At 36.6% G+C, this 72,089-nt stretch overlaps 3 protein-coding genes, 1 long non-coding RNA gene and 1 pseudogene across 7 annotated transcripts; 2 read left to right on the top strand and 3 right to left on the bottom strand.

Annotated features, from left to right (window-relative positions):
* The window catches only part of LOC147488255 (uncharacterized), a 931-nt pseudogene extending 859 nt beyond the window's left edge, over positions 1-72 (bottom strand).
* A 305-nt stretch (positions 73-377) lies between these two features.
* Positions 378-974, bottom strand: LOC147488254 (uncharacterized). Its single transcript, XM_086574322.1, has one exon. The coding sequence runs from the start codon at positions 972-974 to the stop codon at positions 378-380; it is 597 nt and encodes a 198-aa protein (XP_086430448.1).
* A 13,752-nt stretch (positions 975-14,726) lies between these two features.
* On the top strand, positions 14,727-19,900 carry LOC147488253 (uncharacterized). Of its 4 annotated transcripts, none has more exons than XM_086571527.1 (7): positions 14,727-15,759; positions 16,162-16,218; positions 16,648-17,589; positions 17,743-17,919; positions 18,820-18,911; positions 19,027-19,095; positions 19,275-19,639. In XM_086571527.1, the coding sequence occupies exons 2-7, from the start codon at positions 16,188-16,190 to the stop codon at positions 19,434-19,436; spliced, it is 1,473 nt and encodes a 490-aa protein (XP_086427653.1). In that variant the 5' UTR covers positions 14,727-15,759; positions 16,162-16,187; the 3' UTR covers positions 19,437-19,639. The 4 variants fall into 4 exon arrangements, with proteins under 4 accessions (XP_086427653.1, XP_086427651.1, XP_086427650.1 ...); XM_086571525.1 differs by having other exon boundaries at positions 15,660-15,759; positions 19,238-19,900; XM_086571524.1 differs by lacking the exon at positions 14,727-15,759 and having other exon boundaries at positions 15,779-16,218; positions 19,238-19,900.
* Positions 19,901-20,161: 261 nt separating this feature from the next.
* LOC147488252 (uncharacterized) lies at positions 20,162-21,179 on the top strand. The gene is made up of 2 exons (XR_015201448.1): positions 20,162-20,584; positions 20,913-21,179. It is a non-coding gene; the product is annotated as an uncharacterized LOC147488252 (long non-coding RNA).
* Positions 21,180-22,207: 1,028 nt separating this feature from the next.
* On the bottom strand, positions 22,208-57,974 carry HGL1 (heteroglycan glucosidase 1). Its single transcript, XM_086571523.1, has 23 exons — positions 57,723-57,974; positions 57,412-57,655; positions 57,261-57,329; positions 56,370-56,507; positions 56,146-56,263; positions 54,796-54,878; positions 54,355-54,450; positions 52,692-52,860; positions 52,476-52,618; positions 52,222-52,308; positions 51,318-51,503; positions 34,971-35,138; positions 33,084-33,204; positions 32,926-32,995; positions 30,432-30,519; positions 30,220-30,340; positions 27,855-28,048; positions 27,653-27,761; positions 26,611-26,766; positions 25,463-25,565; positions 24,094-24,267; positions 23,829-23,974; positions 22,208-22,974 (listed from the first exon to the last, which is right to left on the bottom strand). Exons 1-23 carry the CDS (start codon positions 57,884-57,886, stop codon positions 22,784-22,786), a joined length of 3,138 nt encoding a protein of 1,045 aa, XP_086427649.1. The 5' UTR covers positions 57,887-57,974; the 3' UTR covers positions 22,208-22,783.
* Between the last annotated feature and the right edge of the window lie 14,115 nt (positions 57,975-72,089).

The following is a 72,089-nucleotide window of genomic DNA, read 5'->3' as shown; positions in this document are numbered from 1 at the left end:
GCATTAATAGCACACCTCCAATAAAAAATCGGCGAATTCGACATTCTCGGACTCCGCCATTTCAAGCCGCATGTTTTGTACCAAATGCAAAACTTCTAAATAACTCCAAAGGAAAGAGCGCCGTAGTGATGCACCAACAAATTGCTCTCTCTGGCTTAATGGTATAACAGGTAGTGTTTGTCGAAAATCACCACCAAGAACTGTAGTGATACCACCAAATATCTTCTTGTTTCCATAAATATCTTGAAGTGTTCTATCCACAGCCTCAACACAGTATCCATGTTACATGGGCACCTCATCCCAAACAATTAGTTTTGTTTCTTTAAATAGGTCAACAAGGTCAGAATGTTTAGCGAAGCCGCAAAAAGTGGTATCCATCACATCAATTGGAATCTTAAATGTAGAATGAGCAGTGCGTCCACCAAACAATAACAAAGATGCAATTCCCGATGATGCCACCATGATGACAATAAGACCCATGCTGCGACAGGCCTTTGCAATTGTATTATACAAAAAGTTTTCCCTGTACCAGCTGCTCCATTCAAAAAGAAAAGTTTTCCCTTGTCACCAAATACTAAATCAGTCACAACAGTGTAAGCATGAAGTTGTTCATCATTAAGACGACTCACATCAACTGCAGTCTCTTCTCCTATGCCTTCATGCTGAAGTTGGCGTTGCTCCCAAATGAGCCTATTGCCAACAATTTTGCTCCAATCCTTTTTTGGCTTTGGCATGGGCGGGAAATTTTCCAATGTCTTCCCAAATTCTAAAAGGATTTGTTCCCCCAGATATAAGCCGTAATCTGTTATTTGCTCATCAGTTAGATCTGGGATGTCATGCTTTGTTCGAAGCCAGGGTCCAAGATCATCACATATACTCGATGCAAATTTGTTCCAAAGTAGATATGGTCGTAATGGATGACACTCTAAAAGAATTGATATCCAGTTTTCATTATCGCTGCCTCTTCTAGGCATTGTATCCACTCATCATCAACTTCCAACAGCCCACGGGCAATACATGCTTATTTGTATGTGTTGTACACAGTATCACCGACTTTATAAAGATATGCAAACGAGGTATGCCCTTTTACAACAGTAAGTAGCAAGCATAGATAAAACCGCTCCTCGGTATTAAGGCTTGCAAAATACATCCTACCAATGGAAGGTCCCTGAGTCCTAGGAGTCCACTCTTGAGAGTCTTTGTGGAAAACATAGTGTCGTGGAAATTCTTGATAGGTATATGCTCGTGCATCTAGATCTTTACTACAACGCTTAAAGAAGGTTGTTAGTGTTGAAGTTTGGTCTCTGGCTCGGGCAAGAATTGCGTCCATGGGCTCTTTGCTATTGAAAACAACCCTATGCATACCTTCCAAATGAAGCACCAATCATTGGACACTTGGAAACTCTTTATGCATTGGATTTTGAAATAGATGTCATACAGTTTATGTTGGTCCAATATACCTTGTATCGATATATTGCTGAATCTCATCATTTGTTCCTGCCGCCACCACTATTGCTTTGTCATAGCCTTTGTAGATGTACTTGTTAATATATTTAACAGCTTGACACGATGCACAAACTTCAACATTGATATGGCAGTCAAACATTTCAGATAGATATGCATTGTAGGGAACAACATCTTCATTATCAACTTTAACCATTTTATTCTTCCTCTTCACAAAATATTTCTTGCCAGTGTCGCGCCTTTGGTAAATGGAGTACCTTTTTTTATCCATAATTGTTTCCTCCACAAACTCTTTTGGATAGCCTTTGGTGCATCGACCATTTTCCATACATGAAGCACTTGGATATGTCAGAATGCAAGGCTAAGGCCAATAAGAAACAAACCACTAACAACAGTCAAACAACCCTGATATGCAAGAATGAAACTCCTCTGACAGAAGAGGCGAGGAGTGGAAGGAGTACCTGAATGCCTCCTTGCTACGCGTTTGAGTAATGTCTTGTATATGCAATCTCAGTGTATTTAAGAAGGTGGAATCACTGAATAACTTGAACAAAATGGAGTTCGAAACTAACCTGTGAAAAATCGGGCTTTGTCCGTCGGAAAGGATTTGCTTCTTGCTTGACACAAATTCCAAGAACTTGAGGGCGGTAGAAGCTCGAAATAGAATACTTAGGGCGCGGGTATGCTCAAGGTAGTATTTAAAAAAAAATTATATTCTAAACCAAACAAACACAGTTAGAACCAAACAAGGGTGGGTGGGTTTAATGGGGTTTTGGTATAATCGAAAATACAAAAGAAAACGAATCTAAACAAACTAAGATGGCAACGGCGCCATTTGATAAAACGTAAAACAATAGTTTTACCAACTCTTAACTAATTATGCTATGAATAAGTAGAACTAAAAAGATTTTACACTAGATGATCAAAGTTCTACTCTCGTTTATCATGTAATATATGGAGTAGAGAATTTGTTCCACTCTTAGTTTCTTAGACGTAAGTTTCACTAGTTTAATTGATTCTAACAAAATTAATGAGAGTATGGATGGTAATTATACTAATATGGTGATTGAACTAATTAAGATGATTTAACTATAACAATTAAATACTAAGAAGTGAATGAGGAAGGAATTAGGAGGATTTGATTCCACTTTGATTAATTTCTAATATGCTAGTGTAGATTATTCCAATCCTAACCAATAAAGATTAAGTATTTGATCCCTAATTATTCATGGCAATCTCTGCCAACTAATAATTAACATGTGAGGAAGTTCAACCCATTCTTATGGTGAATCAACTAACCTACTAGAGTGAAACTCTTAAATAAACAATAATTCTAACTAACACATCAAGTCTTCATCAAAGCTTCATCAAACCCCTTTAATATAAGTTTACCTCAGATTCATCAGACAATCATTAATAGAGAAATAAGAAGAAGACATAAAGAAGAACAAAAACTTGGCTTTTATTAATATAAAGGAAGAGAGCCTAAGAATTGAAAACTATATTAAAAACTAAGTACTTGAATAATTAACTAAGTCTTTGAATTAATAACTAAGTCCTCTTTATATAGGAGAGGGCTAGGTCTACAATTTCGTATATGAGCTTTGGAGGTATGTTTTGGGCCATGAAAACAAGCCCAAAACCTAATTACATATGTCCAAAAAGGGATTCTCTGCGTTGGAAATTACTACAACAGCCTTTTTGTCCACTTTTGCTCCTCTGATTGGGTCAAAGCCTAAACCATTAGAAAGATCTTTCCGAGTCGGTCGTTTTGACATATAATAGGCCAAATTCCAAGGTCTAAGTTTAAAGATACGGCCTGTGGAAGTTCTGTTGACTTTTCTGCTATATTTCTGCCCGTGTTGACTTTGACTTTTCAGCTTTGACCGGGCTTTAAAAAGGCTTTTTCTCCTTGAATCTTGGCTTTTAGTCATAAAACTTCTTAGCAACCAATCTTTGCTCCTTTCTCTTACAAAAGTGACATGTTTCTTCACATATTTGACTCCAAGACCTGAAAAACACAAAAACACGTAAACAGTACTAACTCTTATTTATTCTACACATAATTGGTCTAGATGTAATATTATTAAAGGATTAAAACTACATTTTTGGGCTCTTATCAGTTTGCAATTGTTTCTAAAGAAGAGCAGCGGGTTATGATTAGGAAGCTTATGGATATTACTGTACCATAAAGTACATGGCTAGTACCGCCTCGTGGGGAAGCAAAACCCATAGGTCGGGCGAAAGATAGCTACAAGAGAAAGCTTCCAACTGGAGATGAGAACTCTTCAAAGTAAGATCCATCTCAGTTTGAACATTCTCAACGTGACCATGAGGAGTGGGTGACCGTCACAAGCAAACATTATGCCCACCCAAAACACCCACACCACACCAAGAAAGAAGCCTTCTTCAAAAATACCAGCCCAAAACACCCACACCACACCAAGAAATAAGGCTTCTCTAAAAACACCAAAAACAACCACACCAAGAAAGAAGTTTTCTCTTAAAACACCAAAAACGACCACACCAAGAAATAAGGTTTCTCCAAAAATAGCCACACCACGAAATGTGAAAGATGGGTTAAACTTTAAAAAGATGAGGGGTCCTAAGGATTATGGGTTGGATATTCCTGAAGAAATGCACAAATATATTGTTAGATTCGATGACCCCGTTGGTGATGGAAACTGCGATTATAGAGCTTTGTGCATTACATTAGGAAGAAGCCAAGAAGACTGGCCGCAGATGAGAAAGGACTTGTACCAAAAGCTTATTGACCACCTCCCCCTTTATTATACTTTGTACACTCAAAATGAGGTTGTTTATGTGATGAAAACAATCCTGCATGAAGAAGGTTACGCACCCTTAAATAAGTGGATGAGCATGCCCTTTGTTGGATACCTATTTGCTTCAAGATTTAATGTTGTCCTCTTGTATTTAGGAGCTCGTCAGTGCTTCCTTATCATGCTGTTGAGAACCCAAGCAAATCCTGAGAGAGTGAAAAAAGTGTTGGGTAGCGCACATGTTGATGGAAATCATTTTGTCAATGTGGAACTTGTTGAAGATTGTCTGGTTCCTCCAGTAATGTGCCAATGGCTTAGAGCTTGATATGATATTGCTAAAAGTTAAAATTTGGCATTCATAGCAAGGCAATTGGAATTTATGGCATTGAACATTCCCAATCTAATATGGGAAGACGAGCCCGTTGAAGACCTGACATTACATGTTATCGACTAAGTTGTTCGTATGTTGTCGATATGGTATTTTGATGTAATTTGTAAATTCATTTTGACATGTTATTTTGGTGTAATTTGGAACAAGTGTAATTTGCTGATTTGATTTTTATGTTATTTGGAAATAATGTTAAGGCTTTTATTTGATTTGATTTGGAAATCGAGTGATCGACTAAGTTGATTCGGACGGCAATCGAGTGATTTGGAAATAATGTTGTTAATATGATATTTTGATATAATTTGGAATAAGTGTAATTTGATTTGATTTGATTTTGCTTGATTTTACCCCAAACGACATGGTCAAGTTGTTTTACCTTTGAACCAAACGATGTGGGCTGGTCGTTTGACCTTTAAACCAAACGGTCTGAAATGGTCATTTGAGACAGAGCTCTCTGCTTTTTCATGAAACGGTCTGAGATGGTCATTTGAGATTTATACCAAATGATATGAACTCATCGTTTGACCTTTGAGCCAAATGGTTTGAGCTGGTCCTTTGAGAAAAGTTCTCTGTTTTTTCATGAAACGATCTGAAAGGGTCGTTTGGCCTTTATACCAAACGATGTGGCTGGGTCGTTTGGATAAAAAAAAATTAGAATTTCATTTTGTTTTTACAACACTTTCATATCCAAAAAACAAACAAATTCTACTTTTAAAACATCAAATTTATATACCAAACATAAAATTTATATACACTTTCAAATTCATTTCAAAATATCAAATTCCACTTCAAACCATCAAATTCATATACATCAAATTCAATTTGAACCCATCAAATTCCACTTCAAACCATCAAATTGGATTCCAACATATCAAATTCAAATCGAATACATTAATTTCCACTTCAAAATACATCAAATTCAAAAATACATAAATTACATCAAAATCGGAAGCCGCACTCAAAAATCAATTATGATAACTGTATCGCCCACCACTGTACTTGCACCTAGTCAAGTTGTACGCCTCCTCGAACGAAGACCTTGCTTCTTCGGGAATATTATTCCGACCCAATTGCAGACCTCTCTCTAGCAATTGACTCGTTTCATCGATGACGTTGTTCTGTCGAAATAAGAATGCAAAACAATTATTAAATATCGTTTTAAAAGACCGTAACCAAAACACAATTAGAAAATCACAATACTCACAATCGGTGCATAAGTGGGAAGTGTCTGGGGAGAAATGGATAGGAAGCCGCTCGGGATTTACCAATCGAATGTGAGAATGCCTCACATACCACTCCATGTAGTTTGGATGACACTCCCATAGATAAGTACAGATGGGTCCTCGACTGTTGGGTTGGATCACGTGATTCTGCCACGACTCCCAATATATAGGCCCAACAGTTGTCAATGCATGTCCATTTCACTTCATACCCGCGTCCGGCTATAGTCATGGTCGTGTAATTTAGTGTTGGAGGAGCTGCGGGTATAAACTGCACATGACCCTTGCAACGGCGTAAATCTCCACAATGTCAAAAAACCAGATCACTCCATCAAAAAAGGCAATGTCATCGACTGGGTGTATAGCTCTAACATTATCGTATGGATACCAATCAACCTTAAACAAAATAAAATGTGTCATTAATCACATACTCAAATAATCAATTACTAAAATAAAAATTGAAACAAACTGAAATACGTACATTGAACACTGTCATATCATCAATTATCGCTCGGTAATACTGCAATGCATGACATGGGTTCTCATAGTTCACATCACTAACTGCGTGTCTAAGAACACGCGACCCAGCCAACTTATACTCCAAGTTTGGGATTGGCTTGAATAACGGGAAGTACTCATAGATCCATGCCTAGATATATACACATATAGTTAATATATTAATAGAATAATATAATTAAAATTAAAAAGAATCTGTAAAATATTTAAGTTTTACCTGTAGAAGAGTCAGGAAGCTCGAAACACCTTTCACCTTTGCACACATGGCAGTCCCAAGTCCTCTATACATAAAGGCCAAAATTGCTGCACCCCACGCATACTCGCCGATCTCACTGAATTTCAGCAACAACCTCAAATAATAAACAGGCACTCCAGTCCCAGACTTGTTGGTGAAGATGGTACATCCAAAGAAAAACAGTAAATAAGCTCTTACAACCCGTTGTACCTCCACCAAAGTCGACACCTTCCCCTTTACATTCCCATCTTTATCCTTATCGCGGTCCTTCCCAACAAAATGGCTCTGCAGAAATTCCAGCTTTACCTTTGAAATGAACCAACTCGTGTCCATCTCCGCTTTAATCATAGGCAGTGAGACACCCAGAGCACGGTGTAGGAGACTCTCCGATTGTTCACGGGTCAACTCCGTATTCCCTCTCACTACTCTGCTTCTAATTACGACGCCTAGGATTTGGGAGACATCATCCAAAGTCACAGTCATCTCCCCAAATGGCATATGGAAGGTGTTGGTCTCTAGATGCCACCTCTCCACAAACGCAGAGACCAACGCCGAATCTTAATGTTTGTAACACCCAAATTCTAGATCATAAAACCCAATCCTCTTAAGCTCATTTTCAAATCTGGGAGATCTTTTGAACTCATTCTTGAGATCCCATTGGCTTAACTTGGATAGATGTGGAACACACTTCAACACTCCGAGCTCCGCCTAAAACAACAAAGACTCAATAAGGAGAAGCAAAAGGTTTTGTAAAGACAAAGAAAAATCAAGATATTACGTCTATGATAATACCTTATTTTCCTAAACATCACAAGCCACATGCACCAAATAGTCATACAGAAGCTCTGACTCAATAGGGCCACCATCATATACACCTCGTGTGTACTCCAAATCATCCTTGGATTTTCTCACATTGTCTACCACTGGAGGTGCTTCGACTTCGACCGGTGCTTCAACTTCCATCAATTCTTCTAAATCATCATCCTCCTTATCATTGTCATCCTCTTAATCACCCTTTTCATCACCAGACTCTTCCCCATCATCTCCATCCTCACCTGAGTCATCCCTATCATCATCAACTATACTCTTCCCATGATCCATTGCTACATTTATATCTACATCTAAATCTTTATCTACATCATCTAAATCTTTATCTACATTAATATCACCCTCACTCTCAGTTTCACTATCACTCTCAGTATCTACATTACTTGGAACAACCTCATTGTGGTCCCCTCTACACACTGAGGCCGAGGTGCCCGCACTCCTTTTTCTCTTCTTCTCTCCTTTTACATCACCTACATTAGTAGGATCATCATCTGCTTTTCTATCGCCTCTACGGATTGAAGCCGTTGTTTTCGACCTCCTATCTCTCTTTCAGCTCGGTAGCGTCGCGCGACACAAGAGGAACCGCCGCCACCAAACAACTTCTTTACACCCTTGAATGTAGTTTTTGCTACATTCTTGACATTCTTTGATCGAGGACCCATTGCCCTACAAACAAAAATAAAACAAGTATTAGCTACTATTACAGTTCCAAAACCTCCAAACTTCCAAAACTTCAAAAAATTCCAACAAGGATTACTTCGCAACGAAACAAATGTCATAATTGGTACACCACTAAGATTATTAAAATAAAAATCAAACATCAATAAATTCAAATAATTTCCAATAGATAATGGAATCGAACTAGATAAATTGCTATGTTTAATACAAATGAACCTAGTCTTAAAACAATGCTTGAACATTGCACTAGGTATACTTCCATAAAACTAATTTCTCGACAAATCAAGTAACCGAAGATTCTAAAATTAACCAACAAAATTACTACATTCTTGACATTCTAAAAATAACCAACATTGCATTACTACTCAAATTAATCTTCCATATATTCACCATTCCAGCGTATTCGACCAGGTACATTGCCTGTAAATTGGTTTCCATACAATGATAAGATTTTTAATGACTTTAAACACGATAAACACAACATTATTACAAGGTCGTTACAAATATTACTTGATTATGCACAAAATGTGTTTGTAAGGGTTAACTATAATAACAAGAGTTGAATGCTTTCAAACATCATGAGTAATAAGGAACATATGAGTGATTAGTTAGAAACAAACCTGTAGTGATGATGAGTGATTCACTTTCTTCACAATGAAAATGGTTTGCTTTGGTTTGATTTCTTCGCAATGAGAATGATTATCAGAGCTTAACAATGGCATGTTGGCGAGAGATGAGAGAATACTTCACTTTCTTAACAATGGAGACAGATGAGAGAAAACTCAAAAAAAATAAAAATTGGGGTTTAGACTCGCGATAGAAATGATACCGGCTATAATGATTATGGCTATTGGATAACCGGTATGTGTTTCAGCGTGGGGGGTGTATTGGGCTATGGCTATTAGGCTTCTCGTTGGGCTTGGGCTGGAGGCTGCCCAATCCAATTTGTGTGGCGCCCAATACAGGAATCTTTAAAAAAAAAAAAAAAAAAAAAACGAAATACTTTGTGACAATAATGTGTAATACAAGAAAACGGAAAATTTAAAACATATGTTTGTTTGAACTCTGAATCTGGTTTTTGTTTAAAACATAAGGTTTGGGCTTTGGGAATGGTCATATGGATTTTGGAATTTGGTTTTCGTTTAAAAAAAAAATTGGTTGAAGATTCCATGTTAAACAATCTATCATAGAGGAAAAATAAGAAATTCAAGCTTAAAATGTATCAGTTTTAGTCTTCATTATGTGGGATAGATCTTGGTGTTGCTTTTCATTTTGTCATTTTCTATTTGATTCAAAAAGAGTAGGCGCGTTGTCGATATAATCAGACGTGGAATGATGAATCAATTATTTCATTTACCAGCTTTGAGCACGTGGTAATCAATCAGTTTGTTATTTTTTTAAAAAAAACATAAAACGACAAAAAAAACATAAAGTTGACTTCACAGTTTGTACGTGGTCTATCGTTAAAATTACATCCAGCAGACTGCCTTAGGAAAAGAAAACTTAATCCTAGAGAAAATGTTACTTTTATGTAGAATTGTACCTGGCCAAATATTCAACCAACTACAGACATCTTCGATCTTCTTAAGCTGACTAGCTTCATGTTGTTTTTCTTTCAATACAAGTCGCCTCAAACATTTGGGATTGGAAAGTCCGATATGGTCAGCCCACATTAGAACATACCATAGAGAAAATATATGTGTTAGAATATGATTTCGGTGGTTACATATATGATGATGTATTCTTCTCCAAGATGGAGGCAATATATAGAGGGATTACAATCCTATACAGGAGGAAACAATCTTACAAAGAAAGAAACTAAATCTAATCTTATGAATAAGGAAACTAAATCATCCTATATACTAACATGATCAATCTACTATTTACAACTCATGCTGACACTCCCTCTCAAGTTGAGGCATAGATGTTTATCATGCCCAACTTGTCAATTATACCATGGAACACCTTTCCTGAAACTGCTTTCATAAGCACGTCAGCTAACTGGTTCTTGGACTTGACAAATGGAAATTGTATAACCTTTTGATCGAGGTTTTCCTTGATGAAATGACTATTAACTTCAACATGTTTGGTGCGGTCATGTTGTACAGGATTCTGGGCAATCTCAATGGCTGCCTTATTATCACAATGAAGATTCATAGGTTTTTCATATGTAATACCTAAATCTTTTAAGACACTCCTAATCCATAACAATTCGCATACACCCTGAGCCATACCTCTGAATTCAGCTTCTGCACTTGATCTCGCCATAACCTTGCTTCTTGCTTCTCCAAGTGACAATATTGCCTTCCACGAAAGTAAAATAACCAGATGTGGACCTTTTGGTTGTTGGATCACCTGCCCAATCAGAGTCCGTGTATCCTTCAATGTTCGAGGTACCATTTTTTTAGAACAACAACCCTTTGCCTGGAGCATTCTTCAAGTATCTCAAGATACGATATACTGCATTCATATGCAGTTCACTTGGTGCATACATAAACTGATTGACGGCACTCACTGCATAAGCTATATCTGGCCTCATGTGCGATAGATATATTAATCTCCCAACTAACCACTGATAACGACCCTTGTCTGTTGGAGCTTGATCTGGAAAAAGTCCCAGTTGATGATTCATTTCTATAGGCATTTCTGCTAGTTTGCAAGCAAGCATTCCAGTTTCGGTTGAAAGATCTATCACATATTTTCGTTGTGAAAGAGAAACCCCATGTTTAGATCTTGCAACCTTAATCCCTAAGAAATAGTTAAGCTGCCCCAGATCCTTCATTTCGAATTTAGTAGCCAAATACTCCTGTAATGCTTTCATTTCACATGGGTCATCTCCTGTCAAGACCATATCATCAACATACACGATTAGAGTTGTTACCTTCCCTTCTTTGCATTTTATAAACAAGGTATGATTTGAATTACTTTGCTTATAACCAAATGCCTTCATTGTGGAAGAGAACCTCGCAAACCAAGCTCTAGGTGACTGTTTCAACCCGTACAGTGACTTTTTAAGTTTACAAACTTCTCGTTTACACGAAGAACTACATCCAATGCCTGGGGGCAACTCCATGTAGACCTCTTCCTCCAAATCTCCATTGAGAAAAGCATTTTTAACATCAAATTGTTTTAGAGGCCAGTCTCGATTTGCTGCTATTGATATGAGAATCTGAACTGTATTGATCTTTGTTACAGGTGCAAAAGTCTCTTGATAATCTACCCCATACCTTTGCATATATCCCTTTGCAACTAACTGTGCTTTATATTTATCAATGCTTCCATCTGCTTTGAGCTTCACAGTGAACACCCATCTACACCCAATTGTCTTCTTTCCAACGGGTAATGGAACAAGTTCCCAAGTACCATTACTTCGTAGTGCCTCTATTTCTTCGTTCATCGCCTTTGTCCACTTCGGATCTGTCAATGCATCCTGCACACTACTAGGAATAGATACAGTGGATAATTGATTAATAGCAAGTGCATACGATCCTGACAACCTATGGAAAGACACATGATTGCTAATTGGGTATTTGATCTTTGCTTTAGGATCAGGTTCATATTGTTTCTTTGGGACTCCCTTATTTGATCTTTGTGAATATTTAGGAACATCAGACACATTAGACACATCAGGCATGGGATTATGTGTTTCATTCAACTCATCAAACACATCAGACAACTTATCAGACTCATCAGACATGGGATTCGAAATTACCTGAGGAAGAACATTCTGGGTCGAGATTACCTGAGGAAGAACATTCTGGGTCGATTCTTCAGTTAATAGTGCAGACATGGTAACAACTCATTTTCATTTTGCTAATTTATCACCCCAACCAGTTCATTCACTTCTTCTAACTCTATAAACTCATCTCCTCCGCCACATTCTTGTAGCACATTCTCATCACTAGAGCTCTCCCCTTGAGGAGAAGGTTCTGAGACTCCCCTGGAGTAATAAAGTTCTAATTCCCGAAAAGAGGCATCTAAAGTCACATTTAATTTTCGGGTTTGAGGGTCATAGCACCTATATCCTTTTGAAACTTAGAATAGCCAACAAAGATGCATCATTTAGCACATGGATCAAGTTTACTTCGCAGAGCTTTAGGGATATGAACATATACAGTACAACCAAAGACTCGGGGTTCAAGGTTAGGGAGGTGAGGAACTGAAAGTAAGAAATGCATCTTTTGTTGGGGGGTTTGAAAGTCTATCACTCGGGAAGGTATTCGATTAATGAGGTAAGCAGCAGATTTCACAGCCTCTCCCCAATAGAACCGAGGCATGTTCATGTCAAAGATAGAGGCACGAACAATCTCCATTATTTGTCTATTCTTCCGTTTCGCCAATCCATTTTGCTGTGGAGTATAAGTGCAAGAGGTTTGATGATGAATCCCATGGTGGCTGAGAAACTTGACAAGTTTGGATGTAGCTACATACTCAGTACCATTGTCGGATTGCAAAACACGAATCTTCTTTTGGTACTGAGTGTCTACCATTTTATGAAATTCTTGAAATGTTGTATAGACATCACTCTTTGTTGTCAGCAAAGACACCCAAGTCATTCTAGTGCACTCATCAATAAATGTAACAAAGTAATGAGATTTAGAGATAGAAGGGATTTTTGCAGGACCCCAAACATCAGAGTGAATGACCCTAAAAGGCTCTGAACTTTTATTCAAACTTGGTAAATAAGAAATATGATGGTTCTTAGTTAGTTCACAAATGTCACAATGAAAGACTAAATCATTTTGAACGGAAAAAAGATGTGGTTGTAATTTTCTAAGATACCCAAAAGAAAGATGTCCTAGTCTCCGGTGCCACAACCATATAGTGGCTCGAGCTTTATCTATGCTACTAGTTTGGTTTGCCTGACTGAATTTCGGTCCCCCACTTTCTGTCAACTCCAAGTAGTAGATTTTACCCCATCTAACACCATAACCAATAATCTTCCGAGTTAGAATGTCCTGAAAAACACAAAAGGACGGCCAAAAAGTTACAGTGCAAGCAAGAGTAGAGGTAATTTGACTAACAGACAACAGATTATATGCAAGGGATGGAACAACAAGGACACTATCTAATGTAAGAGTATTATTAAACAAGATGACATAGCCTTCTCCAGTAATGGGAGAGGTATTACCATTCGCTGTAGAGAAACAGATTGGTGAGAAGGGAGAACAAATTGTAACTAACCTAAGTCCCTTGTCATATGATCAGATGCACCTGTATCAATAATCCAAGCACTATTCTTAGAAGTTTTAGAAAAAACGGATGCATTACCAACAATACCTGGGTGGGCAACATTTGCTGTAGGCTGTGAATTGTCTTCCTCCATAGATGCCACCATAGCTTTCCCTGCAATCTTCTTTCTCGGTTTCTTTGTGAAGTCCCACCACTCAGAGTAGCCAATGAGTTCATAACATCGTTGTTTCGAATGACCTGTTTCCCCACAGTGAGCACAAACTAGGCTGCCATACTTTCCAGTTGATTGAGTGTTTCGGTTTTTAGACGAAGGTCCAAATCGAGTTTGGTTAGCCAACATAGCCGAGCTCTCAGAGATTAGAGGAGAGCCTCCCATTGTTTATCTCTGTTGAAATTCTTTTCGGACATATGCATACATATGTTCCAAATTGAGTTTTGGATCTATTCGTAAGATTTCTCCACGAACCTGAGCAAAGTCGGAGTCGAGTCCACTTAGAAAAATATGAACTCGAAGCCTAGCCATCGCAGAATGCAACTGGACCACCCCTGCAACTGTTCCTTCCTAAGAGATAGTCCTGTGATCAATTTCCTAAAAAATAGCAACCAGTTCATTGTAGTATGTAGATAATGGTTGACTATTTTGCTTGGTAGAAAAAGATCTCTGATTCAATTCAAAGGTACAAGTTTCGTCCGATCCATCATAGAAGGTGTTCGATACAGCCTCCCATATATCCTTGGCTATGGGGAGACGGATAAATATTTGCATCAGGGATGGACTCATTGAATCAATAAGCCAACTTTTGACTTTGTGATTCTCTGTAATCCATGTTCCAAGATTGGAGTCTCCGAGGTCAGGTCTTCTTGCTTCTCCGGTGAGATATCCAGCCTTGTTGTGAGCGCCAATACGCATCTCCATGAGTTGCGACCATAATGAATAATTGGTCTCATCCAAAGTGATACCAGTGGGAAAAGCAGAATTGTCTTGGTGGATAATAATATGTGGGTTCGGGGTACGTACGGTTGATTCGACCATGAGTTATGGTGGTTGATTCGGTTAATTCGAAAAAGAAAATTATATGATTCGGCTGGTGGTGGATGGTGGTTGATTCGACTGGTTTACTGATACCATGTTAGAATATGATTTCGGTGGTTACATATATGATGATATATTCTTCTCCAAAATGGAGGCAATATATAGAGAGATTACAATCCTATACAGGAGGAAACAATCTTACAAAGAAAGAAACTAAATCTAATCTTATGAATAAGGAAACTAAATCATCCTATATACTAACGAGATCAATCTACTATTTACAGCTCATGCTGACAATATGGTAACAAAATTTTGATCATAATCTAATAGAATTCAGATCTTTCATGCATACCAAATTGCCATTGTACCCCACATTCCCAGAAACTTGCACACCTAAATCCTTGATCAACATTACACATTTATTCTTTCTCTTTTCCTTTTCTTTCATCATGTGAAAACGATTTGATGAATTCCAGCAAACCATGTGCCAAAATTATGATTGGCTTTGTTTTCCCTGCTGGTCCTCCTCATGAGCCTCGAGCCTCCAATCTACAGTTTGGTGTAACCTAACTGACAAAATCACTTTGGCAGAGAATCCACACAGTGTCACGTGGAACCTTTTTCTCAAATACTCGACTCTGATTGGGGTTTAAACTAACATATTCATGCTGCTCAATGTCATATTGCATACATTATGTGATTCAAGCTCATATCTGATTCAATTCCTTGTACTATCTCCAAATATAGCTGTACTCTGTTCCATCTCTTTATTTCTGTCCCTCGGGTCAGTTACAAAAGGAATTGGTATCTCTGCCGTATACATATGTGGGATCACAAAACTCAAAGCCGAATCCACCACTGTAGTCTCAGACGAGTTAATAGCTGCCACTTGGAGCTCTGTTACTCTTGGATTAACCATAACCATTTCTGCTTCCTGTGTTGAAGTTGTCTGTATTCTGATCAATTTCTTATCAGTATTCACACCCAAATCACAGTTGGCTGTTAAATCCTCTCCATCATTTGTTCTAAAGCAGAGCTACTTTCAGGCTGAATCGGAGTATTGTCAACCACTACTTCTTTCTCTTTTTCTTATGTAAAGTGCCCGAAAGATTTACAATTTCCACACAACTTAGGAATCCATCCATATATTTCGACATCAAAGAACGTTGGGAGTTCACAGTAGCTTCAGGAATCCCAAGACGACTTACCAGATAGCTCAAAGCCTCAAACCGTCATCCGTCCATAACTCCATTGGGACATTGAGAGTGCAATGAGTCAAGTCTTACTTTTTGGCATGGGCCTTGAGGTTAATGAAACTTTAGGTCCGTTCCAATAGCCCATTCAAACAAAGAGAAGCCATTTTAAGGTTCCAAGGGCTTTGTTTTAGCTCTTTTGTTTCTTCCTGTTTATCTCCTATAGATCAGGCAAGTATCTCTTCTTTTTATCTTAAATAAGTTATCTCGATTATTCATTTCTTTAACTGAAATTGTTATGGTCTCATTTGGGTTTTCTGTCTGCAACTATAACTCAATTAATTCATTTACCTTAACTATTTGCAACTGTATTACTTCACATGTATTCCTGCTTGTATTTAAAATAAGTGATCCAATTTTAAGATTATAATAAAATGTAGTTTTGGTTTAATTGCATTATTTTCACATGTGGGATTCACTGTTAGTATTAAATGGAAAGTTTGATTTAGAGATTTTAAATGTTTAAGTTACATGCTATTCTCTTGTTCCATGTTTTCTCCTCTTATTTAAGTAAAAAAAATTATTTGTTAGTAGATGATACTTGCTGGGCGTGTGGTTTTTACGCCCTTACAGATTTTGCAGGTGTTTTATACTTGATCATGCGCAGAGACGAGTTGAGACATTATTTGGGTTAGAGCTTCGACACTTTGTTTTTATTTTATATTTGTTAGTTATCACCTGTGAAATGGTTTCATTTTGTAAACCGGTTACTTGACTGCTCTGGCACTTGTCTATCGTAGTTGGGTTTGGGGGCGTTACACATGCTGTCTTAACTGGAATGCACACAGCATTGCCACTTACACTCTAACTTTTCTTTGATTTTTAATGGATTTTTTAACTCAACTAGCAAATAAAAAAGATAATTATTTCATAAGAATAGGGGCAATGAATTAGGCAGGACTTTACAACAATTGCTAGACTAGCGTATTCTGTATGTTATATTCTTAAGCTAGAAGTCTTATTCCTTATTGTGTTCGTCATGAAGTGGGAACACACAGCTTGTGTCTTTAGGTATTTGTATTCTTGTGCTAACTCATGAATAATATATGCCTTTGACAGGAAGTCCAAAGTACAGACGAAGCCCTGATCCAGATTTTTCTAGAGAAGACCCCACACAAATTTCTGATCATCGCCTGAGAAAAAGTGATATTGGGAAGGAGTTTGATATGGACTCTGGTCGTAATCGATTTGATAAAGGTGGTGATTCTCACAGGTATTCTGACAGACGTTCCTATAGGAGTTCCCATGATGACCGTAGACAGGGTGACTTCAACAGATATAACAAGTATGCTGATGAAGGAGAAAGAAGTTATCATAGGTCCTCTGGGTCTGGTCGAGAATCAAGGAGTAGCACTCATTCTGACCGTGGTAGACATGGAAGTGATCAGGATAGGCAGGTAGCTGGTTGGAGTACTGGTAAATATGCAGAAGAAAAGTCTGATGATGAAGAACATAGAGGTAAGGATAAGGATAGTGTTGAGAGAAAGAGACACAAGGACAAAGATTCCACAGTGGAAAGAGCGACATCAGGTAGAAGACATATTAACTCATATGTGGATGAATCTAAGTCTGAAGAGAGGGAGAGGCATAAGAAGTCTGAAGGAGGTCGAGATGAGACAAAGAATTCTGTTAAGAGTTTAGGAGATGACAAGAGTGACAGTACATCCTCTGTTGAAGAAGCCAGAGCACATGGACGACACTCAGACGCAGCCAGGGAGAGTGGCAGGAGTCGCCGAGAAGAAACACAGAAGAGCAACATGAAGGACCTGGTTGGGCAGAAAGGTGACACAATGGGAAAGAGGAAAAGTGATGCCTGGGAGTCTGACAGACACTGGAGAGAAAAAGATGAAAAAGAGTGTAGTACCTTCAGAAACAGGAAAAGCTATGCCGGCGATGACCAATATCCTGATAAAAAAAGTTGTTTCAGTGAGGATAATGAATCTTCACCCAAAAAGTTGAAATTGCCTAATGCAGTCAAGGATGGATACAATGGGAAAGATGGTGAGCACTCTATTATTTTTATATTGCTCTTACAGTTTGATCTTCTATAATTGAATAGATGGATATAGTTGGGAAAAATTGTTGCTTGAAGAAAAGTCGTCTATTGCTGTTGAGTTTCCATTAATAAAATTTTCCCCTTTATATGTATCTCAGGACAAACCCTTTCAAAGTCCACTTTTGCTGCCGCTCAAAGGCCTCCGAGTTCTAAGTACCCTCAGGAGACTATTGGTAAAGTGATTCCAGAACCTGTGGAAGCTAACTCAAATGAAGCAGAAACTGCTCAAGATTTCAATGCTGCCAAAGTTGCAGCTATGAAAGCTGCAGAGTTAGGTATTCTCAACAATTGATGTTTTCTGATCCAGCAATCCTTGCTAGGTTTTGTTGTTTGTATAGATTAATATTATTTGGTTTAGGTATGGGTGGTTTATTTGTGCCCATAAAACTTCTAAGCAAGTCAATATCTAGCCGGAAGATATTGACTTGCTTAGAAGTTTTATGGGCACAAATAAACCACCCTTACGTAAACCAAATAATATAGCCAGAAGCCCAGAAGTGTAGAGCAATTTAACGTGCCCATATCCTATCTTCTATTTTCACCACCAGATAGTCCTGTCCACGATCTCCATCTCTCCTCACACTATTATCACCCCACGAGCCACACAAAACTAAACTCTCCCATATATATATTGCATTTTCTTTTTTAGAAAAATATTGGGCTCGTGTTTTTGTCGGTCACAAAGAACGCACACCATATCACTTTGTTTGGTTCTGTGCAACTGACACGATGACTTTAAGACAATCCAGCTCTGTTCACTGGAGGAGCAGATGGAGAAGGAAAGAGTTAGAGGTGGTGGTGGTGCAGTGAAGATGGCCAAAAGGCACATTGCTTATGGAGAGGAGGGCTTCTCATAATTTCACAATAGGACTATACTTAGTTGGGTATAAACGTATTGTCTTACTTACACTAAGTAAAAGTGCAAATAATATTGCATTTTATGGTAATATCAATTATAAAATATACTTCTTTTATTGTTGTTTTCTTACATACTGCTAGATGGTTAAAACTCAAAACTTCAAAATCAAGGATAACTAGGTGTAGTACCTAAGACATGTGCATGGTTGCAGCCTGTTTCTCAACTTTGTTTAATATCTAATCGATTTGAAAAATCAAAATGGAAAGAAAAAGATCTGGTAGTTTTTTATATATTTTTTACCTTGTAAAACATGCAGTAAATAAAAACCTTGTTGGTGGTGGATATATGTCTACTGATCAAAAGAAGAAACTACTTTGGGGAAGCAAAAAGAGTGCTGTTGCAGAAGAGGTATTTTTCGTTTCTCTTTAAATTCTGTAACCAAATTTAATTCACTGTAATGGGTTCCTTTAACTGTCATTGCTGTTGTCCATTTTTTTGCGTGTCGTCGCCTTCCACATATTAGCCGGCTCACCGCTGGGACGTGCCGCTATTTTCAGACCGAGAACGTCAGGAAAAATTTAATAAGCTCATGGTACGCACCTTGAACCTAATTTCACATTTTTGTTTGGTTGCTTTGTTGGTCAGGTTGTGTTTACAACTCATATCTTATACATGCCTTCTTTCCATATTGCTGAGTGCATAGAATGTCTTGACCCCTACTAACACATTTTTAGAGTCTGAGGTTGCCTTGGTGCCTATGGCCAATTGTAGGGTGTGAAGGGAGAAATGAAACCAGAACAGAAACCAGACACCAAGGAGAGCGGTGGACTTCTTCAGGCAGAAAAGCAGGAGCAGCTCCAGCTGGATTTAGAGAAGCAATACACTGCTGGACTCCGAAGACGAGATGGTCGTACTGTAGGACTTGGTCTCTAGAAATCTTATATGCTTTTAATAGTACTCGTACAAGGATATCTGAAGACAATTTCTTTCACTTGTCATGGAACAGTCGATCTTGTGGGATCTCTTGTTTGCAACCATCTTTGGAAAGATGTTTTTCACCAGTAGGGTTGAATTTTGATGAAATGTATATTGTGTTTAAGACTTTTATTGCCATATTGATTCCAGATTTCGGAACTTCTGAAAATCTTCAAACCGTGGTTCTAGATATTGAAGGAGACAAAGATGCTAACCCACTGTTATGACGGAAATCACAGAATAACCAAAAAAGATAAAACGAAAACCGTCATTGGGTAATGAATGTTGATATGTGTATACGAGACAATAAGGTAGTAGACCCTTCAGTCAGTGTACTTGAGTACAAACCTCTTCACTGAGAAAGAATGTGGCTTGTGAATGTGAAAAACATCTAAACTTAAATCGATTTTTTTGGAATTCTACCTTAGAATTTGCCAGTCGTGAAATCTTTTAAATAGATGCTGAAAGCAGATCTGTTTTAAAGATGTTTTGTTTTGTCATTGTCTTGGAAAGTGAGCATGTGAAATTTTTTCACCATACCGAACGTAGAATGGTGCACAAGATGGACTGTGCATAAGAAGCATGTGCTCAAGAGTCAAGATTTAGAGAGTCGCCATACCAAAGTAGAATGGTGCACGAGATGGATTGTGCATAAGAACTATATGCTTCGGATTTAAAGAGTCGAGCCACGAACAAAGGAATATGCAGTGGCTGCCCATCCAAACCGGGAGAAAATTTTGCTTGTGATACTTTCATCTATTGGCTCAATGTTGAAAATTGTTGTGTTATCATCCAAGAACCATGATTTAAAAACTCTTGAAAATCTTTGCCCTTTGGTCTTAATTTACTGTGTACCGTAATGCTAATATTGTTTCCACAGTAAATGGCTTTGGCTCTCGGGGAACCTGTGCCGATGCATTGTATGTTGCGGTGGCTACCTCTAAACACCTGTAGTCGATGTTACTAATGGTTGTGGTTGGTATCCTTCCAGCTGCATGAGTGTCCTCCTGGTTAGAGTTCAAATTACAAAAGAGGTCATTCAAGGACTTGAAAGGTGGTTCCACTCATTAACGTTGCATTACTGTTGCTGCGTTTCTGGACACGAGGTACATTTTTATAACAGTTACTAATTGGTTACTGCATACCTGAACTCTTACGAAATATTGGTCCATACTTGGCGTCACTTGATCAGAAATCAGCTAAAACCCGAAAGTAACGAAATGCAAAACCACCAGAAACTTTTGATTGTGTAGTATGTTCGTTTACAAATTTATGCAAAGAGGTAAGAGATGCTTAGTGCTTTTTATCTAGTTGGCAGAATGTTGAAAATGTTGTGTTCGGCTTGTCTTACCATCTAAGAATCATGTTTTAGAAACTTTACTGTCAACCAAAATGCTAATAACTGTTGTGACAGTTTTAAGTTTTGGTTCTCAGAATCTCAAATATGCTGGGTACCCAGACATCAGCATGTGATTGGAAATGGAGGCAGATTGTGGGCAACATACGGATGACAGCTGCATCTTTCTCATTTTTTTTAGTTAGAAGTACTTCGGATATCTGTCATAGTCAAGCCCTTGGGCTAGCTTTATGGGCAAAAAACAATGGCGCTGGTAACTTCTGTATTTATGATGGAGAGTTCCTCTCTAATTTTATTATATAACTAAGGATCATGCAAGAGTTTCACAAAAAAAATGTTTTGGTTCTCAAGGACTTCCTGCCAATCTATTATTTGCTGTGGTTATGTCTAAACAGAAGTACACTGTTGTCCACATTTCCTCCAATACCATAACTTTCCAGGTTAAAACTCGGAAGTAGAACAGAGAAATTCAAGGAATTGATTGGTAAGTGGTAACCTTGATCTTTAGGTGCAACTTGAGCGAAACGGCAGAGCTGCTCTTTCTTTCCTGATTTATGAAACTGAAACTGAAACTTCCAAGTGTTCATGTTGTGTGATTCCTTTTCACCCTTTTTATCTGTTGATATGTGTGCATTTAATTACCTGTGTGTGCAGATTTTGTGTGTAGACTGTGTACTTCCATAAGAATAATTTAACAGTAAAAACTCGAAAGCAAACCTGGTCAGTCAGGATTAAATGATTATTAATCTGTTCTTAAGCTTCTTCGGCAGCTTGATTTTGTTGAAAATCTTATATACTAACTCTGCCAAGGCATAGGCTAAAACGTCAACTCTGAGAATAAAGAGCAAAGCTCTGAGTTTGTATCGTTCAGATACTTGTTACATCGAGAAAACCAGTTTGATGAGTCATATAGGCCTTCGAAGCCAATAGATTGGTCCCCGCTTGCTCGAAGAGCTTTAACTTGACACCTTAAACAAACCTGCAGTCAAGACCTTTATGGTGAATTTTATCTATATTCATTCATTTTTATATTTTATACTTCAATAGTGAAATATTTTTTGGTGGAATGTTATGTCGTTCTAATGCCCAGAAACTTCAAATTTAGTGTAAAGGGAGTTTTCAAGATTAGCACAAAACTCAGACATACTAAGGGGGTTCTGACAAGCTGGAATATTACAGTTTCTGGGGATATGGATACTAAAATCAGGAGGTCAGAAATAGAGTTCTTTGAAGTTCAGGCCTTGGCTGACGAAGACCTGGGGAATCAGTTCTGACTGAGTTAGTACATAGCAAGGAATTGCACTTAAACGAATATCTTATTTGAAAGCAGAATTCTGGCGTATGAAGAGCAGGGCTAAATAGGAAACGGATGGGGAGAGAAATATTGCCTACTTTCATAGAGACTGCAAGATCAAAAGCTCACTCAATCATTACAGAGTTAGAAACGGAAGAAGGAGAAATGCTTACTAGCCAAGGTGACATTCAAAACTACAGTGTCCATTATTATGAAGATAATTTCAAGGCTAGGCCATTGGAAGTAGATGAAGAACTCTTGGAGCTCGTGCCTAAGCTAGTGACCATTGAAGATAATATGATGCTCTGTTCTATGCCTTCAAGAATGGAAGTAAGAGATGCCGTCTTTTCCATTAATAAGGATAGTTCTCCTGGGCCAGATGGTTTCCAGGGCTCTTTTTACCACTCTTGCTGGTATATAATTCATGAAGATGTTTACAAGGCGGTCACCTCGTTCTTCCGAGAAGGTAGTCCCAAGGACTTGCAACATTAACTTAAGAAGCCATCTCCCATATAATATGCCACGTTTCGAGCTACCTCCTTATGTAACATGAGGATATAGCATAGGGTATGTATGTAATGGTTCCCTGGTCATGGTTGCCATTAATGACAGGAATTTATAAAATTAGCCAGCAAGTAAACATCATCATAACCTCTAAATAGCTCTCACTTCATACGCATGGGAGATTCTTAGAGGTGATTCCTTTGAAACTGGCCTCTGTTCAGACCACAGCTCCAGGTTAACCGTCCCTGTTCCCCAGTGGATCAAACACTTGTAAACCTCATTGACATTGAACCGGTTTACCAGACCCAAACCCGAACACTTATCCACTAGCATCCATTCCCCTGGAACACAAAATTACCGCAGAAGAGAAATAAGCTATCTCGAGTAACACACATACACCACAACCACACGCACGCTTGCAACACGCTTATGCAGCTTTTCCATATACTCAGGCTGAAAATCTAAAATATAGCCGATATACATGAGTGGGGAATAAAAATATAAACCTATGTTGAACACCATATTTTGAAAATAATCCCTGTCAAATATGTATCCATGTGTCCATGTCGGACACTTATCCGACACATTTGTATGTGATATACCTCAATTTTGGTATGTCGCCATATCAGACACTCCGTATCCGTGTCAGGTATGGGCACACTTATCCATGTCAATGTAACTTAGATATAAAACATGACATCTGTTGAGATTTACAATCATATATATGGGGTATCTTAAGCCACACATAAAATATGTAAGTCTTGGGGCCTCTCCTTGTACCACCAATTGGTTTTAAGTTGGATGCCCAAACTTAAAATGGTATTAGAGCAAGGTATTTCTCTTGCCCAAAGGGCCCATTCACTACACATCACCCACTTAAAAATTCTCTACGTGTTGAGCTTAAAAATTTGCCACACATGAAAGGGCGTGTTGAGATTTATAATCCCATATCGGGTATCTTAAGCCACACATAAAAATATATCAGTCGTTGAGGGAACTTTCCATTTCAGTGGCAAAAAGACTAATTAAGACAATACATGTCGAGATAATAATGTACTTCCACCAACAAAAGGTGAAAACAATTGATGGATTATCAATTTCTCCCCTTCAATATATCAATTCTCTTATTGATTACATCACAATTGGAATGATTTAACAGAAACAACACGAAATAATGAGAGGGAAAAAAGAATACCATTAGGCCGAAGATCCCCTTCGAACAACTGTTCACCAGACTCTGGCCATACTTCGTGATTGGATCCGTTAACAGAAACAAATGTAACGAACACTTCCGTGGGGTGCAAGAGGGTGAACATTGGATGCACTCGCAAGCAAACCAACCTGTACAACAAAATAAGAAAAGTTCAGCAATCAGAATAACGAATGCGTTTGATTTAGTTTAATAACAGACACTTGTAGTAACTGTAGAAAAGAATTAAAGCATCTATTCTTAGGAAAACCTTGAATATCCACCAGAACCAGCACCGACATTTTTAGCTAAAATGCCGGAGTCAATTCGGAACACATTGGGATCATCTTTAGGGATTGCTATCTGACGTTGAAGCACCAATCCACCACCAATATCCCCTTCCAACTTAAGAGACTCATTCCCCTCGTCTTGCTCAAGGTTTCGCCTACAACAAGAAGGAACCATCACCAGTAATCAGAATTTATTTCTCACAAGATAGCAAAAGAAATTGCCTTAAAACATTTTGGAATGAAATCCAATCAAACATATATTTAACCAGTTTTGTTTGCCACCATAAATATTTTGGCGAGTAAGCTTGAGCTAGGACACAAGTTTATGCTCAGGGTTAAAACAAAAATGCTTAAGAAAATAAGTAGAAAGATTTTTGGTAATAGATGTCAGGGGACATTAATTCTTTCATCCTCTCAGTCTGCAGTCTTGGTTCCCATCCTAATTCATGATAAGAGTAGAACCATGATATATTGAAAATAAAAAATACCCAAATTCCTTTTGTGTTAAAACTTAAGAAGAAATCTACAAAGAAATTGATTTAGAAACAAGAATTTTGCAGCTACTTGACTACTTTCAAAAGTACAAATGTTTTGTGTTCTGTTTGTTTTGTTTGTGGCACACTGGCGCCCTCTCTGAAGACAGCACAAGAACCCACAATTGGACCCTGAAGTCCTGAACTACATATACCTGCGAATGAATTGGGGTCGTCTGATTGCATTTACTTCAGATTTTAAACTATTCCACTAACGTTTACACCAAACTGATACATTGTTCTGTGAAAGCTAAGCATTATATGGCTTTCTTCTTGTTATGGTTACTATCATGTTGAATATTATCATAACTTTATTCCAAGTAGACACAAACGCTAATAAGCTATCATCAGCAGCCCCGACGAGAAATCAAACAGCGAGCCGTCATTGGCTCAAGCAATACGTGGCTCGAAGACTATCCTCAGCGGTCATTGCCAACTAGCAATCCACATTGCCTCCACCAGAATGGCCATGTAGCTCTATGAAGACTTTCTTTCACAATGGTGAAAGGCCCACCTAAGCAGCCTCGTCGTCCCCAAGTCAACAGGACACTGGAACTGAAGCATATCGAACAAGCCGAGCCATCATTGCACATTACGCAAAGGCTACTCGGCCTTGGAGTAATTAACTCCTAGAACACTTTCTAGGCGCCACTAAGGATTTTTGAACTTACAACCTCCCACATGTGCAGGGGATGTGCAACCACTATGTGGGGTGGCCTTATTATTTTGATATTGTATACAAAGGTGTACGACTAAGATAATTCTAATTACAGATTATATGTTGAATGAAAGTAAAAAACAAAGTTCATTAACTCACTCAATTACTGCATATTCCTCAGTACAGCCAGAAGATCGATATTCGACCCCACCATATTCTTCATATCCATCCACTTCAACCCTGCTATGGAGCCATTGAGTCCCTGATAGAAAGGAACCATCAGGAATCAATTCTCATGATTTAAATAAATAAAGTTACTAAACACATTTAGTCCACAGTTAAATGGCACACTTACTTGACAATTATGAGAGGTTCTTCAGGTTCTTAAACACAAGCAACACAGCTTCCAGTTTTTCAAAATCTTATTTTAAAACACTCGAAGCAGCACTAGTCGGTAACTCATTTCATATGTACATAAGAAATGACAACTTTCAACTTTTCTACAATTTTATTTGTGTATGTATCCTAATTATCAGTTCGATTATAAGGTCAGGATCTAAATATTACATTTATCACACTAGAGAGATTACAACTGGTGGCGTTGGTGGTGGTGGTAGAATTTAAATATGTTGACACACTCATAAGAATAAGTATGTATCTATATGCTCCTGCCACTGACTCAAGCGCACATCGAAAATTGGAAACCAACAATTTTAACGTCCAGTCCCACTAAAGCACTCACTGATTTCAAGATCACTATTTCACACGCTAGAATCCAGAAACCGCATGTACAAAACTTATTTTTAAAAAAATTATCCAGCAATTATCTGGACAGCTAATCTTGCAGGAAGTTTTTAAGGAATGTTCAAAACTGTCTAGTCAGAACAGAGACAAATTATTAGTGTCAGTGTCTGTAGTATATATATGACTAGAACACTGATATGCTGATCCATGTATCTGTTACTATATAGTATATACGTATTAGAACATAGGATATACATTGTTAGATTTCTAAGGGACATCTCACGAGGTGATTTAAGGGCAGGGGCTGCAGGCCCATCCTGACCCAATCACCCAAGTTTTTTTAGGATGTTACTATTATGTAAACCCTACTGTTTTCTTATATAGATGTGTGAGAAGGCGTAAAGTAATTAAGGCTGTATAGCCTTTTCTCTCTTCTTCTCTTATTCAACAACAAATATATAATTTTGCTTCATGTTACATAATAGAAACAAAAATATAATCACCCAAGTTTTATACATTCATACTAAACAAAAGTATTTCACCACAAATAGCATCAATATTACCAGAAGGAAGATGTGTCATAGATATAATTCTACCCCCAATCCAGGGCACAAGTTTGAGAAGCCAATCACCACTTTTCAATTCAATAGGAGTTTTTGATAGTTCCCCTATTTTCTGTTCAGAGACCTCATCCACTTCTGGAATTGGCTTAGCACTTTCTGCAAGTGAAAACCTACTTGTGAGACAGAAACTTAATAACTATTTTTAACTTAATGAATAGAAAACATAATAATTAGTGTCAGTAAATAAATAAATATGGCATTCAGGTTTCGACTAATATACCACAAAAAATAATAATAATGATAGAATCCAATTTAACCCAGCTGTAACTTTTTCCAATCAACATCCACCCCCCACAAAAATTAGTTCAAATACTCGAGATGTCTAACATCAAGTTATCAATACCAAGTGTGTTTCTTTATCTAAAAGAACAAATACTTGAACTACCTGATGGATCGTGATGTCAGGTAATTGGAAATGAAGAGGATAATATCAGTGACACAAGGCCAAGAAAACATAAAAAATAAAAAATAAAACTTTTTCCTTTTTACTGTGTTTATGCCCATAATAGATTGTTATGTCCTAGGGAAGAGGGCGAGAGTGAGTATTTATTTATTGTTTTGATAGATAATTCTTTTTTATTGATATAGCAAAAATACTACACCAACCTTAAGACAATAAAAAGAAACTAATGTCTTAAGGCCCATAACCCCGTACATGAAACACCCCAGATTGCCCACCTAAAGTAGATACAAATATACCACACGCCAGACCCTGCTAAGTTCCCAGAGTACAGCTAGCCTTAGGAATCTCAATATTAGCTTCCATTCTCCCCTGCTGCATCCCCATCCTCACCAGTATATATATCATTATAATCCCTCCTGCTAACTTGTTCCCCACCACCTTGCTAAACGTCCTCACCAGTAAAAGTTTATTAAGGTTTGAAAGTAAAAGACTTAAAATTTTGTGTATGAACCATTAACTGGTAGCACTGTCGTAAAGTATCATGGTACCACTAAAGAAGTTTGTTAGTATGAATATTACCCATACGAGTCTTGTACTGCTTCTCACTAGTTGATATTAGAGTAGAGACCTCTGGTTCCGAAGGCATCATAATTTGTATCACTTCTCCATCAGTGCCCCATGCATCAACCTGTATAACGAAAATTGGATTTTGACTTTGGACTACATTAATTTGCTTAGGCATTTCATGTTAAAAGATCCAACATCTAGAAAGTAAACATACCATAGCACCTTCACCAAGTAAAATCTGCACATGCAAACGGCGAACAGGTCTCCTCCAGGATCCTTCAGTTTTGGAAACTTTTACTGTAACAACTGAAGATTGAAGTTCCGCAAAATAATGAGTAAGTAGGTATTCCCCCTGATTAAACTCATCTCCGTCCCCATCATCTTCAAAGAAAACACCTTCAGCTTTCCCTACAAAAGGAATCAGTTATACTGCTAAATAATGTCGAGGCATGCGCTACATGGAAAGTAAATCCTTTTATAGAAAGAACTACACCCCCATTAGTTATACTTCTGCAAAAGGCATGAGTCACTTGTGAGTTTAGAAAAACTATATCCTACTGATTATAAGCAGACTTAATTATGCAGGTGCATAAGTTTAAAGCAGAAGCTTCTAAGTTCGTATCTGAGAATGTAATCAAGCTTTTCTATTAATGAAAAGGGGTAGGGGACCCTCTCTAACAACCTCGCTTATCCATAAAAAAAAAGGTTCGTTTCAACACACTAACAAGTTCGCTCTATTCCAGTTGACCTGAACAAAACTGCAGAACAGTCTGTCACAGGATACTTAAATGCATCGATGAAGACTATAGAACAGGCTTCAGCCTTCAAGGAAACAGGAAACTTATACTTTGTCCAGCGTGATCAAACACGCTCTCAAGGCTGTAAGTTTCACAAAACCAAGAGACATTTACTACTTTCCAGTATAGCAGAGGCTCTACCACATAAACTTCTAAGTTTTCTACTGTCAATTGTTAGAAGTGTCTTCTACTGTCAAGTTGTTGTTACTGTCATTTTGTATTTAGATATAATTAAGAAATTACAACAGCACCTAGAATTAGCAGAAGCTAATACTAGGACCAGGACTCAAAACCCAAGACCCCATACACCCAATACCAAACCAAATGTACAGTCATATATAAACAGCGATAAGAACAAGCAGATAACTTTCTATGTTTTGCATGATCATACATTATAGGCCATTCCTAATGCTCCTAAACTGATAATTCTACTTTCTTTCGGTACCAATCTGCCCCCACACGATCCTAATTTTGACTTCATCACAATGTTTCAGCACTTGCTGTACTTCTGGTGGTAATTTGTGCAATATTATTTATTTTATACTTTTTTTTGGCTCGGTTAAATTCAGTTAAAAGTAAAAAAAAAAAATAGGCCGAGGAAGCCTACAAATATACAAAAGGAAACAGTAAAAGAAAAACAAAAAACATAGCCAAAAGAAGCTAACCCAAGAACCAAAAATTATCCTACATTCGAATACAAAAGCTTATCCCACCTCAGCACAAAATACTCAGAAGCAATCCTCCTAAATTCTTTAAAATTCTTAGACCACTGAAATAATACAGCCTTGGTTGATAAGATAAGCTCCTAAATTGTGCAATGTTATTACCACGTTGGGTCGAGTCGGAATATTGTTCTAAGGGAGAATGTGGAAATTAGAGGTGAAAGTAGAAGACAATCCTGCTCCTTTCAAAATACATTGGTACAAAATGGTAGCACAGAGGAGGTTGATAAGCGCGTCTACGTTCATTTCCTTTTGAGAACAAGTACAAATATGAAGTTGTCTTCTATTGCACCAACGGGTGCTTGCCACCTCTGGCTGGGTGTCACCGATGGCGCTATAATCAGAAAGCTTTCCATGATGGGCAGGCAAACACATATTCCTTCAAGTTTAATGTGGACAGGATAGTCTTAACAATTGTCTCTCTCATGAGCCCCTAACTACTGTCTCAACAAGCTTTCTTGCAAAGAGATATTTTTTCTGATTTTTATTCTTTTTGCAAAGAGATGTTCTTCTAGTAAAAATATATTATAGCCAATGACGAAGAAGTTTTGCAGAGATAAGAGAGAAAAGGAGAATACGGCCTTTCTTTGTTTTGGCCTTGTATCACTCCAATATACATAAGAAAATAACAGGGTTTTAGATTATAGAAACTTCCTAAGAAAATTCCGGAGCTGTCCCTTGGAACTCTAACAATTCTAATTTTTATCCTTCTGCAATTAGACAACTTTTTCTTCAATATAGGGGGAGTGATGCAAGCGTATAATAAACATGGAGTCAGCAATGGTGGTGAGGAAATGGGTGGCTAAACATCCACTCCCTTTACTCCTTTCCATTCTTTCTATCGTTTCACTTTTAAGTAGGTTCCTGTTTAGACTTTATTTAAAATGTTTTAGTGGTTAAAGTCTTGCGTGCCCTATACCTGGGTAGCTCAAGCTAACTGACCACTTATCTACACAATAATCTGAAAAACGAAAAACGATAACCAAAATTCCTCTGAAGACTATGCCCCAACGAGCCATTGGACTAAGGACATTACAAGGTTCATGTGAAGAAAAATTACCATCTTCACCTAAAGCTATAATGAGTGATAGGTCATTGGCTGGATTTGCCTCACCAAGATGTTGCATAGGAGGACCAACAGGAATTATCGATCCGCCTTGCATGTAGAGTGTTGGCAAGTCCTGCATATACGGAAATAATACCAACAAATGAACTGAAACTCTGTGATCCAATAGTCAAGCAAACTGGATCTAGGTGGTTAGATGTAGTTACTGGGTGTGGGTCGTCAAAATCAAAACGCAACCAAATGCCCCTAGGCAAGACATGCTGCACTTGATCCGATCCCCGAACTGGCACAATGCTGCAACCCAAGTCAACAGTCAACATGGACTCAAATAATGCATATTCACAACAGGAAATGGTAATAGATAAATGAATAAATAAATAAAATAATGGATTCATATTCAGAAAAGACTCTCAGCGCAATTTGTAGCGCGCTCGTCCTCCACCATTCGATAAGTTATAGTTGGTAGTCTATAGATATATCTTCAACAACACAGAAAAGACAAACAAAAAAACAAAAATAAATGTCCTAATTTTCCACATAACGAAGATTTGAGCTACTAACACTCCATTCCCAAAAGGTTCCTTGTTCACATATCATTTTGCTTCCTTTCATTTCCCAATCTGTTGTACTCATCTTACGTCAAAGTTTTCTTTCATTTTCCTTTTTAACTTTGAATGACAATAATGACCTTCTGTTTCTCTACACTGCAAAGGGCCCTCATCCGCACATTTCTATCACGTAACTTTTCTAATCACTGCATGTTTTACTCGTCTTACTTTCACTCTTTATTTCATCATTTGTATCCATTATAGGCAGCACAAATGAATTGCCTAACTGATGTGTTAAGATATACATTTGTATTAGGAAAGATCTTATATTATAAGTATTTTCACTATTTTGGGTTTAAGAAAAGATCATACATTGTATCCCACATATTCTCTGAAGTGGGCAGGGTATCTTTTACTTCCTGTTTTTTAAAATGGGTATCTTGACGCCCAAGGATGTAGTATCGACACCTACATGTATAGTAGAGAGATGAAATAACTCTCTCCCACCCTCTCCCACCCTCTTCCATCCTAATTCAGCTTATTATTCCATTGTCTGAACTCTCCTAGCATCACCATTAACATGATTTAACTTGTTGGCGGAAGCTTCAACAATGATTAAACATTAATTAAATTTAATGAAAGAAACGCCTAAAACTAGGGGTTAAACCTTCAACAAGAATTAAATTTAATTCTCTTTAAATTAACATTCGATTAAAACAACCTAACAATGAAGGCCTAGATGCCTTTAAATAATAAATCCTATCCCTAATTCTAATGGGAATATAAATAGAAACCTCCTAAATAACCTATTACTAAAAACAAATAAGAAACTAATAAAATAGAAACTAGTTATTCATTAGTTACCAATCATGAATTAATAACTAAATAAGAAAGAGGAGACATCCATCTTTGGTTTGAGATGACATCAGCATTATGTCATCAATGATCATGCATCACAAACATCGACTTACCTCAGAAAGCTAAAAAGTAAAAACCAACATAATTGCAAACCACAGTTTGGGTTGACGACTTTAGTTGGAAATCAATCTGATGTAACTTGTTGGCGGAAGCTTCAACAATGGTTAAACATCAATTAAGTTTAATCTATGTTACATGGACATGCAATATTTAAAAAAAAAATTCGAGTCGTATACGTATCCACGTGTCCGTGTTGGAAACACATCGGACACACGCTGTATGTGAATTACCTCAATTTTCGATATTTTAGCATGTCAGAGACTTCCTATCCTTGTCGAATACGGACACACCTATCCGTAACAATGTAACTTAGAGTTTAATGAAATAAACACCTTAATCTAGGGTTTAAACCTTCAACAATAACAACAATTCTCTTAGAGTAAATATTCAATAAAACCCAACTTACAATGAAGGCCTAGATGCCTGTATATAATAAAACATATTCCTAATTCTAGTTGGACTCCATATAAACTATCTAAATAACCTAGATCTAAAACAAATAGAAAACTCTAGTAACTTATTACTAATTTAATTTAGATATTAATAAGACGATGAAATATAATTGGTCTTCAATCCATGCACTGCATAATACTAATAAGGCAACATATGCAAACCACAAGATCCTTATACACAAAGGCTACCGATAATCATTTTTAATATTTTTGGGAAAAATGTAATGCATTATGTTAGTCATCTGAAAAGTGCAAGGGTGAGGTATCCTACGTGCTTCAAGCGAAACATAGCAAAAAAAAAAAAAAAAAAAAAGGGCACATCAAATGTCAACGGTAGAGTTCTAAGGGACATCTCCCAAGTGGGGTTTAAGGGCTGGGCCGCCAACCCAAATTTTTCAGCAAGTTTTAAAGATGTAAAACCTATTATTTCTTTTCTGATACATACTGGAGTGTATCCTCTTTTTTCTCTCTTTTTGTACAAATTTCTTCTACATTAGCAATAACATGTTTACACTTTACACTAACATGAAAACAGCTTTCTCAAATTTTGGAAGTTGCATCTTCCTTTGGTGAACCAAGAAAGCCTTCATAAAATCAAATTGGTTTTGGAACAAGGAATTTTACTAATATGGAACTAAAATTGAATCCTATCATTGACCAATAGAATGATTTTTCTAAGAAGAGAACTTCAACTGTACAAAGAATTCTACAAAAAGTGTCACCTTGCATGTATAAGAACAGGTCCAAGAAGAAAAGAATTTTCAACTCTTCTTAAGCTGGGATCTTTAGAATCTGCATCAACAAATAAATTTCCATCATATCTTTAAACTTCGAATCATCAAATTCAACAAGAATTCCATGAAAAGATAAGAGAGCCTACCAGCAAAAAAAGTGGGAGCAGCGACAGGAGTACCCTTCTTATGAGCCATATAAAATAGTGTATATATGTGAGGTATGAGGCGGTAGCGTCTCAGCAATGCCAAACGACAAACTTCCTCGCACTAATTTTTAGAACCCAGGTAACAGAGATGAGAAAACAGAGAAGAATTAGCTGGAAATAAAATCATGACTAGGAACCTCGCACAACCACAGAATTAACAAGCACCAAGTCAATATGTGTTAATCACGAACCACAGAGCATGTAGCTAACAAGAGAAGAGAAGCACGCCATTTTCATTAGATATGGACTTCTCGTTAAGATATATCTTCACTACCATGTTTTTGGTGCACCCTCTTCTATGTTCCTAAAAGAATATCATAACATTTCTGGTCATCATTGGGGACCTGTATAAGTGATGTCACTTCATTCAAGTGGCTATATGGATAGAGAACCAATATCATACTATCGCTTGTTTTTGGCTCATTAACAAGCATCTTTATAAAGGAAACCTAACTAAAATGAATGTTCATACAGTGAATCTTACCAACAGCAGTACCCCACTTCCTTAGTTTTTCGTTCACAGATAATTTAGTTGGAACAAGTCATAGCTCTGTTAGATGATTTGCCCGATATTCTTTTTTCTTTCTTTCTTTTTTTCCATCTTTATTTATGGTTACTGGTTAACAGGTCACATACACTCCTACCACACACACACTGGTGGGAGAACAGCCAGCATCATTAACTGTAAAATGTAGTCACTAAGAGCTACAAACAACAATAGTAGTAAAGTACCAAATGTGATAACCTGTTGCTGACTCAAACTTATTGCAGAACAAACTTATTGGGGTTAATTATTCTCATTGGATTAGTAATAAAGTCGCACATTCTGCTATGAGCTGATGCCATGAGTAAACATATTTTTCTTTTCTTCTACCATAGGCTCACACATGGCTGCAAACATATCAAAAGCATTGCAAACTTGTACAATCAACTTGAAGCTGAAGGTTGAAAGCAAACAAATTGTAACAGAAAATTTCCCCTGCCAGTCAATACTAAGGTCAAGGAACAAACAATCTTCTCATAATGCAACCTCTTGAGCTAACAATTATCAGCATGCATACATAAAGATAGGAAAAATGAACCACCAGACGAGCTGCACAAGGAAATCATAGTTCTGTAACTCGAGCACTTGACATTTAAGACAATCGTGTTCTTTTTGTGCAGTTTTCAGGAAAACGCATAAGAGTGTTTAGGCTTGGACCTGTTATAGGCTTAAGGAGAGCCTCAAAGTCAATTGAGGTGTAAGCATTGATGTTCAAAAAGGCACATTTATAAAGATCATAAAAACCAATAAATAAATTAGGAAATACAAATATCTCATGTAAATAAATTATATTAACACACTTAGAACTTAAAATATGAAAAAACTATAAATAAAATAATCAAATACACTTAAGTTTCAACCTCATGCATTATCTGTTTCTTTAGTACTTCGTTGTGGTCCGCTTTGTCTTATTTTTTTATTTTTGCTTCTTTGTTGGTGTTTATGACATGACATTTCTAGTTCAAGGATTTAACTAACTAAATAGTGAAGTCTCTGCCTAACCCCTAGCTTCTTCAAAATAGATAGTAAAGTCCGCTTTCATTGTATTTCAATTTGTATGAGCAAAACAAAGAGTCCAAAGGATTCCCTATTGTCTTACGTAATGGGTATTAAAAGTATTCAAGATCTCTGCAATTCAATTTGAACCATATCCGTTTTAATGCTATAACCAACTTATTCCAAAATATTGAGCCCCATGTTCCAAGTTAAGTCCTAACAAATAATAATAACAGTATCAAGTAACCATCAGAATGTTGACAGCATGCAGTAAGATGAAAACAAACCTCTTCCCCAAAACACCATGGCTCGTGATCAGCAGTACCAGATTCAGAATGCCCACGACAGAAGGGAAACATAGCACCCACACCCATCCATCTTCCAAAAAGCTTAGGTGTTGCATTCCCAGCAAACCCACCAATATCTGGTCCTGATAGTGGCTGACCACTGAGCCCCTAAAGTAAAACCACCCCAGATAATATTTAGGAGTGTGCTGATGTACAAGACATGACCAACCTAAGAGGCAACTCAATACATAAATATATCACGAAAATCACAAGAAAATAGGAAGGATGCATTAACTTCTATTCAGAATCTCAAACAAAATCTAAACGATTAACAAATAGTATCTAAACAATTTAATTAATTAAATTCTTAGGACATGTAAGCATGTAACTCAATAAAGTAATTCATGCATAACTCATATACCAGATGCTTTTCTTGTAACAAAAAAACTTTTAGGAACCCATTAACTGATAATTATTAACCTGAAGATGCCAAAGAGCAATTACTTTAAGAAGAAGCACGGAGCTGCCCTACTATAGTACAGCTCTTTTCTAGATCCCATGAGAGGCAAGTCTGCTTTCTAGATTTCTAAGACAAAGGTATCTGCATAAGCATTGTTTTTAGAGGGTACCTTCTCTGCAATCCTCTTATTGACTTACTCAGATGTTAAAACCAGGGATATGTAATCTGCACTAAACCCCAAAATAGGAATTGTGAGTAACAGGAATTAACAATACCATCTCAACATTTTCAGTCCATCTTATCAGCCTTCTTTCTATTCAAGCCTCCACAACCCTTATATTAAACCCCATAAATTCTTAGGACATGTAAGCTTTTTACCGTATACTTGCAATAAAAAGATCTGGTCATCAATGTGATTTCTGGGGCGGAAAGGAGAACCAGTTGTTTCAAGAGAAAATAAAGCCAATTAAGCAACCATGCTGATTACCAGTTAGTGGTGTTTTAGTTGAGTAAGAAGGCAATTAGATAGTATGTATACCTATAAAGAAACTATTTTATTTTTATTGTTTTTTTGCTCGATAAAGTTAAACTTCATTAATAAAGGAGAAGTAGGCTGAGAAGGCCTACACTACAAGAGAAAAACTAAATAGAAAATATTTACAAGAGATGAATCAACATATGCAAAAACCAAGACCTACACCATCACCTCATGTCTAAGAACATAAGACAATCCCATTTAGCTACAAAAGACTCAAAGAAACATCCTCTAAACTCTTTGAAGACTTTAGACTACCAAAATAACAAAGCTTTTATCGAGAGAATTGTCTTCTTAAGAGAAGCGGAGATGCCATCAAAGTGAAGATGGTTTTGCCCCAGTCAAATTCCCCACATGATCGTAAAAGCTCCAAAGGCGATTTCTATAAGAAGAGAAAGGAACATGACTGATAAGCACCTAAAACTGTGATATAAACCCCTTAGAAACATTTCATTTTGGTCAATTATATGTTTATTAAATGTGAAATAATTGTGTTTGCAGGTGCCGACTAGCAAAGTCGGTAAAACCTTTGGGTGATGATACCAAAGGTCTGGGGATCGAACCCCGCCAGCATCAAAGAGTTACTGATCTCATTTAAAACAGGCTTGCCAAAAAAAAATAAAAAAAAAAAAAAAAATAATAATAATAATAATTGTGTTTTCATGTTTTTATAGGTTTCGGTAGTCACACTAGTCAAACGATAAAATTTCGACATAACCAACATTTTAGCATGGAAATATAGTCAAAGTATTGCTGAGCCCACATGAAGCCCAACTAAAGCCCATGGATTCCGGTCAAAGCCCACAAGCCCACTACTACTTTGGATTTGATGTTGGGCTTATCCGCCCATGAAATTAAGTCAAAGACAAGATTGCACAAATCAAGGAGCACAAGACAAAGAGCACAAAACAGAAGAATTGTAAAGAAGGTTGTGTTGTCCTTCTCTATGTGTAAGCAACACATTTTATATTAACTTTTAGATCCATAAATTATAATAAAACTGGGCATAAAATCCCCATATATTCGAGAGTATATTCTAGAATATAATGATATATTCTAGCTGCATCTTATAGAATATATCATATATTGCAGCTGTATTCTGTAGAATGTAATGATATATTCTAACACTCCCCCTCAAGCAGGGCCATGTATATCAAACATGCCAGCTTGGATAGTACACCAGAAACCACCTTCATAAGAACATCAACAATCTGTTGGGATGTGGGTATATATGGTGTGCATATTTCTTTATGCAGAAGTTTCTCACGGATGAAATGTCGATCAATCTCAATATGCTTAGTACGATCATGCTGTACTGGATTAGCAGCAATGCTTATTGCTGATTTGTTGTCACAATACAATGACATTGGTAAAGACACTGGAACCGGTAGATCACTAAGAAGAATACGCAGCCAAATCAACTCACATACACTATGAGCCATAGCTCGATACTCAGCCTCTGCACTAGACCTAGAAACAACTGATTGTTTCTTGCTGCGCCAAGTCACTAGATTACTGCCAACCATAGTGCAGTAACCTGAAGTAGAGCGTCTATCAGAAACTGAACCAGTAAAATCAGCATCAGTCCATGACTCAACTCTCAAGTGGCCATGATTTGAAAACAATAACCCACGGCCAGGACATCCTTTGAGATAGTGAAGTACTCTAATAGCAGCATGGAGATGAGGGACACGAGAAGAACACATGAACTGGCTCAAGACACTAACTGCATAAGCAATATCAGGAGGGGGTATGAGAGAGGTAGAGTAACTTCCCCACAAGCCTTTGATATTGACCAACATCATCAACAAACTCCCCCTCAGAATCAGCCAAACGATGATTTTGCTTAATAGGTGTGTCTGCAGGGTGACACCCTAACTGACCAGAAGCAGAGAGCAAATCCAGAATATACTTGCGCTGCGAAATGAATATACCAGAACTAGAACAGGCAACTTCAATGCCAAAGAAGTAACATAACTGCCCAAGGTCCTTGATCTCAAATTTAGATGCAAGATACTTCTTGAGAGAAGCAATACCAGCAGCATCATCCCCAGTTATGACAATATCAATATCATCCATATACACAATGAGTGCAACAGTCCCACTAAGAGAGTGGCGAACAAATAAAGTGTGGTCAGCTACACTTTGGTTAAACCCATAAGAAACCATAACTGTACGAAACCGATCAGCCCAAGATATAATGATCTTCTCAAGCGGCAAACAAACTTAGGATGCACAGAGGAATGAAAACCAGGTGGCGGCGTCATGTATACCTTTTCCTACAAGTTACCATTGAGGAATGCATTTTTAACATCAAGCTGGAACAAGGGCCATCCCTTAGTAGCAGCAAGGGAGAGAAGCACATGTATAGTGTTCATCTTGGCAACACGGGCAAAGGTTTCTAGATAATCAATGCCACGAGTTTGTGCATAACCCTTGGCGACGAGTCTGGCCTTATATCGATTAATGGTGCCATCAGGGTTCTCTTTTACATTAAAAAGCCACATAGAGTGTATTGCACAACGCCTGGGAGGAAGAGGAACAAGCTCCCAAGTGCAATTCTTTTCAAGAGCATTCAGTTCTTCAATCATGGCAGCCTTCCAATGCGGCTGACCGAGCGCATCTGCCACTGTTCTAGGTATAGATACAAAATCCAGTGAAGCTAGAAAAGATTGATAACCAGTGATAATCGATGGTTAGATATATAGTCCTCAATAGGGTAGGGTAGAGAGAAACATGAGTACGAGTACGTTTCGCCTGGCATTGAGCAATGGGGCGATCATCAATAACCACTGGATATGTACCTAAAGCATGAGTGAATGACCGTTTCGCATTGTGTAGAGTTATTGGGCAATCATTAATAACTGCTGGATTCGTACCTGAAGACTCGGGCACACTGGATGATGTAGGCTTGGATGGCTCTGGCCGAGCAAAGGAAGATTGGCATTTGGGCAAAGGAGGTGTAACATGTAGTATGCAAGAATATACCTTCAAAAGAGGAGATGGGGCATCTGATCTGCTAGAATCTACATGTAAAGGAGAATCATTAGAGATGGTAGGAAGAGGGGTGGGGTCAACCAGCGACTCAGGCAACTCTGGAATACTCAAACCAGGAACATAAGGAAACCACTCCCCCTGTGGCTGAGCAGGGCCTGAAAAGTAAGGAATATGCTCGAAGAAGGTTACATCACGAGAAATGTACCGCCGGATAATAACCCAGAAACACACACTTCAGTGCACGTGGATCAAGCTTAGAGCAAGCTTGACCTAAGACCTGTACAAAACAAGTGCTCCCAAACACTCGAGGAGGTAAAAGAAAAGGTGATTGATTAGGATATAAGATGGAGAAAGGGGTCTTAAACCCAAGAACTCTAGATGGTGTCCTATTGATTAGATACACAGCAGTTTGGACTGCATCTGGCCAATAAGTGGAAGGGTCATTCATGCCAATACAGATAGCATGAGCAATATCTACAATGTGTCGATTTTTTCTTTCAGATTTCCCATTTTGTTGTGGAGTTTGAACATTGGACGTTTGATGTTCAATGCCAAATGCGTTACAAAAAGCTTTAAAGCCTTTTGAAGTATACTCCCCCTCTTGATCTGAACGAAATACTTTAATGGTTTTCTCAAATTGAGTACGGACCATAGAAACAAATGTTTGGAAAATGGGAAAAACTTCATCTTTCGTTTTCATGAGGTATATCCAAGTGTTACGGGTAAAGTCATCAATGAACAACACAAAATATCGAAAACCATAAAGTGAAGGAACTGGGGATGGTCCCCATACATCAGAATGCACTAGATCAAAAGGAGCAGAACTTCTATTAAAACTAATAGGATAAGAAGTGTCATGGTGTTTTGCAAGGTCACACGTCTCACACAATAACTCTGATGCTACAACGCCAAAAAGCATGTGAGGAAACAGATGTTGCAAATAAGAAACAGAAACATGACCAAGACGAAGATGGCACTGCATCACACACATTTTATTAGAAAGACAGGACTGAGAGTGAGAATGTAAGGCACGCGGAATTGTTGGAGCTGCATCTAAATCTAGTAAGTAGAGGTAGGGCTGTCAACGGATCGGTTCCGAACCCAAACCGAACCGAACCGATAAGATATATTGCAAACCGAAACCAAACTGAAAACTATAAAATCAATTAAATCCTAAATTAAATCGATTAATTTTAGCCACATAATTGATAAACATATACAAAATTAATCATAAATATTACTAAAATGCCATCTTATTGGTTCGATGGAGGGTAGTAGAACCTTTTTGCAAAAATTTGGCATGTTTTGGTTGTATATAACTTCTTTTTAAATAAGTGTATTTAGTGACAAAGTCCTGTTTTCTTTTCTGTGATGAAAATTGTCTAGAAATCTTACGTTAGTATTAGGATGAGAATTTATTCTTAGAAACTTATGTTAATACGTAAGCAATAGTTTTTATATCTTTTCATGAACATTCATGCAACTAGTGTCATTGATTGTACTTAGCAGTAAGTTTATGGGACTCACGGTTAGACTACTTAATTTTCATATCTTGTGAGAATCTAACCTAAAAGCCTCGATATGAGTGATAATTGAGTAATAACACAGAAGAGTAGTTATTCCGAGTAAGAAAAATCGCGCGTTGACTTGATCACCATCCTAATCCTAGACGAGAATTTAAGCCTTCTTTGAATCAATATATCTATAAATTTTTACCTGTACAAATTTTACCGCTAGTCACCCCATTAAACCTTGTATTAACCACTTTCATTTCCACCACCATTTCCTTACCCATCTATAAAACCACAAATAAAATAATCTCACCTATTTGATGAATATGAGAAATAAGATGAATACAGAAAAATGTAGAGAAAGACTTGTCAAAATAAAAATAAGTTATTTGCTTCAAAAAAAAAAGAAAAAAAAAAGTAAGTTTCCAGAAAGAAAAGAAAATTTAGAACTCCCCAAAGTCAAATCAAAAGGAGTAACAAAGCCAAAAAATGCTAAGCATGGAAACATTTTTTAGAAGCAGAAAAGAACAAAAGGATTTCTCTAAGTGTGAAAATTTTGAAGACCCTGTTCTCTCATACTTATCATATATATTTTGATTTTCCATTCCATTTTCTTCTACACTACCACCTAATCCCTATAAATATCTAAAAAAGACATCTAGCTCAACTAGGAAGCTTGGTGTGATAATAAGTAGTAGTTGGATCTATCGACCTCAGCTCTTCTGACTGTCATTGAGATGTGAGGAAACGTGTACCCACTGTACACTAAAGTAAGCAAACTCTGAGTGAAAATTATTAGAGAATTTGTGTTTCGACACAAGACTGTGAGATCCCACTTAAGGGCGCTCTCTAAAGGATTTAGAAACGGCCCTGCTAGTACATTCACTGTAAAAATTCACTGCATGCATGAACATATTTATATGTTTTGATTATTTTGTATTTATTAACGTGTGTTTCAAAGGAATTAGTTTTTATTCCCCGCTAATGAGATGTATAAATTAAAGAACAAATCTAAGAGAATAAATTAAAGAACGAAAACCTTTGATATAATTCAAGTCATTCCTAGTATTTAGTATATGGTCAATGAAGTTTGTGAGTAAATTTCTCTAAGAAAACTCTCAACTAAAGGATATAATTTAACGCCCACTAGGGATCCAAAACAAAATTCCTAACCAAGTAATTTAAGGTCTTATATAAAACACATATGGTCAATGCAAATAGTTTTGTTAAATATTTTAAACAAAAATTAATTAGAAATACACTTTTTTTGCCAATAACTTGTTTTATATAACAAAAACTTGTCAACTTTTGTTTTATGTTTAAGACTTTTTCCTTGAGGACAAACAAAATCTTTAAATTATATTTTTAAAGCAAGTTGATATGTCACCAAAGAAACCGTAATCTAAAATGACATTTGTAATCTCAAACCTTTCTCCATTACTTGTTCAAAAGCCAATATTTTCATTTCCATATACAAAGCTTGAATAGAAATGTAATATTATATTTGTTTGAATTATATTTAGGTTAAAACTAATTTTGTTTTTTAATATGTTTCTTTTTATATATAATTCCTTTAAAATGATAATATAATTATAATACATAGAGAAATTATATTTAGGTCAACTTGTGTTTAATATGTGTGCATTTTTAAATTAATACATTTTTTGTGCTTTTTAGATTAATACATTTTTGTAATATAAACAAAAAATCATGCAAAAACCTAAAAAATTTTAAAGCAATTATGCATGACGAATACGAGCATGTCCATGAAGCCCATTACTATGCTCAAACGAGGCCCATGAGCCTAGTCCAAGAAGGACTTTAATAAAACAAAAATTTTAGGTCAAATCCGCTTTTGTTTTTGGTCAAAAGTAAAAGCTGGAAAGTCAAAATTAATCAACAAATCATATTTTTTTACTCGGACTCGATTAAGACATGTAAATTAATACATTTTTCCGAAAGTCAAAACGACCCGGCATAGAGAGCCATTATTATATATTCAAACGATATACAAGAAGGATTTTTCTATAACAAAATGGCCAAGTAGTTTTGGATCTAAAGACTTGGAAACTATGCGCCTGTGTCACTGAAGTGGTTTTACTATTAGCCCATGGTTTTGACTCGGAGCACGTCTTAATTAGAGTCCGGAGTTGGAAAATATGATTTGTTGAATTTGGCTTGACTTTCCAGCTTACTTTGACCAAGTTTGACCCGAAAATTCCTTCTTGGACCAGGCTCATGGGCTTCTTTTGCAATATTTATGGGTTTCTTGTTGGACCCCTTTTGAGCATAGTAATGGGCTTTGATTGGGCTTGATGGACATGCTCGTATTCATTGTGCATATCGCCTTAAAACTGTTGGTTTTGCATGATTTTCCTTGTCGACCGTCGTAACTCTGTGAAAGCACGAAAAGTGTATTAATTTACATATATTAAACACATAGTTGACCTAAATACAATGTCTCTATGGTTTAGATTACAGTTTTGGTGACTTATCAGAGGGCAAATCCAAAACCAACCCAATATCTTATCGGTTTGGTTCGGTTTCGGGGTGGAGGGCAAACCAAATTACCAAAACCCAAACCGTTTTTTATCGGTTTGGTTCGGGTCGGTTATCGGGTTATCGAAACCCACTGATAGCCCTAAGTAGAGGCCATTCTCTTCATGCCCACTGCCAATCGTCCTCTGCAACACCAAATCCTGAAAGACACAATAAGATGGGTAAAAGGTCACACTGCAGTTTAAGGCACGAGTTACGCTACTAACTGAGACTACATTAGTGGCTAACCGAGGAACATGAAGAACATCTGTCAATGGGAGAGGATGTAACTGGAACATGTCCTTTCCCAACAATAGAGTTAAAAGAACCATCTGCTAGGCATACTTGCTTCTGACCCGAATCAATAATATATGACCGGAAAAATGAGGACATACTAGTCATATTTTCAAAGGCACCAGAGTCGTTGATCCATGGCATAGATGGAGATGTAGTAACATTATTGGCAGAAGCAACGGTACTTGATTGTGGAAAAGTGGATGTCGGGGTGGAGGAACTTCCATGAACCTGTGTAAAAAATTGTCGGAAGTTCTGAAGTTCCTCATCAGTAAGAGCGGCTGCCCCAGACGTAGGTTGAGGGGTAGTACAACCACGCTGTTGGCGACCTATTGAAGTGTGTCCAGGACAACCATTAATCTCCCAACAATCCCACTTCAAGTGGTGCCACTATTGACAATGACTACCCTGGTTCGTAGAGTGAGCAGAAAATGGGCGGTTTGGAAGAGGCAACAAAGGTGGTCCAGAAGACTGACGCGGTGCTGTTGTATATTTGGCAGCCATGGCCATAGTATCAGTCATAACAACTGAAGGTGGGGGTGCTCGGCAACTAAGATCGGAAAGACAGTATGCATAAGCCTCCTTCAAGAGCTGGGAAGGGTTCCCTGTCAAGTAAATGAACACAAGCATATTCAAAAACAGGATTAAGGCCACCCAAAAATTTAAATACCCGTTGTTTCTCCACCAATTTTGCATAGATCTCTGCTGCAGATTGACCCTTTGATGTAACCCCAACAAGTCACTCAATATATGTATCATAATAACTCTGTTCTTCCCAAACTAATTGCAATCGCACAAAGTACTCACCCAAAGTCAGATTTCCCTGCTTAAAAGGCGTAATTTCCTGATCTAGCTGAAAGAGACGTGCATCTATAATGCATGGATACCGACACCGGTACGGGGTACAGTGTTTTGGAAATATTAGGATACGGGTACGACCTATAGGTACGGATAATTAATATGAATATTTTAAAATATGTGTATTACGAAAATTATGTTAGTAGTTCTTTGAGTAAAGTTAGTCAGGAACATGTGAAAAACTATTATAACACATGTCAAAGTCAATACAGCTTGAAGCCTCAAGAACAATTTACATTTCAATGGAGTAGAACTATCGGATCAGGTCTATTTCAGGGATTCCAGTACCCTAGAAGTATCCAGTACCCGTATCACGGTATCGTACCCGACCGATACAGGTGCAATGACATTTTAGGAGTATCCGTGCATCATAGACGTGCATTATTCTAACGTTGAGAATACATGCGCTTTAAGGACTCCCAAATCTCCTTAGTTGGCCGTGTGAATAGATACCCTGCTGAGATTTGTGACTGTTGAAATTCACCAACCAAGTACAGACAATCGAATCATCAAACCATTTGGGATAATTACCATCTGTCTCCGTCAGTTCTTTTGTAGCACCAGCCAGATAACCAATTTTTCCTCACCCACCAAATACATTTTGGCAGACTGCGCCCATGTCGCATAATTTAACCTATTTAGCTTAGCAGTGGTAATCTACACCATAGGATTCTCATTGGATTGGGAAGACAAACCATCAGTGCCCCCCAAACCAGCCCCTCTAGCAGTTTCATTATTGTTTGGTTCAGTCATCTCACACACAATAAAATATCTAGATCACACGACTTTACTCAAGTAAATGATTTTATTGCATCTCTAGGCTTAAACATTGGAAAGATTTTAGGGGAAAAGGTAAAAAGAGATGAACAGATCTGATTAATATGGACATTAGTTGGTGGAAGAAGATGGCTGCAGCAGCCGCAATGATGGTGGTGGTTAACCAGATTAGGGTTGGCTCTGACACCAAGAAGAATTGTAAAGAAGGTTGTGTTTCTCTATGTGAGAGCAACACATTTTATGTTAACTTTTAGATCCAGAAATGACAATAAAACTGGAAAGTATAATAACATAAAATCCTAATATATTTTATCTTCTAGAATATAATGATATATTCTAGCATTTTAGCTACATCTTATAGAAAATATCATATATTGCAGCTGTATTATGTAGAATATAATGATATATTCTAACAAAAACATGACACCAAACATGTCAGAAAAAAATAAAAAGTAGAAAAAATAGGAGTAGAGATTCTCCACTTACTATGTCTTAAATCAAATGTGGGAAGGCATTATTATTCATTCCATTATTCATTATAATTTTCATTCTCATTCTCATGTTTTTAGTTAGCTTAGTTTTAGTTTTCATGGAGGAGATTCCATTAATGTAATAAAACTTCTACTTGTTTCAAACAAAATCAATCTTCTTCATTTACTTCTTGTTTACTTTCATTAGTTAATGTGATTTCCTATGATCATGAGCTGACTCCTCCCTAGTGGAGGGTTAATAAAGCTAACAGGATCCATTTGTGGAAGCACAAATCATTTGCTTCGGACATAAAAGCCTCCATTTATATCCTGCCACAAAATGGCAGCATCCGACCAAGTTTGAAGACTTGATCTCTTGATAGTGTTGCGGCGCTACCCAAGCTACTTTGTACCTAGCGGTGCGTGCGACCTTGTGTAGTCAGTCTTCCTATTGTGGACAGTTGGTGTAATTTTAGACTAGGAGTTGAAAGGGTATCTTAGAGATAAGGTATCACTTCAATTTCTCATGCTAGCAGGATCATCTTAGAGATGAGATCATCATATTAGCGATCAAAACTCAACCCTCTCTTTTGGTTTGTCTACGAATTAAAAAAGAGATTAGAGATGCAGTGGTAAGCTTCAATCAGTGAACGTTGATCCTACTAATTGTACCCATGCTCAAATTATGCTTTAACATGTTTAGATAGCAAGGTACTTGAGTTAGTATAAGCTAGTGTGTGTTTTGTGTCGTGCATAGCATACATCAAATGGCGTCGCTGCCGGGGAGTGCACCATTTTGATATGTGCACTTTGTTTGTCCTCAAACAAAGATGAGACATTACAACAGATAAGTGACCAAAAATGTGGTCCTAAGCTAATTCTCGTTTCGCAGAGTACGGTTACATTGACCGTATGCAACAATATCTTAAACCACTAGAAATTCCCAAATAGACGAGACAGTAGCCTTGTGAGAGTTTTCCAGAAAATATACTCACAAATTTCATTTATACTACAACGACTCGGTAACAAAGGTTTGTTCCCTTAATTAATCTCAGATATCAAGGAGGGAATGAGGACTAATTCTTTTGAAAATTAAGTTAATATATACACACAATAATCAAAACATCTACATATGAATATGCATGCAATGAACTTTACAATGAAATGTACAAACAGGGTTGTTTATGGATCCTTTAAAGAGTGTTCAAGTAGGTTCTCACATGTGTGTATCGAAGCACAAATTATCCCATAATTTTCACTCAAGATTTGCTCACTCCAGTGTAATGGGCACACGTTTTTTTACAATCTCAATGACAAACAAAAGAATCGAGGTCGATTGATTACATCTAATATTTATTATCACACCATCATATTCCTAGTTGAGCTAAAGGTCTTTATTAAAGGTATAATATATAGCCCGTGCCGACGGCACTGTTTCAAATTAGGCCCAAAAGATCCCCAACCCACCGAAAGATAAAAGTCCAACCTATAAGACAGCCATTGTTGACCAAATCAACAATGATCCAGTACTCTTGTGCCCAAATAATAAACTGCACATACCCCATAAGTTTTTGGATTTGCCATGTCATAACTTGTGAGGAGGATTTGTAGCTGCCGGATGGGGCCCTGCGGCCCCACACCGACCTCATTTATTAGATAGATATTGTGAGGCTTAGGTGGTGATATAGAAGAAAATGAAATGGATAATCAAAATGATAAGTATGACAAAATAGGGTCTTCGAAATACTAACACTAGAGAAATCCTTTTGTTTTCTTCTGCTTCTAAATTGTGTTTCATACTTAGCCCATTTTTGGCTTTTTAACTCCTTTTGAATTGCCTTTTGGGAGTTCTAACTTTGATTTTGATTTCTTTTTTAAAACATTTTCTATTTTTCTTGTTCTTTTGGGAGTTCTTTTTGGTTTTGGGATTGATTTTGATTTTTCTTTGATTTTGGGAGTTCTTTTTCTTTCTGAAGCAAGTGACTTATTTGTCTTTTTCCCCTATCAATTTTTTCGCTAAGGATGCCCTATCAAACATAGTAGATCCTATGGAGGGTATTTGTTTTCTTCACCAAGGTCTGAGGGCACTACACGTACGTCAAGACGTAATCAATGAAAACTTAGCAGAATGACAAGAACGTCAGCCAGTGCATGATGAGGAGCAAGAAGAGTTCTTGGAGAACCACTCACAGTTTTTGGAAAATCATGCTCTCATATTGTAGAAGAACCAAACAGAAATTTTTGAGAACCAGGGTGAGCTTCAGCAACAAGTAATCGAACAGATTGATCACCTTCACAATCTTGTGACTAATTTGATTCCACCTACTCCTCATCCTCATCATCAACCTGGCCCTACATAATTTTATTTTGCCCAAAATTAGAGTTTTCATTTGTGTTATTTGTTTAGGTTTTTCATTCATAGTCAACCTCTTTTGGCTTGGTGTGCTTTTTCGTGTGCTATTTGCATCATAGACAACGATTGGTCTTCCATCGTTTTTCAACCAGAGCAAACTTACTCTCCAAGTTTGGCAGTATACTTTTATGCTCATATGAAAGCTATGATGCACAGATACGGGTATGGCTATGTAAATTTATTAATATTTAAAAATAATAATAATAATAGCAATTTAATATAAATCATATACGAAAATCCAATTTCTTTATGAGTCGGAAAAAGTTCTTCCATCATTCAACAAATTGTGGACACAGGCACATACAAATTTTATGTGCTATTAAAACCAATATTGCAAATGCTATTGAACATATCATTGTTAATGCTTTAAATTTCAGTGAAAGAGGGGTGGAATTAATTCAAATTTCGAAAAACAATGGGTGAAATTGGTTTAATTTCGGAAAAGAGGTGAAATTAGTTTTGATTTCGAAAAATTGTGGCTGGGTTTAAGTTTGTTGGACCTGACCAAGGTTTAGTTGGGTTGGGTTGGTCCCTAATTTAAACCCACCCAATTTAAACCCAGCACGTTCCCAACTTGAAAAAACACAAATTGACGAAGAAAAAGAATGAAATCGAGGAAGAATTAAGGAGAAAATACTCTAGAAGAAAAAGAAGAAGAAGACGAAGAAACAATGGAGGACTTACCTGTACAATGAAAATTCTTGTCTGAAATTGAAGAAAGTTACAATCTTTCTTTCCTTTTTTGGTCTTTGATTCTGGAAAAAGGTAATTACAATCTTTCTTTCTTCTCCTTGGTTGATTTTTTTTTGCAACTTTTGTTACTGAAATTTGAATGGTAGGAATTGTGATTATTTCCGATTCGACCGCAGTACCCGACCCGTATCCCGTATCCGTGTCATACCCGTGTCACACGGGTACAAGGCATAAACTGCTGTATCCATGCATCATAGTATGAAAGACATGGTTGCTTTCAACAATGCACATGGATTTTTCCTTGATGCATTTACAATCCGAATAAACGATACAACACACGTCTTTCCGGAGCCTGTGATTACAATGGTTTTAGGCCCCCCATATCACGAGCCTACGAGCAGCCTGCCAATACATCACCCAAAATAACTTCAATTTCCACTCATGGCCTCGTTTTCGTGAAACATACAAGCCTACAGGCAGCCTGCAATACGCCACCCCCAAGCCTTTGTTACTGAGTCGTTGTAGTATAGATGAAATTTGTGAATATCTTCTCTGGAAAACTCTCACGATGCTATAATTCGTCCACTAGGGAATTCCTAGTGGTTGGAAGCCTTGTTGCATACGGTCAATGCAACCGCACTCCGTAAAACGGGGATTACTTTAGGACTACACATTTTTTGCCACTTATTTGTTTTAAAGTCTCATCTTTGCTTAAGGACAAACAAAGTGTTGTTTGGGGGTGGTGTGATAAGCACCCAAAACTGTGATATACCCCTTAAAAACATTTCATTTTGGTCAATTATGTGTTTATTAAATGTGAAATAATTGTGTTTTCATGCTTTTACAAGTTTTGGAAGTCAAACGACGAAATTTCGACAAAACCAACATTTTAGAATGGAAATATAGTCAAAGTAATGCTTAGCCCACATGAAGGCCAACTGAAGCCCATGGATTCCCGTCAAATCCCACAAGCCCACTACTACTTTGGATTTGATGGTGGGCTTATCCATTTTCAAGACCTATGAAATCAAGTCAAAGACAAGATTGCACAAATCAAGGAGCACAAGACATGGAGCACCAAACATGGAAGAAAAAAATGAAAAGTAGAAAAGCAAAGTTGAAAAAATGGGAGTAGAAATTCTCCACTTACTTTGTCTTAAATCAAATGTGGGAAGGCATTATTTTATTTTTTTATTTTTTATTTTTTTGATTGACAAGCTTGTTTTAAATGAGATCAGTAACTCTTTGATGTTAACGGGGTTCGAGCCCTAGACCTTTGGTATCATCACCCAAAGGTTTTACCGACTTTGCTAGTTGGCACCTGCGTGGGAAGGCATTATTATTCATTGTAATTTTCATTTTCATTCTCATTCTCATGTTTTTAGTTAGATTAGTTTTAGTTTTCATGGAGGAGACTCCATTAATGTAATAAAACTTCTTCTTGTTTCAATCAAAATCAATCTTCTTCATTTACTTGTTATTTACTTTCATTAGTTTGTGATTTCCTATGATCATGAGCTAACTCCTCCCTAATGGAGGGTTAATAAAGCTCATGTGAGGATAGGCTCTATTTGTTGGAAGCACAATTTGCTTAGGACGTACAAGCCTACACTTATATCCTGCCACAAAATGGTAGCATCTGGTCAAGTTTGAAGACCTGATCTCTGGGCAATGTCGCGTGTGCTACCCAAATTACTCTGTACCTAGTGGCACGTGCGACATTTTTGTGTAGTCAGTCTTTCTGTTTTAGACGGTTCGTGTAATTTCAGGCTAAGAGTTGAAAAGGTATCTTAAAGATACGGTATCACTTCAATTTCTCATGCTAGCAGGATCATCTTAGAGATGAGATCATCATGTTAGGGATCAAAACTCAACCCTCTCCTTTGGTTTGTCTATGAATCAAATGAGAGATTAGAGATGCAGTGGTAGGCTTTGCTTCAATCAGTGGAGGTTGATCCTACTCATGGTCGATTTAACCCTCCACACATATCTATCATTTTTTTAGGGTCAAAATAAATCATTCCTTTTACTTGCATGTTTTCTTTACATTTAATAGTTTAAAACCAACAACAACAAATCCTTCTCTCTCAAAGATTCACTAATGTTTAGAACTAGTAAATTAAAATTAAAATGTGGTCATTGTTTTAGATATGGGAATGATACCCTTGCTCAAATTGTACTTTAACAGGTTTAGAGAGCAAGGTACTTGAATTGTGTAAGTTTAGTGAGTGTGTGTGTCATTTACATTCATACATATCAAATTTGCATATATCAATGACCCCAACCTCTAAGCAAAACTAATTCATTATGCTTTATGCTCAAATGTGGAACTGACAATGGGTTCTCCATCATCTGCCATCACTTTACAAGGAGCAAAAGACATGGAAACTGCTATTTTAAACTAAACAATCACCCCATAATAGTTGCAATTCATAAAGCTATAGATTGAGAAGTAGTTGCTGGAATGGCGAAAGCGGGAACATTGTTGGAAGTTTTACTAGATGAAAGAGAGGGCAGGCCTTATCAGTTTTCGGGGCTTGTTTGTTTGCATTAGAAAAGCGTGCAGCCCTTGGTCAAATGTGTGGTGTATTTATGACATCCTATAATAGTTTGACTAGGGAGAAAAAAACAAGATCCTCAGACACTAGACAACCAACATAGGTCAGTGAATTAGGGAAACTATGAAATTCAAATTCAAGTCTACCTCAAAACTTTATTGAACTGTTACCCTTTAAATAACATTGTTGCGATTTGCTAATGCACATTGTAGTGATCGTGTTTCAGAGAAAACATTAACTTACCAATTGAAGTACCATGGATATACTCATGTGAAAGTGATCCCAATTGGAGAGATTGTCTCCAGTCCAAGTTGCAGCATATCTTTGACTACCAACAAATCCAGCTCTAGTGAGAACAAAAGGACGTTTTTCTGCATTACCCAATTTCATTCCTTCATATGTTGATCTGGCCATCAGCATGCCATAAACCTAAAATCATGATTCATGATGGTCAGACCCTTTAGTTTAGTAGCAAGCAAGTAAGAGGAATGTAATTCATGAAACATTAGATCTGCTGCCAGTAGCGTCTCAGAAACTACTTAAAATACACTTATTTTAGTGTTTATCTGAAGTGGATTCCATTGCAGAAGAAGACCATAAAGTCATAAACTACTAAAAAAACCCCATTTTGCATCAGTTTTGAAAAACAAACCTAAATTCTCAATCTTCAATTCATCATTAAAACAATAACCTAACTGTTCTAACTGATACACTATTTCGGGTTGAAATTTGTTTTTGAACTATTATCTGGGACATTATCTGAAATACAAGATCGGTTTCTTCTTGTTTGGATATTTAAAACTTACATCCCCAAAAACAAAACACTTCCACATCACATGAGTAAAAGGATTCTTGACACACACTGAAATTGGACTGAAAGATGTAGCAGGCAAGGCTAGAAACTATTCTGCTTTCAAGGCATACTTATAAGACCTATCTCGTGAACGTTTAAGTTTTAACAGTTCTTGCTGCTACAGCAGCTCATCACTTCAGCTTGTGGACAATCTCTATTTTGGATGGAGCCAGAAGGCGGGGCAACTTTTGTTATGTCGAAATAAACAAATCCACAACATTTTCTTTCCAAAATTAAAGTGTACAAATAAACCATGTCAAGCAGGAGCACACCACAAGCAGTGAAGTACATTACGTTGTGATAGTATAAGTGATTCTGACAACCGCCGAGTTCTGCATCTCCACTATGAATGTTGCTATTAGGCATTGTCTTTGTAACAGTCTGTGAAGCAAAATGGGGAAAAAATAAAAATAAAATAAAAACTAAAACTGACAAAAGAACAAAAATGAAAAAATAAATAAAAAAATAAAAAACAAAATACACATACGTACTTTACATGTAATTACAAGAAATCAACTGATATGAAGTAAGATCTATGAACTTTTCACCTTGAAGACAGCAGGTTCATTCATGTCATTCCATATACCATCAACACCATTTGACATGAAGTCCTTAACTAACTTGGCCCACCATGAACGGGTTTTCTTTTGTGTAAAGTCAGGAAATACACATGAGCCAGGCCATACCTTCCCTGAGAATGAAATGATAAACTTAATACTTAAAAGTCACAAACAGATCAAACCAAATCTGACAAAAAAACTCACCAACATAAGGTTTTCCATCTGCATTTTGAATCCAGACACCATTTTCAGAACCACTATCATAGACAAAATAACCTTCTTCCTGCTTAATTCCAGGATCCAACATCCAGATTGCTTTGAACCCATTGAGATGAAGGTCATTTACCAATAACTCTGGATTGGGGAAACGTTCCTGAGGAGTAACATTAGGTATCAATTATGTGGCACTCATAATCAGGAATCAGAGAAGCAGAATACAAATTCAAGATGACCAATATCTACCAACTTATGGTCTGTTGGATTTATGGGAAAATACTTTTGGAATACCCCATCTTTGGAAAATGATACCTCGGAATAATAGTTGCTACTGATTTATTTTATGGGAAGTATTTTCCCATCGATCAAACAGACTCGTTGATCCTCACATACTTTTTTCTGTCTTTCTCTGTTCTGTTTAGAGAGATCACTGCACTCACTGACGAAGACTCACTCCTAAATTAAAAGAAAACAGTATATCCTTTGATTATTCTATATATAACTATTGTAAGACACATAGCACAGTTCTAAACATTAAGATAAACAAAATGTATCTCAAACTAAATTAATACGTGGACAAGGTTGCTGATTAACAACAAGCTCTTCACAAGTGTGAGTGACATTTATTATGGGAAAACTGCTACTTCGGATGAGGACAACAAACAACAGAGATCACTCAGGAGATCTTTGTACATAATCCTTTTCTAACATGAATATACAAAAAAAAATATAACAATGTAATAATAAGTTATCATTGTAAATTTGTAACTACAAATGAGAAAATAGAAAACAATATCATGAGTTGGAATTTTACATATTTACATGGCAGGAAACTTAGTGATTACTTACTAGTTATTATATATTATTCGAGATTGGCATGGACCAAAGTCAGATGTCAGATTTACAGAACGGAAACACTATGTGTAGTTGAGACACGTAATCAACAGAATTTTTTATGTATACGAAGGCGGAAGCAACTTCGATGATAAACACTAACGAATAAAATTGATAAACACCCAAAACTAGGGTTTCAAAGGGAAAACGAATTTCCTTAATTCAATCTCTTGATTAAACAATCCAAAAACAACCAACCTAACAATGAAGGCCTAAATGCCTTTATATAATAAACCTTGTTCCTAATTCTATTTAGAGTCCTAATAGGAAACTACTACTTACATAACAAATAAAAATAATAACTAACTAAACTAAATACTATTAATTCCATGCCCATGCATCAATTTTCCTACGCAGAACCATCATGGAAATCGATTAATTTGGTTTGATGTGTGGAGAGACTTATAAGATGACCCTCTATTGCAATCTCAATTGCAATAAAATGAATTCAACGAATTCTCAACAAAGCTAACATTCAATTAATCCCAAAACTACTATGGCCAAAGGCCTACATGATTATTTATAGCCTCCAAAGGCTTACAATTTTGAAATTTATGGAAAAAGAAACTAACAAGAATACCTAAATGCATAACTAGAAATTACCTAAAAAAATATTAATTGACCCTAAATCACATCACCCTCCTATGTATGCATTCACTTTGTAGTCATTGTACCGAACCAAGTTAGCTGAATCATTCAATTCATAAGATCAAGGAACTGTAACAAAAATATAGTAATCATCTGGAGAAGAACATACTTTGTCAAAAGTAAAGCAACGAAAACCATCCATGTAATCAATATCCATCCATATAGCATCGCAAGGTATACCCTTCTTCCGGAATGTCTTGGCAATCTGCATGCAAGTGCACAATATATAAATAAGGAGAAACATAAACTTAATGAGACAGACTGTATAAGAAGAGTGCATGTCTTAAGACCAAAGCTAATTTAATGATAAAATGTATATCCGTGTTTTCCTCAAACAAAACAGCAAAAACATAGAAAAGGAGTAAATTCCACGACAACATCTTATTATTAAATATTGAGAAACCGAAAATACATAAACCATGAAAATATCATATAATAATATACATAGAACTGAGATAACGTGAGATGGATGGTCACATAGCAAAGAACAAAAGAAATAATAAGATGATACATTAACCTTGAAAGTTCAGTCTTACAATGAAAAATTTACCTCGAGAACTCTTAAATCAGAGTCATAGCTCCAACGGCACTGATGATAGCCTAGGGACCACTTAGGAGGCATAAATACAGTTCCTACATGGATAATCATATAATTTTTAGGGAACACTATCAATGAAAGCAATAAAAAAGATACCTTAAAACAATTACTAAAGGATATTGTGATGCTTATTATGCAATATGCAACTATGCAGCAGCCCTGCACTATATGTTGCTTATTTCATCAATTACATCAGATACAAGGAACATCATTTTAGATAATGCGTTGAAATGTTGAGGAAGATAGCATGTTAATTAATTCCTTTTGCACTGGGATGATGTGAAATATTAAATAAATAAATGATCACAGCTTGGCAAAGTTACAATGGCCACTAAGAATTGATATGCACTAACAATACATTAAAATAAAAAATAATGGCTGGTAGGATATGTGTGCTCATCATCTCTATGGATCCTATTAAACTTTAGGAGCATCTAACTCAAAACCAATCAGTGATGGGAGAAGAGAGCCAGGAACTTATATACTTTTGTCCAAGGCTATAGCTCAAGTGGGATTAGACATCTTAACACGCCCCCTCGGGTGTGGCATACTTGAGCCTAGGCTAAAACGTAGACAACATTCTTTGGTGGCATGGAATAAACGGGGGCCAACATCAATAGTAATGCTAGGAGGAGTTATAATTATAACGCTAATTTGTTGGCGCACTTCTTTGTTGTTGCCCACTCCATTGCTGCTAGGGCTAACTGTACACAAAACACAAACTATAACATCGACCAGGTGCATGCTGGTTGGCTTCTGCTACCAATGTTACTACAAAAGCCCTCATAAATCATAATACTGGTGCAGCTTAGACAAGACTGCTACCTGAAAAATCAATGCAATATACAAGGGCTGGCAGTGCTGTTCAGTAAACATTTTGTTTTTCGTGAATAAGTAAATTCTATTAGTGGATACCTCTCCTAGCATACCATTAAACTCAGATTCAAACCTGGAGCTCTAATACCATGTTAAACTTTTGGAACATCCTACTCAAAACCAATTGGTGATGAGTGGAGAGGCCCAGGAACTTATAAACTTTTATGCAACGCATTACATAGCCCATGTGGGAGTAAGCATCTCAACAGATCCCTTAGACACCATTTACTCCTCCAATTAGGTAGCAGCTGCCAAACTAAATGCGAGATTTTTGGAACAAGTTTTTCTTCTAAGGCAAAAACAAACAAAATGATCATTCATCTCAATGAATCCAGAACGGAACGTTACAGTACAAAGAATGAAAACATTCACAAGAGTAGTGACACACACATCAGACATATAAGGGGCTGAGTTTTAGGAGATAACCAATTGCATGAGACAAAGAAATCAGGGCAGCAGTTGGTGAGGCAAATGGACCAAATGTAATGACAGGATATGAAGCTGGAGCTAAAAATTTTATTGTTGAATCCTTCCGCAGGTCTATCTGTTTAGAGAATTAAGTGGTGATTTAGTAGATATATCCACACTGTAGTCATACTCTCATAGATCATTAAAACACTAAACATATGATACAGAGCAGAATGGTAGACCTCACAGCGTTGTGTTGTATCAGCAAGCACTCCAAGAGCTTCTCCACTTGGAAGAACAGATAGTACCCAGGGATGTGACTGGTACAAGGATGTTGTTCCAGAGCCATAACCCCATGCATCCGTGTTCCATGTAAATATCTGTGACAAGTATAAGAGCTCAATATCTTTTTTTTTTTTATCGGTAAAGTATATATATCGAAAAGAAAAAGGATGAGATATCCTATAGTACAAGCTACAAAATACTAAGAAAAAAAACATAGAAAATCCTATCAACAGCTCATAATGGACTCCCATCTGCACACGAAAGCGTGGAAAGGGATGTCTCGAAACTTGTCATGCACTTTCAACCAAAAAACAAACACGTTTTGATGGCCAAAACCACCTTCCCCATAGACATCGTAGAAGCTTCAAAATGTCTATTATTCCTCTCCAACCATATACCCCATAAGATTGCAAAAGGAAGCATGCTGCAAAGACAGCAACCCTTCCGAGAATGGACCCTCAAATTCCATGAGGCTAAGACCTTCTTCACCGAACCAGGACACACCCAAGATACACCGGACTCAAACAAAAAGGAACAGCAGATTCTCCAAGAGAAAGGACACAACAAGATAATATGATTCACAGACTCCCCATCTCCCAAATACAAGGGATAAAAATTAATAATCACCTCTTTGACGTGTCTTTTTCTAAGGTTTTTTGAGGTTGCCTATAGTCAAGATCTTACCTAATGATGCACACCAAACAAAAAAAAACAACTTTCAAAGGAACTTTGGAGCCCCAAATAATCTGACTCGGAAAATTACAAAGGACTTTCAGCTCAATATCTTCAATTTGGGGTTGTGGGGTCACTTCTGGTAAAATGGAAAAAAAAAAAATATCCCAACTTACTCTCTTTCCAGTCCGTTCAAGCTGTCCGCTGACTTCCCCAGTTCCATAGAAAGATGTTCCAGTCGGAAGCTAAGTCAAGAGAAAACGATATCACATTAGTAAAAGAACAAGTAAAAACAGAAAATCTTGGAGATGGAGCAATCCAGCTAACCTCAATACTAACAATCTGTTGCCCATTCATACAGTCAAAAGTAGGGGTATATACTGGCACCTCGTGAGTCGTCATGATTGGCGTGTCCCTGAGTTTGGTATCAGTAAAAGAAAGACTTGGAGAAGCTGCATCCCTATCACTACCAGAAGAATCAAATCTGAAAACCCCCTCCTCCAATACAGGTTCAAAAACCATTTTGGATTCCATCCTTTCACCTTTCACAACATTTGCATGCACATACCGTCTGCAAGTGCAACACTATCAAATCAACAAAAGGACAAAAAAGAAAAAGAATAAGTGTTGTGTGTTACCTGAATAGCGGAAGGTTATGATCATTAGAGAGTAATAAAGTACGAGGGATTAAATGGTTATAAAAGAGTGGTGATCTAATAATCTTATTTCTTGAGTGAAGTGATCCAACTACTACTGACGAACAACAATTGTTGTTTAATACTACTACTGACGAACTCCGCATTTTCACTTCTTTAAGAAGAAAAAAAACCACAAGTGCCAAGTCAGCAAGTTGGTTCTGGTTCTACTACAGTACTACTGTGTGTTTGTGTACGGTCCGTCCGAATTTCTCACTTGATCTTATGTTGGCCAGTTTTGCACGTGTCCATTCAACAAAATTCAACAACACCGACTAAGCGCATGATCACGTGCACGCAATATTGTGCGTACAGAAAATTAGTCAAGATTAGTCAAGAGGAGTTAGTTATAAATATTTAGTTCTAAGACTCTTCTTAAATTTGTTTAGAATTTAATACCCCAATTTGACCAGAATATAAAACTAATCACCTATTATCCAACTTTACCAGAAATAGATGAAAATATCCTCATTTGAAAACAAACATAACTGACTATCTACCCAATAACATAGTGGGATACAAAACAAAAAATTCACTTATAACTACCTGCCTTCACATTTAAAAATGCATATAATGAAAAGAGGACATCTAGAGTGCATCAGAGTGTATGAGTGCGCAGGAATGAGAGCCCTTGGACAGTACTTCTTTGCTGCAATACACCAGTTTTTAGATGAAAATATCCTCATTTGAAAACAAACATAACTGACTATCTACCCAATAACATAGTGGGATACAAAACAAAAAAATTCACTTATAACTACACCGCCTTCACATTTAAAATGCATATAATGAAAAGAGGACATCTAGAGTGCATCGAGTGTATGAGTCTTGAGGAATGAGAGCCCTGGGACATACTTTTTTTTTGCAATACACCAAGATCTTGTGCCTATATGAGTAGCCCAGATGCTATACGCTGGGTACACCCTGTGCACACTAGCTTTTCGGTAATGAAAAAACTAAAAATATTATGCCTCTAATATTTTGTGGAGGCATTTGACACTAGTCGTTAAGTCTAAACTCCAAACCACTAGACACTAAACCCAAAATCATTATAAACTAGACCCTAAGCCTAAACCCTAAACCTTAAGACACTAAACCCTAACCCCTATAAACTAGACCCTAAGCCTAAAACCTAAACCTTAAGACACTAAATCCTAATCCCTATATCCTAAATTTATAAACATTAAACCTTAAACCAACCCGTTTCATTTAATAGTAGTTAATCAAACCCACAAAATAAATAATCAAATGTATTTTGTATCTGCATTTTAAAATGCGTGGTGTGTATGCATTTTAAAATGTATAAGTTTATAACGTGGTGCATCTGCATTTTAAAATATATAAGTTTATAACATGGTGCATCTGCATTTTAAAATGTATAAGTTTATAACGTCCACATTCGGATGAAAACAGGTAGTGTCAAATTTAACTTTTAGAGCAATACACGGTATTTTTTGCTAAATTCTATTCAAACCCAAAATCTACTATTTTTATTCTAGTAGTTATCTTATCTAAAAGTAGTTATCTTATTCAATCTTATTCTTGTAGTTATTTTATCAACAAGTAGTTATCTTGGAAGGGTGAAAAAGAGAATAATTTATATTAAAAAAATAACAGGTGGCACCTGGTCTTGGTCTCGAGTCAAAAGTTTAGATTCTAAAGATTTTCTATAAAAAAACACTTATGGCGGATAAAAACAATGTAGGGGTATTAAAACCCAAAAAAATTATGGATAGGACTTTTGAGTTGTTTTTTTTTTTTAAATGAGACTCTAAAGCCCAATTTCTTGATTATGCATATGTTCACACTTCACACCACTTCCACTAGTGACTAGACTCGATTGTATTGGTCCACGTTGCGATTGCGATTTTGCAAACTAATTATATTAGGCCAAACTTTCAGAGTTGCAGGTGATAACTAACTGCAGTGTGCGCCCAAACTGAAAGCCTACAGCACACCCTTCAATGGCAATTCAGGGTACTGTCAAAAAATTCAACAGAACTTCTTCTCCTGTTCTTTCAACAATTTAAGTTACGGACGGATACTGTCAAAAACCAATCATAAGAAAATCCAATTCAACGAATGTATGGTTCTTACAATCTTTGCAAAAGTATATTAAGCTACATAAATAGTTGATACTTGATACAGACCAAACACAAGCACACACAGACAACTGTTTTATTAATTAATGTTCGAAAGAAGCCCTTCTCAACTCAGTGTCTCAGTAGCCTTCTCATGCCCCGAGCAAACATGATTGATTGGCATTTTCCATTTAATGGGAAAGTGTGAGTAAAAAGGCAAATTGTAAAAAGCGCTTTCTTTCTTTAGTTTGCTTCCTGTAATTTGTTCTGGAGTATCAGTTAAATAAAACTTTAAAAGATGAGGGCGACTACGCCACATGGTTCAGCAAAAAAAACCATCCGAAGTCAGTTGTGATTGGCTGGTGGAGAGAGAAAAAAGAGGAGAGAGGAGAGAGAAAAAGTTTGACTCTTTATTTTATTTCCACCAACCAATCAGAGTAAGAACTTTTTTTTTTGTACTGGGCATGTGTGTTAGTTCTATCCATAAAAGATGGTAGGTTAAAAATGACATTGCCCCAAGACACAAAATGTGGCATTTATCCTGCGCGCCTAGGCTTGTGTGTCAGGCTATACCATTGTCTGCATTGTGTCCTCCAGTCCTCGCGCTCAATATAATCTCTTTAGCGGTCTCGCTGATGCATTGCTTGATAGTAGTAAGTTAGTAAGGGGCTATTTGTTTTTTTGGGTTAAGTTATAAGAGGGTCTTATAAGACCATGTGTTATAAGAGGGTCTTATAAATTGGTTTGTTTTTCATTTTAAATTCCTCTTATAAGTACTTGTAAAAATAGAAAAAACAAATACATGACATCCTATAGATGGTTATTTGACAAATATAACTCTGTTTTACATCACATTTAACTTGAATAGATTAATTTGAAACAAGCGTATAGTTTGATTTTCGGTTTCAAATCAATTTTGATAATTAGAATATCGATTTTAGGAAACTACTTTAATTGGCGGTGGTGGTGGTAGTGGTCTTAATAGCACGGTGGTGGTGGTAGTGGAGGTGATTATATTGGTCTTAATAGTACGGTGGTGATGGTAGTAGTAGAAGTGGTGGATGTCTTAATAGCATGGTGGTAGTGATAATCTTAATAGTACGGTGGTAATAGTAGTGGTGGTGGTAGTGGAGGTGATGATATTGGTCTTAATAACACGGTGGTAGTGATGGTGGTAGTGGTGGTAGTGGAAGTGGAAGTGGTGGTGGTTTTAATAGCACAGTGGTGGTGGTGATAATAGTCCTAATAGTACGGTGGTAGTGGAAGTGATGATGGTGGTGGTAGTGGTGGCAGTAGTGGTGGTAGTGGTTTTAATAGCACGGTGGTGGTGGTGATAGTCTTAATAATACAGTGGTAGTGGTGGTGGAGTTGATGATAGTGGTGGTGGTGGTGGTGGTGGTAGTAGCCAGTGGTGGCTAGGGCAATAGAGTTATTTGGATAAGAAGATAATGAAAAGGGAAGAAGAGAGAAATGATGCTAGGGGTATATGGACGGAGGTGTTTGAGTCATTTTTCAAGTTATATATAATACTTATAGAATTGAAGTAAATCCAATTTTGGTACTTATAGAATTGGAGCCTCTTATAAGACATTTATAGTAGAATACATCTTATAAGAAACAAAAAACAAACAAAAAAAATGTCCAAAATCACTGGGTCACATCTTATAAGAGGTTATAAGACCTTGAGATCTTATAAGAGGCAAAAACAAATGGCCCCTAAGTTGATAGCACTTCTTATAGATATCGAAGAGGATAGAAGATTTCTCATAGATGTTCAATAGCTGCCGCCCTGAGAACCCGCCTATTTAAATCATGATCTTTAACAACCGACATACATATAGGCATGGTTGTGCACAACGAGGATTGGGTTCATTAAGGGTCTGCTTGTTTCCAAAACAGCCGGGTGCAAATTTAGAAAATTTTGCTTAGATACTTTGTTGAGCAAAATTTTGCATAATAAAGTTTTCCCTAGCTTTTCATGTGCTTGGTCATTCTCCGTGCAATTTTTTAGGGGCGTGGTATTAGTACCCTACTTTATAGGATTGGCACCCATTTGGCAAAAGGTAGAACAATAATGGTTATTCCTTATATGTTCTTTTACACTTCACATGCCCGATAGTTCTACAACATCGAGTTACTGCGAGATCACATATTTTACGGCATTGAGTTGCTGCGAGATCGCATATCCCACAGTAAGGAGTTGTCGCTTTGATTTTTTTGATTTTTTTTTTTTTTTTTCACTTTAAATTTTGAACACACACGGCATACGGATACCTCATTTTATTTTTTAGAGCTTCTTTATACACTCTAAGAACAACACCAAAACAATGAAAAAAAAATGCACAATCGAGGTATAGTTTTGCTATCTCGCGGCAAATTTTTTCATACACTAGAAGAAAAATTTGTGATCAAATTAATGAAGAAGAGTTTTGATAATTAAGGCTAAGTCTAATAGTGCGGCAAAACACCAAATATCATTGAAATTCTGATCCAATTGTGCGTCAAAACGCTAACCCGCCAACGCTATCGGTATAAGTTTACCTACCTATAGCACCAGTTTTAACGAGATAGCGTCAAGTCTACACATCAGTATGAGTGGCGGGTAACAGAAATCTAAGCCACATGCCACACTGTGTGGCAGCTAGAATTTTTAAAATTTTTTTTTTTCCCACACGCCTTTGAGAATGGCTGCTAGAGAGTCCAAAAAAAAAAACAAAAAAAAAAAAAATCATATACGCCATTGGTAAAGTCGGCTGTGAAAAAAACCTTTGGCTTTGGAAACGCTAACCCGCTAACTATATCCACTATACTATTGTGGTTTGGTGGGATGGCGCACCAAACCATTGGACTTAGCCTAACATGTCACACTCCGAATTTCGACAGAATTCAGAAAAACCATATTTGTTCTCGACTCTTCGATTTTCGAGGTGTGATGCACTCTCAACTCCCAAAAACCCATAATCAGTTTAAATACGAGGATAATTAAAAATCAATAAAAATTTACGATAAACAAAAGTTCTATTCATTACAACTCTTTCACAAAAATGATTAAATTACCAACTTTCTTTCAACAACTCTTTAATTATAATTACAACTGAAAAATACAAAACAACATTGTCTCAACTAAAATCTATTACATCTTAAGAGAAAACAAAACATATCCCGATTGCGACGCTAACGCAACCCACAAGCAGCAACCAACTTTCTTCAACACTAAACCTGTCAAGACTTATCAACTATGTTCATTTAATGAACACACCCGATAAACAAACATGCAAATCAGGTCAGCATTATAAACAATGCTGGTGTGAGTAGCCCTAAAATACAACATATATTTATACATATATTTACACACTAAATAAGGCAGTTAGTTCCTCCACCGAGGCGCCTTAACAACCAATGAATAATACAACATCCTTAAGTACAATAATTAAGGCAGGTAGTTCCTCCACTGAGACGCCTTAGCTTCCCAACAATAATACAAAAGCATTTAGTTCCTCTACCGAGGCACCTTAGGTTCTAACTAAACTAATAACCAGCCAAATATATTCTATACTTACCGCATTTCATGCTCAATTACAGAGTGGGTCGTCTCTGCACAAGTAATTAGGTTGACCCACCCTTCTGCAAACCCATATACAATCATATATTTAAAGATATATCATTAACCAACATATTTCCATAATTATATTATTTAAGGCTTTCTTTGCATGTCTCTAAAATCATGTCGTATCTATGTCTTACCTAGTTTCCCTAGCTACCACAATCGCTTTCCAATGCCGAACATGTACATCCACATGCCTCCTCTCACATAATACACCACTCTATGCGCAATTACCCTAAGCGGGATGCCGCACACCAAGTAACCCTCACACGGAAGCCATTATGTGAGTACTGACACTATTCGGCATAAAATATTGCGCGTCTCGTTCTAATTTTGCGAACGGAATAATCAAGCCACTATTCGGCTACGCTAGAAGGGCCATTCAGATTCACTGAAACGCCAGAAGGGCCAATCATATCACATACGCCCATCACAAAGGCAAATCACATGAGTTGTGGTAGCTAGGTTCTAGGATTTTCGTTACGTAATTTATTCAAGTGTCATTTCTTTATATCTCATAATCATTTCACTATATCACATGCATGTCAAATACATTATTGCACCAAGCCACAATATTTAGAATTATCTCAATATATCTCATAACAACTTTTATTCTTTCACGTGCCAATATATTATTGCACTAAGGCCACAATCCCGTGGAAAAATATCCACAAATACTATACTACCTCATAGTAGCATCTCACATATAGAATAATGGAGCGTTTAAACCAATTTCTCAAAGATATTGCATTTAATAGATATCCTAACATATGATATCATTTAACATAACAAGAATTTTCCACACACCACTTAATGTCACAATTGCTTCAAACGTATCACATAACATATTTATAGCATTTTAGGAATATTATGTCTCATAAGATTTCTATCTCGTCACGTGTTAAAATACACAACATCAACGTCAAATCTTTCTTAGATAATGATGAACCAATTTATTCAAGCTTTCGCAATATTATATCATTGGATTAATTTATACAATTTACAATATAAAACGTAGCACAATTAAACAGTCAAACGTCCATAATCAAAGCCCAAAACCAAAACCCAAAAGTCTAAATATTTAAATACCCAATTTGGATTTATATTAAGTTGTATGGACCGGCCCCAAAACAAACTTGAAACTGGCCCAAAGAAAGCTAATTGGGTTCGACCCAAGCTAACAAAAAAAATGAAACTTAAACTGGCCCAAAACTTTAATTGGTTCGGCCCAAAGAAATAAAAGGAATTGGCCCAAACTTAAACTAAACTGGTCCAAAACTTAAGATTAATCTGGCCCAACCACTAACTAGTGTTTAGGCCCAAAAACTAAAATCAAAATCGGCCCAACCAAAACAAAATTATAACTAGCCCCAACAAGAAATAGAACCGGCCCAACATAAAAATAGAGTTTTGGCCCAACCAAACAAAGGTTTAGGCCCAAGCCCCAAGCCCAAACACAGAACAGTATCGTCTTCTTCATCTCCCTCAGCTCACCAGCTTCTTCCACCATCAGCCACCACCGTATTCTCTTCTATACCGCCCCCTCATCCCAGCGGTTGGACTCCTCCCGAAAAACCCAACCTGCCGATACCACCCAATTTAAATTCCATTACTCCTCCAACATCGCGTTTTGACGCCATTAATGAACACTCAAGCTTCGACAGCACCTCCCACGCTCCAACACTCGAGCACTTACTACCCCATCACCAACCTAACAATCAAAACCTTAATACAACCTCAACCCACAATACAGAACAACAGCTTCAACATAAAGTATCGACACCCCCACAGTATCACCGTATTACAATTCAAACCTTTACAGGACAGAGGAGGAGGTTTGGGGCTCGCGCCTCCATTGACGCTCTTTCAAGCTTCAACAGCCCCCTCCAACCGACTAACCACCCACAAATCCAAGTCACAACCGCAAGAATTCAACTAACAAGAAAGATAATCATAGCGATTTCTTTGTTTTGGCTTTAGCCGCTATGAACAGTGTATAATCTTCCACCAAATCGCGACCACCAATAATCTATACGTCGACCTACCAATCTATTTACAGTAGGCCTGGAATCGATTGACTACCTGCTTGTTATCAAGGGTCGGGACAAATTTTCCGAAGACAGAGTTTTCTTCAATCCATAAACACGAATATAAACACCGTTAACACTAAATAGAATACATTACTAAAACTAAATTAAGATTGAATCAAAACATAGCACAGAACATTTTCCAGCATCGTGAAATCGACAACTAACGAGAATTTTATATATAAGAAATTCAATAAAATATCTACTCACTTAATCAAAAGCTCCACGAATCATTATAGTCCGAATCATCGTGCTCCAACTCTCTAGCAAACAAGCTTTTATCTCCACCTCCATTTTTATTTTATTTTTATCTAAAACCCTCTTCTCTGGAAAAAATATGAATATATACCTGGGTTTGAAACCTAAGCCCAACACAGACTCGAGCCCAGCAATCAGGCCCACATATCCCAAATCCAGTCCAACAAATTTTAAATAAATACTTAAATAAATTAATAAATAAATAAATACGTATTTTAAATACGGGTGTTACATAACACAAGCAAAAACTCCATTTTGGTGAACACAACTATCTCGCGACAACTGACTATTTTTGTAGTGCCTATCAAATTTTTTTTAAAACAACAAAAAAACCCACGACAACAACCTTCCGTGGATTTTCCAACTTGCGGCAACTCCTTATTGTGAGCATTACCTTTTTCGCGATAACTTCTTGCCGTGAGTGATTTTTAATATGATTAATGGAGGGATGCCAATACCTTTGAATTGGTCAAAGGGGCACCAATCCCATTAGTTGGGGTGTCAATACCGCGACCCATTTTTTATCGTATTCAAAATATTGAAAATAAACTTATAAGAAGAGCTCAGTAAGCTCACACAGGAGAAATTTTAATTTCTACCAAAATAATTCTCAAGCATTAGTCTCCAAAAGTAGGTACTAAAAAAAAAGGTAGGTATTGGAATTTTACACTAAAGTATTACTTGTCCAAATAAAATCCAATAAACATAAAGTAATCCAATAATAATTGTTATGAACCAAAAAATCCTTTCCAAAAAGCATCAAAAGTAATTACAATATCACAATTCTCCAATCTGTCCACGCAAGTCATGTAGCATGTATTTTCTACCTTCTTTATCACTCAATATAAAGATTTCAGCTTCACTATGATCCCTCATCAGAATTCGAAAAACTGCATTTAACAATCGCACACTAAAGCCTTCAATACAAAAATGCCATCTCTTAACTACTTTCCAAATGTCAATGGGTCAATTGTTTCTCTAAGTTTTTCAAGATTTTTATTGACTCCTAGAATCTCTATTACCTCGTCTGTATTTTGCGCTTTCTTAGGAGGTGGTTTTGTAGATGAAGAAGATGGTTTCTTTTTAGTACTTTTGGATGACATGCTATTGAAGCTGTTGATTGTGGTGTGTAACTTCAAAGAGTATTGTAAGAAGTGAGGTTCATCTTAAATTGTTTAGAATTTGAGTGTGGGTGTTAAGAAGAAGAAAGGTAGACTCTTAGTATAGATTTGATTAGTTTTAAGCTATTGAAAACATGAAAACTCAAGTTGTTTGGTATGAAAATGACATGAAAACATTGAAAGAAGTATTGAGTGAAGATTGAAATAAGAACAACAATATAAGATTAATTGATTGAAACAAACAAAATAAAATAACAAGATTTAAATAAAAGGAAATAAAGAACAATAAAGTAAAAAACTTGAATTGAAAAACTAGACAAGAAAACTAAAACAAACCAAATGGTTTGGACCCTAAAACAATGGATGTTTTCTCTCTTCCTAACTTTTAGATTATATACCCTACTTTTGTCTTTTACTAATTTGCCCTCTTCCATCACTTTTGAGACACCTCACACCTCACACTTCACTTTTGCTTTTGGTTTTTCTTTTGCTTTTTAATTTCTTCTTGACCAAGGTAGGTTTTGGAGAATGTCATATTTTGAGATAAGGGCATCAATCTCTGGTCTTCTGAGTTAAGGGCTTTGACCATTGACTTTGACTTTTTCAACAATTTTCTATAGCAGCTTCTAGTCTTCATAATAAGTATGATTAAGGCTCCTTTTGGTGCTAAGACGTAGCTTTTATGATAAGTGCTCTGAAATTCTCCATATCCTAAAAAATGCAATAAAAGCTATAAGTTGTCTGTTCGTTAGGCATAAGACGGGCTGTAATGTAGAAATATAAGGGTAGTAAAACGCACATTTATTTGGGAGCTGATCACCACCCCCAAATATCATCTTGTTTGTCCTCAAGCAAGGATGAAAGAGAACAAACTAAGATCACAAATGAGTGATTTATTATAAGTTATACTAATCTCGTTTCGTGGAGTGCGATTGCATTGACCATATGCAACAAGGCCTTAAACCACTAGGAATCCCCTAGTGGACGAGCTTTAAGCCTCGTGAGAGTTTTCCAGTGAAGATACTCACAAACTTTTTCTATTTAGTACAAATGGTCTTGTTTCTTATTTATTCTTAGAAATTCATACATCTCATTAGCGGAGAATACGGACAAGCTCCTTTGAACTTAGAATAACATATGTACAATAATTTAATAATATAAAGATAAATGTGCAAAACATAAGCAATGAAAATGCAAAAGTAGAGTTATTTCTGAGGCTTTTGGAGAGCGTCCTTAAGGTGGGTTCTCACAAGGGTGTGTTGTAATCACAACTCTCTGATAGATTCACTCAAGGTTCGTTCTCTCAAGTGCAGCGGGCACTTATATTCATAGCATACTCAAATGACCTTCAAAGAAACCGGGGTCGATTGATCACGCTTGCTACTTACTATCACACCATCATATTCCTAATCGAGCTAGAGGTCGATCTTTTATTAGGAGTTACGGGGCTAGAGTGATGGTTTAGAAATAAAAAGGAAGGGAAAAACAAAATATGATAAGTTGAGAAACTGGATCTTAAAGATACTTGCTTGTAACCAGAGAAGAACCTCGTTTTTTTTTTGCTTTCTAATTTGTTTGTGATACATTCTTTTAGATACTTGCTAGTGATACATTCTTTTAGCCCTTTGGATTTGTGAGTCCATATGATTTTGAATTTTTGAGAGTTTTAACCTTGCTTTTGTTTCTTTTTGTTTTTGTTTATGATATCGTCTTCTTTTGATTTTGAACTTTTGGGAGATTCAATTTTTTTATGACTCCTTTGATTTTTTTGGAGTTTTGGCTTTTGATGGGTATTTTTTTTGAAGCAAATAATGGTTCTATTTTTGTACAAGGTCTTTTCTTCTCTTTTTCTGATATCCATCCAGTTCTTAACTTGTCAACTGGGTAAGCTTTTTTATAGTGTTGTAACGAGTTAGGAATTTTTGGTGAATAATTAAAAGGCTTTTAGAAAAGGGTGAAGGCTCAAGAGGGGTAACTAGAGGAAAACTATCTTTTTGGGGTTTTAACATTTATTTGGCTATATCGATCCAAAAATGGCCTAAATTCTCTCATAGGATATGGCGTGGTTATCAAGCAAGTAGCCCCAATTCCGAGGCTCGAGCCCAAAGATACGCCCATTTGAAGTTTTGTTGACTTTTTTGTTCTTTTTCTACCCAAATTGACTTTGACTAGGCTTGAAAAAGGCTTTTCTTCATGATTCTTGGGATTTAAATGTAGAACTTCCTTAGCAATCATCTTGACTCGTTTTCCATGCAAAATGGCGTCTTTAAGCACATAAACAGCTTCAAGACCTGGAATACACAAAAACACGTAAACATTACTAACTCTTATTTATTATAAACATAATTGGCATAAATAGAATACTATTAAGGGGTTTAAACTACACTTTTGGGTGCTTATCACACCACCCCCAAACACCATTTTGCTTGTCCTCAAGCAAAGATGAGAAATAAAAATAGATAAGTGGCAAAAAATGTGGTCATAACTAATCTCGTTTCGCAGAGTGCGATTGCATTAACCATATGCAATAAGGTCTTAAACCAATAGGAATTCCCTAGTGGACGAGTTATAGCCTCATGAGAGTTTTTCAGAGAAGATACTCACAAACTTCATTTATACTACAACGACTAAGAAATAAAAGTAATGTCCCCTAATTTTATCTCAGAATCTATACATTTCACTAGCAGTTAAATAAGGATCATCAATCTAACTCCTAAATTAATAGATGCATAATAATCAAATCATCTTAAGATAAACAACTATACAATGAACTATGCTATGAAATGCAATGACAGGTCTGTTTCTGAAACTTTTGGGTAGCGTGCCTAAGTAGGTTCTCACAAGGAATGTGTCAAGACACATAACACTCTGATTTTTCCACTCAAGTTTGCTAACTCCAGTGTGCAGTGGGTACACGTTTTCTCACAATCTCAATGACAATCTAAGGAAGCCGAGGTCGATTAAACACATCTACCAATTACTATCATACTAAATTAATCCTAATTGAGTTAAAGGTCTTTAATAGGTGATATGGGGCTGAGGTGATGGTTTAAGAAGAAACGAAATGGATATTCAACTAGACAAGTCTGAGATAATAGGGTCTTCAATTACATGTAACTAGAGAAAACCTTGTTCTTACTTTGTTTCTATACTTAGTTTTCATCCATAGCCTTTTTGTTTTGGCTTTTTGACTCATTTTATTATATTTTTTTGGAGTTTTTATTTTATTTCTATTTTTATTTTTCTTTCCTTTTCTTTCTTTTCTTTTCTTTGGATGGAAACTTCTTTTCTTTTTCTTTTCTTAAATAACTAACTAAATTTGGTTTTCCACAGGTCTTTCTCTTTATTTTCCTTACTCATCCTATTTCTCAGACTCATTCAAAATGGGTAGGCTTATTTTTATTTTTATTAGTTTTAAAGATGGGTAAATGATTTGTGGTTGTTAAAAGGCTAATGAAAAGGCTCAGTGGGGCGACTAGTTATGAATTTTTAGCTATATCGATCCAAAGAGGGCTTAAATTCTCGTTTAGGATATAGTATAGTGATAAAGCAAGTGGATATGTGATTTCTCTATTCAGATTTTACTTTTCTTTTTTGTCATTACTCAGATATTTCACTCATATGAGGCTTTTAGGTTAGATGCTCACAGGATATGGATTAAGTACTTTAACCTAGGTCTTAGAAAAATACTGCCAAGTACAATCATAGATGCTCATGCAAGATATTCAAGAAAAGATGCAATGACTATTATTATTTACATATTAATCTAAGTTTCAAAAATTAAATCCTAATTCAAGTATTACGTGAGATTTCTAGACTAATATCATCATGGAAAAGGGAACAATACCATTATCACTAAGTGCATAGTATAAATTATATTTATGAATTTTTATATGACAATTAATACGTAATATACAACCTAATATGTGCTTAAACATTTACAATGTGTTTCTATACCACCCCCAAACATCATCATGCATGCTTTGTCCCCAAAGTATGGAATGAAAATAAAGGATAGGGAGTACCATAGAAACATGCTAGTAAATGGAAGCACATGAAAAAGAAGGTTAATCTATACTAATATAAAGAAATAAAAACATACACAACTCCTATATGAGTTCCTCCCGTTATATGGGGATAACATAAAATAATAAATAGCGCTTGGGACATAAGCAGACTCTAACAGAAATAGAATAAGACCATAAGTTCACAAATCAAGCATGCACATATTGTGGCTCCTATAGGATTAGCTTTCGAAATTCAAAAAAATAGTAAAATTTCACGGTATTAAGGTATCTAATTACATTATGCATCCTAATAAAAGCAACAAGGCAAATGGGATCTATATTTTGATATTCATACATGCAATTTTAATACGTAAACGTACAATGTGTTAAAAGTAAATATACCACCCTAAAACAAGTTGGGAGAAGGGGGTTCATGAAATAATTCAATAGCACAATTAAATTATGTAACTAACTAATGTAGACTCTACTGGAGTAAACATGACAGGCAAAGGGTGGCAAAGAGTTTTGAAACGAAATACCAAAATATGCCACCTCCAACCAAAATTTGAAACTCTTTTTAAGTTTGAAATTTTTTGGGGCCATACTCCAGAAATGTGGTATTGTACAAAAATATTTATTTATTTATATTTTTTTAATTTTTATATGTTTCATTTTTGGAAAAACAAAATTACGATGAAAAATTAAAAATGAAAATGAAACTCACTCCATAGAGAAATACAACTCAAACAACGAGAAAAAGTGTAAGAGATGACTGCGTGAGTTACATGAAAGGTGCATTCTGAAGTTTTAGTACTAGTGAAAGTATATTTCAAAAGAGTTTAGAAGTTGAGGTTCATCCTAAATTACTTAGAGTTTGAGTGAGGGAGATATAAGAAGAAAGGTAGACTCTTGAATATTAGAATAGTTCTAAGCTAATGAACTTGAAAGCTTTGATTGTTGATTAAAATGACTTAAAAACATGAAATGAAGATTGATTAAAACATTGAAATGAAACAAGCAAACAAGATGAAGATTGAAACAAAGAACAAATAACAAGTTTGATTGAACTAAAGGAAATGAAATAACAAGTTGATTGAAATAAAGGAAATGAAATAACAGGAAATTAAAGACATGAATTGAAAAACAAGACAA

Source organism: Coptis chinensis, chromosome 7 (assembly GCF_015680905.1).
Source record: "Coptis chinensis isolate HL-2020 chromosome 7, ASM1568090v1, whole genome shotgun sequence".
NCBI lineage: Eukaryota > Viridiplantae > Streptophyta > Magnoliopsida > Ranunculales > Ranunculaceae > Coptis > Coptis chinensis.
This window is presented reverse-complemented; position numbering and strand designations above follow the sequence as displayed.

What these genes read in the sequence shown, in the direction of transcription:
- HGL1 (XM_086571523.1), bottom strand. Translation starts at nt 57,886, where the DNA reads ATGCGGAGTTCGTCAGTAGTAGTATTAAACAACAATTGTTGTTCGTCA. An exon ending in TGCTCCCACTTTTTTTGCTG is followed by an intron (nt 32,996 to 33,083) that starts GTAGGCTCTCTT and finishes TTGTTGATGCAG; the next exon opens with ATTCTAAAGATCCCAGCTTA. An exon ending in ATTTTGACGACCCACACCCA is followed by an intron (nt 30,341 to 30,431) that starts GTAACTACATCT and finishes CCGTATATGCAG; the next exon opens with GACTTGCCAACACTCTACAT.
- LOC147488254 (XM_086574322.1), bottom strand. Translation starts at nt 974, where the DNA reads ATGCCTAGAAGAGGCAGCGATAATGAAAACTGGATATCAATTCTTTTA.
- LOC147488253 (XM_086571524.1), top strand. Translation starts at nt 16,047, where the DNA reads ATGTTTAAGTTACATGCTATTCTCTTGTTCCATGTTTTCTCCTCTTAT. An exon ending in CGAGTTGAGACATTATTTGG is followed by an intron (nt 16,219 to 16,647) that starts GTTAGAGCTTCG and finishes TGCCTTTGACAG; the next exon opens with GAAGTCCAAAGTACAGACGA. An exon ending in AGAGTGCTGTTGCAGAAGAG is followed by an intron (nt 18,912 to 19,026) that starts GTATTTTTCGTT and finishes TCCACATATTAG; the next exon opens with CCGGCTCACCGCTGGGACGT.